The 63,595-nt window shown below is 43.4% G+C and overlaps 1 protein-coding gene across 8 annotated transcripts; it reads right to left on the reverse strand.

Moving 5' to 3' along the window:
* Positions 1-4,924: 4,924 nt before the first annotated feature.
* LOC138785844 (zinc metalloproteinase-disintegrin-like batroxstatin-2) lies at positions 4,925-37,065 on the reverse strand. Of its 8 annotated transcripts, none has more exons than XM_069962362.1 (25): positions 36,980-37,065; positions 34,182-34,264; positions 33,544-33,620; positions 33,158-33,236; positions 32,102-32,178; positions 31,259-31,439; positions 30,732-30,794; positions 29,520-29,591; positions 28,228-28,397; positions 27,714-27,798; positions 26,863-26,993; positions 26,039-26,216; positions 25,183-25,272; positions 24,557-24,752; positions 24,420-24,480; positions 24,196-24,346; positions 21,707-21,787; positions 21,286-21,361; positions 20,628-20,727; positions 20,053-20,146; positions 19,762-19,821; positions 11,699-11,761; positions 9,871-9,939; positions 8,972-9,034; positions 4,925-6,601 (listed from the first exon to the last, which is right to left on the reverse strand). In XM_069962362.1, exons 1-25 carry the CDS (start codon positions 37,029-37,031, stop codon positions 6,575-6,577), a joined length of 2,379 nt encoding a protein of 792 aa, XP_069818463.1. In that variant the 5' UTR covers positions 37,032-37,065; the 3' UTR covers positions 4,925-6,574. The 8 variants fall into 8 exon arrangements, with proteins under 8 accessions (XP_069818463.1, XP_069818547.1, XP_069818370.1 ...); XM_069962446.1 differs by having other exon boundaries at positions 11,699-11,758; positions 33,544-33,623; XM_069962269.1 differs by having other exon boundaries at positions 33,544-33,623.
* Positions 37,066-63,595: the final 26,530 nt, after the last annotated feature.

Here is a 63,595-nt window from a genome sequence, read left to right on the forward strand (position 1 = left end):
CAGGGGTACACCCCGGGGGTGTTATCTCCTAATCTGCATAAATCTTCTAAAGCTTATATCATAGCGCTGGAGCAACAGATTGAAGTAAGACTTTTACTGTATTTCCTGCTTGCTTTAGGGTAAGAAGCCTCTATTATACACTACCTTTACTTTGGTCAGCAAAAAGCCGCTGACAGGTCTGCTTTAAAGGGAACCTGTCACCCCCCGTGTCGGGGTGACAGGCTCCCGACCCCCCGTTAGAGCCCCATATACTCACCTAATCCCGCCGGGTCCCGCTTCTGGAGGTGGTCGGGTGACGGAGATCTCAGCCGCTGCAGCCCGGCGCGCACGCTGAGAGATGAGTCCAACGCTCATAGAGAATGACGGAGCGCTGGACTCTCCTGTCATTCTCTATGGGTGTTGGACTCATCTCTCAGCGCGCGCACCGGGCTGCAGCGGCTGAGATCTCAGTCACCCAACCACCTCCAGAAGCGGGACCCGGTGGGATTAGGTGAGTATATGGGGCTCTAACGGGGGTCGGGAGCCTGTCACCCCGGCACGGGGGGTGACAGGTTCCCTTTAATGGTACAAATGTGATGAATTTACATTGTGATTGGCCACAAGCAGTAAGTAAATCTGAAAAGTTGCTGTTTTCTTTAATACTCGTCAGTTTTAGCTATTAGGGTGTATTTACGAAAATTGAGAAATATTGAAAAAACAGGTCAAGAGCAGTTTTTCCGAGGTATTTACTGCATAGGGTCAATTGCATAAGGCCCTATTACACAAAGTGATTATCAGCTGATATGGCTTTGTGTAATAGAAGGCAACCATCAGCCGACATGCATGATGTCAGGCTGGCTGAAACAGGCTGAAACACAAACGATCAGCCTAGCAACGATCTGCTGCCACTGCCCCGTGTTATAGGAGTGTCAGCAGCAGGCCACTGCTATCTCCGATGGGCAGCCTGGATGATCTGATCATCGCCCGGGCAGACCCCCCCCTGCTCCCTGCGTCCCCCGCATTTACCCACTCACTGTCGGCATGTGTAATAGCGCTGGCAGTGAACGGGGAACGATTAGCACGTGAGCACTGACCTGACAGGTCAGCACTCGCTTGCTTCTCTGAATTGGCCCATGTAATAGGGGCTATAGGCTAGGGTCGCACAGGAATACTGTGTAGAATTTCAAGAGATTGGAAAAACCATCCCTGCTACAGAAAGGAAAACAGATACTGCTGTGAATAGGAGACTAGGGTGCAAACAATGGAGAATTACACTATCATTGGTATCATGTGGCGACATGAGTCATAGAGCAACTGCAATGTAAGCATTGACCTCATTGCAAGTTGCTCACGACTTGCTTGCAACTCCTATTCAGCCACATCACAACTGTAATAAAGTCATGTGACAGGAAGTTACGGCCAACCTGACAAATATATTGGGTCCACGATCTGATGAGATTTGCTGTCACATTGCACATGTTGCCGTATAGCCCAAGCCTTATAGTCACAGGTCCACTTACCTAAAACTGCCCATACCCATGGGATAAGTGTTCACATTGGCTGCTTTATTACTGAAGATGTCATCTATAAAGGAAAGCTGTTCTGTCTGATAGAGCATGGCGTCAGCAATATGTGGCAGTATATATGGTCATGGTCACAGTACAATAGATGCAGGCCGCACTAGTATTACAGGGACCATAAGGAGTGGAGACTTTTGGTCAGACCAGACAAGGGTGTGATCCTAGGGTAGCAGCTATAGCAGCTGCTTACGGGCCCAGAATAATAATGTTATTGGGGTGTTGGACTTGCTAAGCCCCAGGGTTTAGGACCAGCACAAAGAGGGGACACTTTTGGTTTTGGCTGTGAGGTCCTATACACCATGAGATGAGGTCCTATACACCATGAGATGAGGTCCTATACACCATGAGATGAGGTCCTATACACCATGAGATGGACTCTTTAGAGCTATATTAACCTAACAAAAGATGGCGACCAACATAAATCATTCAATGTCCTTATAACTATAACTTTATATCTCAAAGGCTACAGAACGGTTATTGTCGTCTTTAGAAAACCTCAAGATAAGCAAATGTTGCACAATACAGCAAACAGGATCGTCACCAGCCGGGTACTTTCTATATTTACTTGGACTTTTCTTCCCTGTAATATTCAGCTCTGTGGTGACTTTTTTTTACAGCTGTTGCAGGGGGGGGGGGGGGCGGTATTGTGTACATGTCATTGTTAGACCTGTAGGACAAATAACATGGAGCTTCTCTCTGCAGGAACATGGTGTGCTCCAGGACCTGGCAGATGATGCCCAACCACAAAGAACAAGCCATAGAAATAATAAACTTTACTAGAAATCAAAAGCCTCTGGTAATTGTCATTGGGAGATGTGTCCATGTCTGTGTGGGGTTTTGGTGACAAACATTCCATGTACTGGTAATTTAGCATTGTGTAATAATTGGGATCCCCGGCTATATCTCCTGATCCCAGCAGATGGCAGCAGTGAGAACCGCTGTGATTACAAAAGACCTCCCAAGAAAATGAAAAACTGCAGGCAGACGGGGAGGTGTGAGAAAATAATTAACAAGTAAACTCACCTGTCCCCATGCCCCACTTGCGCTGCTCCAGGGTCCCGATGATGGCCGCCATCTGTCATCACCAGCTGGAAACTGGGTAAGTCATGTACTCGGCTCTTCCAGCTGCAATGTCTCAGGCCAGCTGAGTGATTGCCCGCTCAGCCAGTAAGTGACTGGGGTAGTCTCCTGCCCCAGTCACTCATTGGCTGAGCAGGCAATCAGGTGTGCTGCAGTACCGGCCGGATGATCCTCACTTCTGCTGAACTCGGATGTGGGCGCAGCCGTGTGCACCCGCATCCAAATTCACCGCTGCACACAATGGGGCCGCACACTCCATTGTGTGAACTGACAGGTTCTCTGCGGCCGCTATTCAATGAATAGCGGGCGCAGAAAACTGACATGTCATTTTTTTGCATGGCCGTTAGCGATCCCGGACAGAGTGTATGCTATGTGTATACACTCTGGCCGTGATTCCATAGACGGCAGCACAATGTAAGTTTCATATCACGGCTGTTGTTGCAAACCGGCAACAACGATCGTGATTATTATGAAACTTACGTAGTGTGAACATAGCCTAACACTGTACTCTCTGCTGACCCCTCTGTCCTGAACAGTGACAAATCCCTTCTCTGGAGAGTTCCTGTCAGAGGGGGCAGCAGAGAGCACTGTGTCAGACTGGAAAGAATACACCACTTACTGCAGGACATACAGCAGCTAATAAGTACTGGTAGACTTGAAAAATTTTAATAGAAGTAATTAACAAAGTTATTTACAAAACTTTCTGACACCAGTTGATTTCAAAACAATCTTTATGATGGAGTACCCCTTTAAGATTTTTTTTGCCCACATGGATGTATATATTTTATGTATGTGCTGTACCTATAAATTCTTCTTATACATCGTGGCCACTTTAGTATCTATCATGCTGTGATCCATCCTGATACTACTAGTGCTGCTCAAGTGACAGTTTCTAGGTAAGATGGAGAAATGAAAAAAAAAACCCCGCTACTACCTTAATCATGCCTTAGTGATACATGTGAACCATTTCCTGCACACAATTATGTGGAACAGGGAGGCGCAGCTGACGCCCAGGGACTCACCGGGTTAGTAGTGCATAATATAGGAAAAAATCCAGCGATGCAGCCGTCCCACAACAATTTACTTTTATTCAATATCGGATAAAAAATGACATACAAATAGTCTCTGCAACGCGTTTCGATAAGCGAATAAAAGTGGATGTTTTATGGGACGGATGCATCGCTGGCTTTTTCCTATATTATGCACTTCTAGGTAAGATGAAATATTTTCCAGTGACCTCTGCAAAAAAGGTTGATGTTTTCTATTATTACAGTTAACATTAATGGTTAGCAACTACAAAATCCCTGAAAGTCATGATTCTAATGTTAAAGAAGCACTGCTTTCTAATGCAAGACCTGAAGGGGCATGAGTTCTATCTTTGGCGTTCTTTAAATCCCTGGGTCATGCTCCACCCCCGAGGATCCTGAATTGGATATATATGCCAATGAGAGTGCCCCCCCTTCTACTGTGTCACTTGATGGTGCCTGCCGGTATTCCGTAGTGTGGACATACCCTTAGGCAGCAGACTGATACACTAAAGAATCGGATGAGATATATTTTGTGGGTTCTACCTCTGTTTTATATCTTATGACCACTAGGGGGTCACTGTGGTATTCTAACTGTAGTGATAACATTGTACCACTAGATGTCACTAAAGTTCACATGCATCACATGCTGCTATGGAATAACCATTGAACAAAATACAGGAAAGGCTTCACAAGGTGTAATGTATAAGAAAAAGATTAGAGGATTTCAAAAAGGGATAAAAGGATAGACAAATAACTACAGTAGGTTACTCGAATAACAAGAGAATATTTCAAAGTAGGAAGAATACATTGGAACACTGCTAGCATATACTCCACAGTATCAGTAAATTTATTAAAGTAATTTATAGCATTGATTCTTTTTTTTCATATTTACTTGCATATATATATAAAAAAATATATATAAAAAAAAATTACAAAAAATATACAACATTTAGTAATAAACATTTTTTTTTTTTTTATAACCTTGTGACACATTCCCTTTAAACTGTTAGACATACCTTACTAGAATGTCACCCCATAGTGATGGGAAAGGTTTTACCTGACACGTCCTATATCACCTCTCCACACAGATATGTGTTCTGGCTACTTTCACACCTCCTCTTCCCTAATTGCTCATTGGTTATTCATGTATCTCACCAATAGTATCCTCTATTATATATATATATATATATATATATATATATATATATATATATATATATTATTTTATTTTTTTTATTTTTTTTTTTTCCCCAAATTATTTTGCTTATTTACATAAATATATTTTTTAAACAGGAATGTGACATCACAGGAAATCAAGAAGTCAAAGCAGTCAGGTGACCCAGCCCAGAAAACACTACAAGCACTGGAAATTAAGAAAACCAAATCTTATACAGAACATACAACACCGACATAAGTGATTGCAATGCTGCTTTATTAAAAAATCCCAGAAAACCTCTTTTATAAGGCTATGTTCACACTACGTATATGACCGGCCGCGACGTATACGTGTTAAACTCCAGCCGGGGATTTACGCTAGTTGCGGACGGCTACGTACGGACTGCGAACTTACTCCCGCAGTCTACTTATACTTCCCGAGCGCCCTACATAGCGATCTGACAGCGGTCTTTTACTTGGAAATCTTCGGCTAGCCCCGGACACCCCACAGAACCTTTTGGATCGGAAAAGAAAAGGGGAAAAATGAAGAAATCACCACTACGTACGGGACCGCATGTAACGCTACGGGCGTAAGTTACGGCATTTTCATCCTCAAACAATGGTCTGGTTCATTTTTTACGGCGCCGCATACGATCCTGGCGGAAGTTCGTACGTAGTGTGAACTGTGCAGCCGTAGATCGAATACTATCCATTGTACGCAAACTACGTAAATCTCCGGCCGCTTATTCACGGAACGCGCTACGGCCGGAAACTTACGTAGTGTGAACATAGCCTAAAACAGTAAAATATCCCTCTATCAGAAGTGTGCAGATCTAGGCATTGCCCTGTGTACAGCCATGTATAGCAGTACAAGGTATTCTCAATTTAATGCAATGCCTCTAGGAGAGAAATATCATCATAAACCCACATAGAACAGAACAGGCCACAATTGCTTGCACACAAAAAACTGTGAAAATCAGAGCCACAAACAAAGGTTAAAATACACAATAAATTACATTAAATATAGTGTTTATTAGGCTTTGCTGCCAATGCGGCCCACTGGTCCATAATACTGCCTCATGCCTGCAAGTTTATGGGCCGTTTTGTAAAATATTTAAATTATACAATAAATGGCATTCAATTTTGTGATTGTGAAAATGTTTTTCAGATCAGTCTGTCCATTCCTGGTTACAGACACACAATTAGGATGTTCATAATATATATACTTCCCAATGTTGAACGGGATATCCAGGCTTACAAAAACATGGCCGCTTTCTTCCAGCACCTCTCCTGTCCTCAGTTTGGGTGCGGTATTGCAGCTCAGTAACACTGAAGTGAATGGAGCTGTATTGTAATACCACACACAGCCTGAGAACAGGGGTGGTGCTGTTTTTTTCTTTTTTTTCCCTTCAAATCCTGGATAACCCCCCTAAGGTTTCGTCATTGAGTGACCTTAGGGACCGTAGGATTAGGGGCGATGACCATGGTGGAATGTTTGCACATTTTGGATTTACTGTATATAGCTATGATAATAATCCACGGAGTGCCACGTCCCTCATTACCCGCAGGTCTGTGATAACCGCAGGTCTATGAGCAGACTGGACCGGTCATAAGTAAATGTAATGTACAAAACAGCTGACGATGATAATATAATCCCAGAACACAGAATAAAATACACATGCTACATTGTTATCACTGCTTTCCAGTAGAATCGCCTCCGATTTCAACGTCATCTGCCTAAGAACGTCCATGTCATCTTCTGTAGTTTGGTTTCACAGCCTGAAATAGGAATAATACAGTCATTATGGATAAAACTGGATGTCATCAAAATGTAGGATCTTATCTACGACTATCCCCTTAACCCAATGTCATTTTCAGCGACGTCATCATGGGTTAAGGGGGATACAGAGAGGGCTCATGATGCAAGTCCTCTCTGTACAGCGCCGCCATTAGCCAGCACAGATCAATCGTCACACTGGCAAATTAACAATTTAAATGCTCCTGTTAAAACAGACTAAATGCCCCCCCCCCCCCCCATGCGATTTGGGAGGAGCGATTCCTGCTTCAGAGCTGCAATGATGCTGATCTTGCCTTGATTACATGATTCCTTGATTACTATGGGCTCCACCAGCCAGTTGTAATCAAGCACTGATCTCTGAGATCAATGCAGTACATATCTAGTGCACTGATCTCTATGAGGGAGATTTATCAAAGGGTGTAAAATTTAGACTGGTGCAAACTGCCCACAGCAACCAATCACAGCTCAGCTTCCAGCTCTGGTGAAAGGAAAGAGGAGCTGTGATTGGTTGCTGGTGCCAGATTGCACCAGTCTAAATTTTACACCCTTTGATAAATCTCCTGCTATGAGTTTTTTAATAAGTAAAAAATCCAATCAAATAATAAAAGTTTAAATCCCCTTTCCCTATTTTATAAATAAAAATAAATAAATAAACATTTGTTATCAGCGTGTCCATAATCACCTGAACTATTAAATTATCCGATTCCTGATCTCACAGGGTAAATGGTGCAAGCCCAAAAACTCGCCACAGAAAAATTGTGATAAAAAGTGATTAAAAAGTTGCATATACGCTAGCAAAGGAGGGAAGGGGCTATCTATCTATCTATCTATCTATCTATCTATCGCTGGACTGGGACAAAAAACAGCCCTGGCACACAAACTACCCCATCAGAATCCCCCCCTTCAAAAAAAAAAAAAAGAGACAAAAAATAGAAAATTATTTTGCTGTATCCGGTTAGGCTGGGTTCACACTGCGTTTTTGTAATCAGTTTTTTTTCATCCGTTTTTTGAAGAAAAAAAAAACAGATGAAAAACAGATTGCAAAAACGGATGCATTTGTGTGCATCCGTTTTGATCCGTTTTTCCATTGACTTCCATTATAAAAAAAAAAACGGATCAAAATGGATCAATTTTTTTTGACGGACACAAAAACGTTGCTGAGACTAATTTTTTTGTCCGTAAAAAAACCCGGATCCGTTAAACGGATGCTAAAAACGCAGTGTGAACCCAGCCTTACACTGCACACCACTCCCTAAAATGTTGGTCTAGAATGTTAAATTAGAATGTAGGCTTAGAATGCTGGCATAGAATGTTGGCAAAGAGTGTTGAATTAGAATGTAGGATTAAAATATCGAAATGGAATGTAGGCTTAGAATGTTGGCATAGAATGTATTGTCAGAATGTTGATATGGAATGAAGGCTTAGAACATTGACACAGAATGTAGGCTTAGAATGATGACATAGAATGTAGGCTTAGAATGATGACACAGAATGTAGGCTTAGAATGATGACACAGAATGTAGGCTTAGAATGATGACATAGAATGACATAGAAAATTGACATAGAATGACAGACATAGAATGTAGGCTTAGAATGTTGGACATAGAATGTTGGCATAGAATGTAGGCTTAGAATGTTGACATAGAATGTATTGTTAGAATGTTGATATGGAATGAAGGCTTAGAATGTTGGCATAGAATGTATTGTTAGAATGTTGATATGGAATGAAGGCTTAGAACACTGACATAGAATGTTGCTATTGATTGTATAGTTAGAATGTAGACATTTGACTGATAAGACTCCAAGGTCCTTAACTCCTGCTCATGTTTTCCACTCTCTCATATAGACTAATGCCTGTGGCCCTCTTTCACAGACCCCAGCAACCCCAACTTGTCACCATGACCCTCTCTACCTTTAGCAATGTTTCCTTACAGACTCTTCATTTCCTCATCCTCTGTCTTATGAAAAGGTCCTTAAGCTTCTAGTCGCTAATTTGGTCTGTGGAGCTCTACCTAGTGCTCAATAACTTTTAATGACATTATCACAGCTTCTGGCTGCTTATAAACCTGTGTATCATGATTTGCACAAAATAGAAATAAATACTTGATTCACAGGTTGGGAGGAATTTTGTGGCCCACAGAGGACACAGGCCCATCTGGCAACTGCCAGAACTGCCAGACGGCCAGTCCCGGCCTGTATCCATCTATCTATCTATCTATCTATCTATCTATCTATCTATCTATCTATCTATCTACTTTGTAACTAATATGTTATATTATTTGTGTAAGTAACAATAGTAATCTAACTCAGGATAATGAACCATGTCAGTTAGTATTAAGTATACACGTTACCTGTGGTGGGACCGGGGGATACATTGGTCGTTGAGGAGGGGCTGTAGATGGTGGCTGGTAGGCCTAAAATCAAACAAGGTCACAAATGAGATCAGAGCACGGTTAGGGACTGTTCACATTTTTTTTTTTTTTTTTTTTTGCATCATGTTTTTTGCATCATGTCCTTTTTTTTTAATCTAGGTTATATGATGTCTCCAGTTGCTAATAACATGTATTTAACAAAAAAAACAGGAATCATCTGGATATTATTTTTAGACCGCACATTTTTTTCTTTTAAATCAACTGTTTTTATATATATATTAGTATTTACTTCTATTTAAAAATCTCAAGTCTTGCAATATTTATCAGCTGCTGCATGTCCAGCAGGAAGTGGTGTATTTTTTCCAGTCTGGCACAGTTCTCTCTGCTGCCACCTCTGTCCATGTCAGGAACTGTCCCGAACAGGAGAGCTTTTCTATGGGGATTTGGACAGTTCCTGACACGGACAGAGGTGATAGCAGAGAGAACTGTGTCAGACTGAAAAGAATACACCACTTCCTTCGGGACACACAGCACCTGATATGTATAGGAAGACTTGAGATTTATACACAAAAATAAATTACAAATCGATATAACTTTCTGACACCAGTTGATTTGAAAGAATAAAAAAATGAGTATAAAATGATGAAAATGACTGATGTCCGTGTACTGCACTCATGAGATGACACACCGAAGAGATACGTATCTAACAGGTGACAAATTTTAGCCAAAAATATATGTACTTTTATACGGACAAGAGGTGCTAAGCCAACGCCTACCATAAATACAGTTATCACTCTCTACATATCAACTGAAGTTCCTGTTTTATATCCGCAATCTCCACAATAGTGTTTGCCCCATATACTTCCCTATATACTTACTTGTGGGAACTGAGGTCTCTGAGCCTGGACAGGAGGGTAGGGAGGGCGTACCGCATTATTATACTGCATCTGTGTTCAAGGAAAGAAACAATGAAAGTTATTGCCAGGCATATAATTCAGTACATCTTGGGATGTGCAGAGCCAAGACATATGGTACAGGGCGATACATCAGTCACAGAGCGGTGACCATAGAAGAAGGTGGATATAGCTGCCAGATGAATAGTGTCTGCATCCAGATAAATGTCATACAGTATAAAATAATGGCAGGTCTAGATAATATAATGTAGGGTCTATATAAAAAGTAGCATTCAGTATTTATCTAAACAGTGTTATATACATTTAGATACAGTGTCCACATAACAATTAAAATACAGTGCTCTGATAAATACAGCCCGTATAGGTTAATATTAGGTTAATATAAATACAGGTGCATGTCCATCTATGTATTATACCCTGTACTGTCCTTCCATGTACTATACTCTGTACTGTCCTTCCATGTACTATACCCTGTACTGTCCTCCCATGTACTATACCCTGTACTGTCCTTCCATGTACTATACCCAGTACTGTCCTTCCATGTACTATACCCTGTACTGTCCTTCCATGTACTATACCCTGCACTGTCCTGCCATGTACTATACCCTGCACTGTCCTTCCATGTACTACACCCTGTACTGTCCTTCCATGTACTATACCCTGTACTGTCCTTCCATGTACTATACCCTGCACTGTCCTTCCATGTACTACACCCTGTACTGTCCTTCCATGTACTATACCATGCACTGTCCTTCCATGTACTACACCCTGCACTGTCCTTCCATGTACTATACCCTGTACTGTCCTTCCATGTACTATACCCAGTACTGTCCTTCCATGTACTATACCCTGCACTGTCCTTCCATGTACTATACCCAGTACTGTCCTTCCATGTACTATACTCTGTACTGTCCTTCCATGCACTATACCCTGTACTGTCCTTCCATGTACTATACCCTGTACTGTCCTTCCATGTACTATACCCAGTACTGTCCTCCCATGTACTATACCCTGCACTGTCCTTCCATGTACTATACTCTGTACTGTCCTTCCATGTACTATACCCTGTACTGTCCTTCCATGTACTATACCCAGTACTGTCCTTCCATGTACTATACCCTGTACTGTCCTTCCATGTACTACACCCTGTACTGTCCTTCCATGTACTATACCCAGTACTGTCCTTCCATGCACTATACCCTGTACTGTCCTTCCATGTACTATACCCAGTACTGTCCTTCCATGTACTATACCCTGTACTGTCCTTCCATGTACTATACTCTGTACTGTCCTCCCATGTACTATACCCTGTACTGTCCTCCCATGTACTATACCCAGTACTGTCCTTCCATGTACTATACCCTGTACTGTCCTTCCATGTACTATACTCTGTACTGTCCTCCCATGTACTATACCCTGTACTGTCCTCCCATGTACTATACCCAGTACTGTCCTTCCATGTACTATACCCAGTACTGTCCTTCCATGTACTATACCCTGTACTGTCCTTCCATGTACTATACCCTGTACTGTCCTTCCATATACTATACCCAGTACTGTCCTTCCATATACTATACCCAGTACTGTCCTTCCATGCTTTATCTCTCTCCTTACCATGTCCTGCAATGTCTTTCCTTGTGTTATGCTGAGCATTCTCCCTCTTTGCTCTATGTCTGGCCAATTTCTCAGTAAATGTTTCTGCTGATTAAATTCTTGACTCATATATGTAAAATGGCCCCTATATTATAATCTGTGTATCACCGCCACAAGGTGTGAAAACTAAGAATGATACCTGAGGCTTCTGAGACTGAGCCGGAGGCTGTGGTGGATATGTAGGTCGTCCTGTGTAGTTCTGCTGATGTAAGAAATAAGAGATACACACATTATATAAGAACTAGAGAGCGATGAGAGAATTAGTCCTGTGTTCTGTTCAATGGAAAAGTGTCATGTAGTGTCCAGATACTATGCTGTTACACAGTTAATATTCTTATTATTGTATATGGATCTTTCTATGACTAGTTATTTGCTGCCACCTAGTGGTCGTTCTTGGTATGTTTTGTTTCCATGTTCCTTTATGGATACACCACCCATTTCCTGTGTATGTATTACCACTTCCTGCTTCTTCTTGGTGTATTTTCCTGCATCATGGCTGCCTGCATCTACCACATGTAACAGGGCTCCTGTATCCTGCATGCTAAGCTAAGGAAAGCATCATCTTTTGACCGCATAATACTAAATCCATTCATTCTGCTGTATTCCTGTTGTTTGATGTACAGAATAAACCAGCTTTTGGATGAAAACAGTGTTGGTGAGTTCAGCTATCTGATAAGGATTGTCCTCAGTGGTTACATCTGCTTATACAGGCCAGGCATAGAGGTCTTACAAGGGATAAATCACTACAACAATAATCTGAGTCAGAATAGTCAAAAGATGCATAGAATTCCTCCAGCCTGCTGTGTATATGTGTGTGCCTAATCTGCAATCAAGCTCAGTGCCATCCACCATCTTGAATCACATTGTCGCACAAGCTTACTGCACTCCATGTGAATGATAAAAAACTGTTCCTCTACATTGAACTGTGTTACCTCACCTGTCTAAGCTGCTGTTGGTCTTCTTAAAGAGACAGTACCATTTTTTGCATAACAGTAAAAAATGTCTAGACAAGGCTCTAAACACTTTCTTATTGCCGAACCAATGCAGACACTTCATGCTACTGAACCGGCAGGCCCACAGGGAACAGATCCGGCAGACATTACTGAACAGAGTGTAAAAACCAAACGTACAATAAAACCCACACAGAAACTCAGGGAAAACTATGAAGCCACTACAGATGAGTTCTCCAGAAACCTGTCAGACCTCTGGGACAGAACCTCACACTGTATGTCAGTTTTGTCACACTGTAATGATCAACCAGCCGAATTAAGAGACTCTGTAAATCGCCTATGTGTCGCATATGAAAGTTACCAGCGACTGTCTGTAAAGTACTCAGCTTTCCTGCAGGACTCTAATATAGAGGATTCTTCAGAAGAACTGACCAGGACCAATGCACTGAATCAACAAAGGGATCTTGAAGTACAAAATGCTAAGTTTAAGGCAGAACTCCGCAATACTCAACTGCAGGAGACCAGATCTCACAGATCCACCTCAACAAAGCGCACTTCACTGTCCTCTAGATCCTCTCGCTCCAGAAATTCAACATTAAGTGACAAGCTAATAGAAGCCCGCGCTGATGCTGAAGCAAAAAAAGCGCAAAGTGCTTTTACCAGAAAGCAAGCAGAGGTAGAAGCACGCAAAGCAGCTAACCATGCTAAGATGGTAGCTCAGCAAGCAGAGGCAGATTCACAAATAAAGATTCTTCAAATGGAAGGGGAGGAAGCAGCTTCTATTGCAAGATTGAAAGTTCTTGAACAAGCAATGGAACAGAGCACTAATTTGGACTGTCTTATCTCAGCAGAACCAGAAGATCCAGTTGAACGCACCAGTGAATATGTACTAAAGCATAACATTTGTAAAGATACAGAATCATCAACTGTACCTCCTACTAAAGACACTGTACTGACTCTCAACACAGAGACCTCTCAACTCCATATGCCTGAGCCTCTTCAAGGCTACAACACAATTACATCTATGCAGCAAACCACATCAACTCCTGCCAACAATAATGTGACCTTTGGTGACAAGCTGCAACTCAAGCCACAGCCAGCACAAGCCTTAGAGACCAAACCACAGTTAAATGCTCATGCAACAACATTTTACCCTGGTAAAGCTCACCCTACATCACCAGAGAACTTTCACAACCAATGGGTTCCACAAGTGACTTTGGCACCAAAGAGTGAGAAAACAGATTTGAATGATTTTGCCAAGTATATGGTACGCCGTGAGCTCATTAATACTAGTCTACAAAGGTTTGATGACTGTGCAGAGAACTACAGGGCCTGGAGAGCGACCTTCAAGGCTGCTATTGCTGATCTCAACCTTACTACTAAGGAAGAACTTGATCTGCTCATAAAGTGGCTGGGACCAGAATCTGCTGATCGTGTCAAAAGACTGAGAACAGCACATGTTGACCATCCTGATGCAGGTCTTGTTGCTGCATGGACAAGACTTGAGCAAGCTTATGGTAGCTCTGAAGCCATAGAAAGCTCTCTATTCAAAAGACTACAAAACTTCCCAAAATTAGCAAACAAAGACTATCGCAAGCTGCAGGATCTAAGTGACCTCCTTATGGAGCTAGAGTTGGCAAAGACAGATCCACGTCTACCTGGACTAAGCTTCCTGGACACCGCTCATGGTGTCAACCCGGTGGTGTCTAAACTGCCATACAGCCTGCAAGAGAAATGGACACAACAGGGCTCAAAGTACAAAAGAGACTATAATGTATCCTTTCCTCCATTCTCATACTTTTGCAGGTTCATTAGTGATCAAGCTTGGATGAGAAATGACCCCAGCTTCAGCTTCAGTGAACCCAACGTGCCTGCTTCATCCTCATCATCAAGGTATGATAACACTGCACCTAAACGGAAAGACCTTAATAGAGCAATATCTGTCAAGAGGACAGACATCTCACCTTCCACTACCTCACCTAGTGATCAGAGCGTTGTGGATAACAAAGATAAAGACCCTAATCGCCAGTGTCCTATTCACAAGAAGCCTCACTCTCTTAAGAAATGTCGAGGGCTTAGGGCAAAGACTCTACAAGAGCGCAGGGAGATTCTGCAGAAACTCAGAATATGTTTTAAGTGTTGTTCTTCTTATAGCCATCAAGCTAAAGACTGTAAAGTTGCCATCAAGTGCACAGAATGCAGTAGTGAAAAACATGTTACAGCTATGCATCCTACTCCACTTCCAGACAAACTACAGCAGCCAACTAACTCCCCCTCTGCCTCAAATCATGGCGGGGAGCAACAAAGTCATGCTCCAACCAAAGATAGTGTTTTCTCTTCATGCACAGAAGTCTGTGGAGAAGGCTTGGATCACAAATGCTGTGCCAAGGTATGCCTAGTCAAGATATACCCGAAGGACCATCCTGAGAAAGCTGTTAGAATGTATGCCATAATAGATGAGCAAAGTAACAGATCCCTGGTCAAGCCTAAATTCTTTGAGATCTTTGGCATAGAAGGTCACGCCACACCGTATACTCTCAGAACCTGTTCTGGTCGCATAGAGACTTTCGGCAGAAGAGTCGATGGGTTCATGGTTTCTCACATCAAGGGGGAAGAGGGCATACCCCTACCAACATTAGTTGAGTGTGACCAGATACCAGATGAAAGGGAAGAAATTCCCACTCCTGAAGCCGCATATCATCATCCTCACTTAAGGCACCTTGTTGATGAGATTCCTGCAATGGATACCAATGCTGAAATTTTGGTCCTCCTAGGAAGAGACATTCTTAGAGTCCATAAAGTACGTGACCAGTGTGATGGACCTGACAACGCCCCTTATGCACAAAGACTTGACCTAGGCTGGGTAATAGTGGGCGATGTATGCTTGGGCAGGATGTGTACGTCACCTGAGATCCGCTCCTTCAAAACTTACGTGTTGGGAAATGGACGTGCCTCACACTTTAAACGATGTCCTCACCATTATGAAATAAAAGAGAAGCCTCTTGACATCATCCAAGTACGGCATGTTACTTCTGTCCTTTGTGATGACAATCTAGGTGCTGGAGTGTTTAGTACTACAAGTGATGACAACAAAATAGCCTTGTCAATTGAAGACAAAGAGTTCATCAAAATAATGGACAAAGAATTCTTCCAGGATGAGTCTAACAGCTGGGTTGCGCCATTACCACTTCGTGCTGCAAGGGCCAAACTCCCAAGCAATCGTCAACAGGCTATATCCAGATTCAATTCACTTCAACGAACACTAAAGAACAGACCTGAAATGAAGGACCATTTCATTGCTTTTATGAAAAGGATCTTTGACAATGATCATGCGGAACCTGCACCACCGCTTCAAGAACACGAAGAGTGCTGGTACCTGCCCTTCTTCGGAGTGTATCACCCCCGCAAGCCTAAACAAATCAGGGTAGTATTTGATTCCAGTGCCAAGCATCAAGGTGTATCCTTGAACGATGTTCTTCTCACGGGCCCAAATCTAACCAACAACCTTGTAGGTGTACTTATGAGGTTTAGAAGAGAGCCAGTTGCAATAATTGCCGACATTGGGCAAATGTTTCATTGCTTCATTGTACGTGAAGACCATAGGAACTTCCTAAGGTTTCTGTGGCACCGAAACAACAACATGGACAATGAGATCATGGAATATCGTATGAAAGTACATGTTTTTGGGAATAGTCCCTCACCCGCTGTTGCAACATATGGTTTAAGAAGGACTGCCCTTGATGGAGAAAAGGAGTATGGTGTGGATGCTCGACACTTCGTTGAGAGAGACTTTTATGTTGACGATGGGCTTAAGTCTTTACCTACAGATGAAGAAGCCATAGACCCGCTCCAAAGGACACAAGGTATGCTCTCTGAGGCTAACCTCAGACTACACAAGATTGCCTCAAATAGTGTTGCCGTTATGAAGGCCTTTCAACCTGATGATCACGCAACAGGGTTTAAAGATCTAAGCCTGGGGATGGACATGCCACCTGAACAGCGAAGTCTAGGCCTACGGTGGGACTTATCAAAGGATACCTTCGGCTTTCAAGTCAACTTTGCAGATAAGCCATTTACCAAGCGTGGTGTACTGTCAGTAGTGAACAGCTTGTACGATCCAATGGGATTTGTGGCTCCCATCACTGTACAAGGCAAATCCTTGCTTAGGCAGTTCTCAGAGACTGTTAAAGATTGGGACGCTCCACTGCCATCAGACAAGCTCTCCAAGTGGGAGTCCTGGAAACAATCTCTACGTGCCTTAGATGGAATCCGTATACCACGCTGCTACACTTCAGCTTCACTTTCTACAAGTCAGAGAAAGGAGCTTCACATCTTCTCAGATGCATCTACTGAGGCCATAGCAGCTGTTGCCTACCTCAAGGTAAAAGACTCTTCTAATCGTACCCACATAGGGTTTCTGTTTGGGAAAGCTAAGTTAGCACCTAAGCCAGAACACACTATCCCTAGGCTTGAACTTTGTGGGACCATTCTAGCTGTAGAAATTGCAGATTTCATAGTACGTGAGCTGGACATTCTGATAGATGACATCAAGTTCTACACAGATAGCAAGGTTGTTCTAGGCTACATATACAACTAGACTAAACGTTTCTATGTGTATGTCAGCAACCGTGTTGAAAGAATCAGGAAGTCATCTAAACCTGAACAATGGCATTATGTTCCATCTGAAATGAATCCTGCAGATCATGCAACTAGACCAGTGTCTGCAAGCGCCTTTGCTAATTCTTCTTGGATATCAGGTCCTGAATTCCTGCTGGATCAGTCAGAAGAAACGCCAGCTGAAATCTTCAGTATTCTAGAACCTGACAAAGATCCAGAGATTCGTCCGGAAGTGAAAACCCTCATCACCCGAACTAAACAAAGACTTGTCTTGGACGATCCAGAGAACCCAGCTATCCTTACTCCAGCTGCTCTACTTACCCAGAAGCTTGGGTCCATTCCTGTTCCACCTGGAGACTTTAAATCAGGAAATCTGTGCTATTACCAGTGGAAGAGAGTACAACACCTTGCCGACTGCTTCTGGAATAATTGGAAGATGGAATATCTTTCTACTCTGCAAGGACGGAGGAAATGGCAACGCCTGAACCCTAACATTAAGGTTGGAGATCTTGTTCTACTCAAGGATCTACAAGCCGCATGAATTGAGTGGCCTATGGGACTTATTATAGAGAGCATTCTTAGTGATGACGGTAAGGTACGCAAGGTGGAGGTGAGAGTTGCAAGACAAGGGACTGTAAAGACTTTCATCAGGCCTATCACGGAACTTATCTTGCTCTTGCCCTGTGGAGAATGAACTTGAGTATGCTGCTGGATCCTACCTTTGACTTGAATTCCCATAATTGTCGCATTATTTGCATGGTTTTTTTTGTCTTTCAGGTTCAAGACATCTAAGCAAATTGCACTGTTGTTTATTTGCGATTGTATAACTACCGTTATGGTGTAAATAGTGACATTTGCACGCCAGACGGGGAGTATGCTGTTACACAGTTAATATTCTTATTATTGTATATGGATCTTTCTATGACTAGTTATTTGCTGCCACCTAGTGGTCGTTCTTGGTATGTTTTGTTTCCATGTTCCTTTATGGATACACCACCCATTTCCTGTGTATGTATTACCACTTCCTGCTTCTTCTTGGTGTATTTTCCTGCATCATGGCTGCCTGCATCTACCACATGTAACAGGGCTCCTGTATCCTGCATGCTAAGCTAAGGAAAGCATCATCTTTTGACCGCATAATACTAAATCCATTCATTCTGCTGTATTCCTGTTGTTTGATGTACAGAATAAACCAGCTTTTGGATGAAAACAGTGTTGGTGAGTTCAGCTATCTGATAAGGATTGTCCTCAGTGGTTACATCTGCTTATACAGGCCAGGCATAGAGGTCTTACAAGGGATAAATCACTACAACAATAATCTGAGTCAGAATAGATACCGAGCATCATACTGTGTCCAGATAATATCACCATACAGCATCCCTTCATAGTCCATCAATGCACTATACCCTACATTGTCCCCCCCATGCACTATACCCTACATTGTCCCCCATGCAATATACCCTACATTGTCCTCCCATGCACTATACCCTACATTGTCCTCCCATGCACTATACCCTACATTGTCCCCCCATGCACTATACCCTACATTGTCCCCCTCATGCACTATACCCTACATTGTCCCCCCATGCACTATACCCTACATTGTCCCCCCATGCAATATACCCTACATTGTCCCCCATGTACTATACCCTACATTGTCCCCCAATGCACTATACCCTACATTGTCCCCCCATGCACTATACCCTACATTGTCCCCCCATGCACTATACCCTACATTGTCCCCCCATGCACTATACCCTACATTGTCCTCCCATGAACTATACCCTACATTGTCCCCCATGTACTATACCCTACATTGTCCCCCAATGCACTATACCCTACATTGTCCTCCCATGCACTATACCCTACATTGTCCCTCCATGCACTATACCCTACATTGTCCCCCTCATGCACTATACCCTACATTGTCCCCCTCATGCACTATACCCTACATTGTCCCCCCCATGCACTATACCCTACATTGTCCTCCCATGAACTATACCCTACATTGTCCCCCTCATGCACTATACCCTACATTGTCCCCCTCATGCACTATACCCTACATTGTCCCCCCCATGCACTATACCCTACATTGTCCCCCCATCCCCATGCACTATACCCTACATTGTCCCCCCATGCACTATACCCTACATTGTCCTTCCATGCACTATACCCTACATTGTCATCTTGGAAAATGACAGGTGGGATATGGATTGTCTGTCTCAATACATGGGAGTTGACTGCTGAGTAATTTTTACTCTTGGTTAAAATCGAAGGGCCTTATTACACGAAGCGATAATCAGCCGATTCGGTCGATTATCGCTCTGGGTAATAGAGACAACGATTAGCCGATGATCAGCTGCCGACCGCACATTGTGGAGCGTGGACAGGGTATGTACTGTATAACAGTTTAGGGCAAGGGCTGCACAGACATCTCTTACAATGTCTGCACAGCCCTTGCTAAACGATCACTGACCCGTGTAATAGGCTCAGTAAACGAGCACCAATCTAGCAGATCGGCGCTCGTTTACATTATTGATCGGGCCGTCTAAAAGGACCCTTACATTTCACACATTTTTCTAAAATAAATAATATAATAATCCGCACCACTGCAAGGTATAGAATACAAGGATACCTGAGGCTTCTGAGACTGGGCTGGAGCCTGTTGTGGGTATGCAGGTCTTCCAGGGTAGTTCTGCAAATGCAAGAAATGCTTTCATTAATATATATATATATATATATATATATATATATATATTCTACTACAGTCATTGTATACTTAATTTGGGTCAGTGATTTTCATCTGATAGAATTGCTACTGTCCACAAAGTCTGCCAGAGATATTTAGCAGCACAAACATGCAGAATAGCTGAGCCAAGAGTACATGTCTGTCCACAAAACTCTATACCCCAGGTGGCCATCTTACTTGTGGATTGTAAGGATAGGAACGTGGTTGCTGAGGAGTCTGGTTTTGGATATTGAATGTTGGGTTAGTCACACCTGTGCTGGCTCCAGCGGATCTAGTAAGACAAGAGGAGAAGGTGTTGGGTTATAGTCATATCATGTTAACTGCGGACAGTGTACATTCTAGATCAATCCACAGTATGCTGGCGTCTAATTTTCATCGTGGGCCATTTGTAAAATGCAGTATATCTACTTTCCTATAGAATCATTCTGAAGGAAGACACCGCTTATGGATCTCTGTATACTAGGAGTCTATTGGTTTCCTGGACTCACTAAGAAGTGGTGATCACCATACAGATAAAGGAGACACTTTTATCACCATCTCAACCCTACAGTAGAGTGGATAGAGGGGGCAACTACTCGACCAGTGATCTCCACCCTGTGACTCTCCATCTATTGTGAAACTACAACTCCCATCATATATTCATACCCTTTATCTGTGAGGGCATGATGGAAATTGTAGTTTCACAGCAGCTGGAGAGTCACAGGTTGGGGAACACGGTCCCATTTTCCCCTTCCCCCCACTGTGTGCCATACCTCAGCTTCTTCTTCTTGGACTTCATATAGAACACTAAAGCCAATATAAAGAGGATCACAACAACGATGATGACAGCAAGTACAATGTAGCCGGCGGAGCCTGGTCAGAAAGAAGGTAAATAGAGTTAAGAATTGAACCTGCAACCTGCCTGCTCCAGGTGATCCCCACTGTTCCTGAAAGGTAAATCAAGGTTTCCCTATCTTCTCCCATATATTTCTGAGCACCATGGAGGAGACTTTCAGGGGCTTAATAACAGTCACTTTGTCAACTCTCTTAACTGATATTCTATCAAAACCATGCTGATTTTTAAAACACGTTTGAAATGACAATCATGTTTTTAAGGGCAGAAAACACTGTCCCACTCTATAGTGAGAGGTTTTCTATGGGAATTTGCTACTGCTCTGAACTCGAACAGAGGTGGCAGCAGAGAGCACTGTGTAAGACTGGAAAGAATAAACCACTTCCTGCAGAACATACAGCAGCGGATAAGTACTGGAAGTACTGAGGTTTTTAAATGGAACTAAATCACAAATCTGTATAACTTTCTGACACCAGTTGATTTGAAAGGAAAGCTATTGTTCTTACACGGGGCCCTTTGCTTTCTATATTAACCCTTGCACACAATTTTGTACTTATACTTATCAATGCTGTACTTACCATTGCCAGTTCTGGTGTCACAGTTGGGTGGTGCCCAGCCTTCCTCACAATGGCATTGCTGCAGATCATTACAGACCTGAGAGAGAAGGTTAATAGAGAGATTAATGGAATGTATTGGCATATAGTGGTGTTCATTGCATCTAGGAGGCATGAATGATGAGCTAGAGAAACATTTACACACCAAACCAATGGTGAAGTAGACAATTAGCCCACTGGTACCACACACACCCGCCATGTATCACTGTATTGTAAATATGAGCTTTAAGCTTCAATCCAGGGCAGGAGATCAGTGGTGAACGCTATATTGGGAAGTCCCATAGACAGTGGAGCAGGAGCTGAGCATGGCGCATGTGGGACAATTTATCTCTGTTTTCGACTGCTCCACCCCTCAACCTTACAAGTCTACACAACCAGGCCTTACCGAGTTTCCGGAGCACATTTCACTGCATCTGGCAGCTTGGGTAGTTTCAGGCACTGCAGTACACCTCCCATTTATACACATCTGGAAAAAATGTTCACAGTCAGGTCCCGTTTACATTACAGAATTGGTGCGTAGATTCCACTCTGCCCCGATTCCGTAGAGTGAATGGGCTCTTAAAGAGTAAGTCTTGTGAAATAAAAAATCTGCTGCAGGTGAGGGGGGTTTAGCATTAAAAATATACTTACCCATCCCTGTGCCCCTGTAGTGTCGCTGTCAATGCTCTCTGACAGACGGCTCAGTCACTGATTGGCTGAGCAGAGGCCGGCAGCTGTCAGATATTGGAAAGACAACGCTGCGAGGGCATGGGGATGGGTAAGTATACATTCTTTATTATATTTCCACGCCCCGCTTCCTGAAGCAGATTTTTTATTTTCACTGAACCTCTCTTAAGGTTGGAATCAATCATCTAAACAAAAAAGATCCATTAGAGGGCATCTCCGCCAAACCTTTATACAAACTATTTATTTGGACAACCTAAAATAAAGAGTAAATAAAAGCGTAATAAACCTTCATATCTGTAGGCCATATGTAGTATATAAGGATGTACATATCTCTGTATATTTCCAATTTTATACATGAATATGCAAAAGAAGACCCTTTGGAACCTCATTGAAGAGTCTCAAAACACAGGACTAGCCAGATAGACAGGACACAGCCAAGGGGTGGCTCCTGTATGGAAACCACCATATTAAGTGGCCCTATAGGTCAATGTAATGACAAGGGAAAAACCAAGGCCTGGTATCCATCCACATACAGCTGTTTCGGGGTGTTGCCCCTCATCAGTGCGGAGCAGGTTTCTGGCTAGGTGGGAGCAATGCCTAGTAGAGCCATAAGAGAAACAGATCGCGGATCTGAGGGAGACCAGCCAAACGACAACACTGCCGGCTGCTAGTGAAAGTGCTCAATGCAGTGAAGTTTGAGGCTCCACGGGCTCTTGCATAGTCATGTTTCCCAGGGGGCAATGCACCTAGGATTTCACTGCATTGAGTGCTTTCAATAGCAGCCAGCAGTGTTATCGTTTGGCTGGTCTTCCTAAGATCAGCTATCTGTTTCTCCAATTTTATACAGTCATATGGACTTTTTTAGGGTATAAAAATAGAACCGGTTAACATGTTACAGAGTTAGGGCGGCCTGATGACTTGATGTAAGCGAGCGCCTACTGAGCCCATATACAGCCCGTTCATCGTGCAGCTAACGATGTCCGTGCAGCCCTTGTAAAATAATAAATTACATACATACCTCTCTGCACACCACGATGTCCTGCTACCTCTCCGCTGTGTCTGAAGTGACAGGCCGCTCAGCCAATTACTGGGACAGTGCCGTGAACAGTGATTGGCTGAGTGGCCTGTCCCTTCAGACACTGCAGGGAGTGGGCCGAAGCCTGCAGGACATCAGGGAGCATGGAGAGGTATGTATTTTTACACAGTCATCAGCGTCGGTCATGCATTGATGCACGGTCAATGATTTTAGGTCAGGACCTAAAGACACGATTAGCTGATGATCGTTGTCATCAGCCTGATTCGGCTGATTATTGCCCCATGTAGTGGGCCCCATATATATATATATATATATATATATATATATATATATATATATATATGGGGCCCACTACATGGGGCAATAATCAGCCGAATCAGGCTGATGACAACGATGGCAGCAGTTTGTTTGAAAGAAAAATTTTTGGGGTGCACTACCCCTTTAATATAGTTTCATGGAACAGAGCCACACCCAATCAGTATATATATATATATATATATATATATATATATATATATATATATATATATACTGATTGGGTGTGGCTCTGTTCCATGAAACTATATTAAAGGGGTAGTGCACCCCAAAAATTTTTCTTTCAAACAAACTGCTGCCATGAAGTGCCGGAGATTTGTAATTTACTTCTATTAAAAAAAATCCCAAGCCTTCCAGTACTTATCAGCTGCTGTATGCCCAGCAGGAAGTGGTATTATTTCCAGTCTGGAGAGCAGGAGAAGTTTTCTATGGGGATTTGCTCCTTCTCTGGACAGTTCCTGACATGGACAGAGGAGGCAACAGAGAGCACTGTGTCAGACAGGAAAGAAAACACCACTTCCTGCAGGACACACAGCAGCTGATAAGTACTGGAAGGCTTGAGATTTTTCAATAGAAGTAAATTACAAATCTCTGGCACTTCATGGCAGCAGTTGATTTGAAAGAAATTTTTTTTGGGTGCACTACCCCTTTATGCAAAATTTTAATACCACACACAACCTGAGGACAGTGGTGGCGCTGTTTTTACAAATATAACTGTGTGTTTTTTCTAATTCTGTATAACGCATTTCTAATTAAATGTCTTAACAGAGGGTTCAGATGTATTGGAAAATTGAATCACAATGCTGACCACATTCTTACACTTTATATCTGTTAGTACTGGAATCTAATAAACTTACTTTCCCATCTCCGCACTTTGTTCCACTTTGCACCGATACTTCTGGGTCAAGAACTTTGCAGTTTCCGTAAGTGCAGTATCCAAATCTTTGGATGATCGGTGCACTACTACCCCGAGAACAATACAGTGGTCCACATTGCTCATTCCTGGAACTGCAGAGAGCAGGGTTTATTACAGGATACAGCATGCACTATGATTTACCATGTCCTCATTGATGAAACCTACCTAGACCTGAGGCAACGATTTCGGCTCATGTCATGGCAGGATTTATCGGCTGCTACAGACCCTGTGAATAAGATTCGAGTTTAAAGAAGAGCCTATTTCTAAAGTCATTTTTATGACACTATCACACTATGGTTTACCTGCTCCCCAGTAAGTCTGACACTGGCTGTTAAGAGTAGGACAGTTCCCATTATAGCAGTAACCTTCCCCGTTGCTGCAAGGAGATCCATTCAGGCGGAAGCGATCAGCGGGACAGGTGGCCGATTTCCCATCACACATATCAGACAAATCACATTCATGTTGGGCACGTCTACATATTACACCTGCGGACTTTAGCTGTAAATCAGAAAAAAGTCGGAGAATATTAATTCTAATTATAAATCACGTCACATTTATGAACATTCCCTTTAAGGCAATTATTTTTATTCAGACAAAATAAGTTTAAATGAATTATATCGTCCATACTCCGTGTCCCGTCAACTATTTTAAAGGGGTTGTCTTACAACAAAAACCTCTGTTCATATGCCCCTTTAAGACAAATGGACGTCAAAAGGGGAGAGGTCTCCAGAATGGAGAGCCGCTGTGCAAGAGTGGCTTCAGTTCTGGCAAATTTGGCCATCTATGCCTTATATTTTGAATGGCCTCTGGCTAGTATAGAAATAATTCATGGTTAAATGTGGTCATATCACCTGATATTGTATAAGAAGTCAGATCTCCAAATCTACTACAATGGAACAATATAGAATACCTCCAAAATGTCACCCACCTTACAGTCTGAGCAGCATTCACCCTCTGCGCACTGGGCGCCGTCCTTTAGTCTGCATGTGGCGGCATCACAACATTTGTCGGTACATTCCTGCAACATTAAGGATGTAGCTGGTTACCCCTATACCTAAAATGTTTACATTATACATTGTGACTATGAGAAGACAATGATCACAGAAATATCTGTCTGTATGCTGACAATGACAAACATTAGTAAATCTTTAATTTTTTTTTTTTTACACTTAAAGGGGCTGTCCACTCTAGACAAAATTTTTTGCAGAAGTGTTCTCAGACAACAAGCTGATCACATTAAGGGGTGGACAATTCTTATACAGGATAAACTAAACTAGACAGTCTAAGGACTGACCAAATTTTAAGCAGTGATTCATATGATAAATACCTCAACAGTCAATCCACAGGTGTATAGAGACCTTATGGTCACTTTCTTATTACTGTGATAACAGTGAAGGTCTTTATCCAATAAAGTAATCATAGTAGACATAAAAAAAACTAAAGTAAGAATGCTGAGTTTGCCAGGCACTGTTAAAGAGCAGATTATCTTGGTGACTAACTCTCTCTTTAAAGGTATACTTTATACTATTGTCGGCCATATCTGCCGCTTGCGGAGATAGAGGTTGGATGTGATGTAAAATTACTGCCCGACTCCTTTGTTCTGTGGGAGATAAGCGGCAGTTAGAGCTCTTATGACAAATGCTTGGCATGTGTATGAGGAGGACAGGGGCTAAAGAGATAATTGATGGCCAGACGATTGTTTGGCCATCAGTTATTGAAGATGGTTACCCTCTATAAAGTTTGGCCTAACCCATCTGACATTGAGAAGATAAAGACGTACTTACCGCTACAGTGCCGCAGTCACATTCTTCTCCTTTTTCTGTGAATTTATTGCCGCACACAGGAGGAGACTGGATTTCATTCATGGGTGGCTTGTCCTTCATACATAGAGGCATGTGTTCCAGGATAAAGCTTTGGAACGCTTGCTGACTACAGGAAGTGAAGGTTTTTGGAGTGATATGACTGCGTGGAGAGAAGAAGTTATAGATGTATATTATTCCCAATCTATGGATTACCTTGGGTCCATCAGAAGAGATCAGGCTCATCCTTTATCTTAGATATAGTTTGTGCATGGATCTCTTCATATCATTGTAACCATTGTTATTCTAACTGTACGCACATATCATCAATATGATCTATTAGGTTATCTGTGAACCATTCCATGTGTAGTAGATCCTTGTGGTTGTAAATTATTGTTTTCATGGTCACTGCCAAATAGAGTTCTTTTCTAATGGACCTTTAGGATTAAGTTGAATTAGGGGCCTATTATAGTGTCAGAGCCAGGGCCCGCCACAGGATTGCCTAGTGCTCTGGTGGGCCAGTCCAGCCCTATCTGGGCCCACCATAAGATCCACTTTCCTAAGACAGTCCAACCTTGAATCTATCACCACGGCACATGCAACTATTGCTCTGCAGTTACTATAGATGTATCCCTGTCTTTGTTAGAAATTATAAATATATTCCGAGGGGTTAGTCCCAATCTGTGCTTCTCTATGCTTATGAGTGTGTACAGCATGTCTGTATAGCGTATATGCACACCATATAATGCACAGGAAACAATGCATATACGAGAAAAGAATTTCATTTCTTATTATTCTACTTCACCCACCTTAAACTTGGAGCCATGATACAAGATGTGGCCGGACAATGGCAATTATCATCATCGTGTCCCATTCCTAAGTTATGTCCCAGTTCATGAGCAAGAGTTGCAGCTACAGGAATATATTCAGTAGTGTGATCCTGGGAATATATAATAAAAGATCTGAAGTTCATGTCTGCTGTAACAATAATAATAACAATAATAATAACAATAACAACAATAACAATAACAATAATAATAATAATAATAATAATAATAATAATAATAAAATACAACTTAGCAGTCCAGTCTCCCTGTCATCAGCATTGGTTACCAAAGACAAGAGAGGCCCTCTTACACCAAGCAATTATTGGCCGTATGTTGGCTGATCCTTGTCTTTCAACATGTTGAAAAAAAAAAAAATTAGAACAATAGCGACGGTCTACTGGACGTCGCTCCGTGTAATAGGAGTGGTGGCAAGCAGCAGACCACGGCTATCTCCTTCGACCCCCTGCTCTTACCTCCTTGCTGTCAGCGTGCGTAATAGCAAACAAATTCTCACACCATGGATCTAACCATCTACCAATCCGCACACGTATTATACATATAATATACTTTTAATACAATTACCTACTAATTCATTCCCTGTACTACCTAGGAATTATACTTTTTTTTATATGTATAATAAATATACCTTTTTTATACTACTACCCCCATATTAGACCATCTTGTACCCCTTACGCATGTACATATACTAAATATACGGTAGTTTTGATATTATTACAATTTTATGTTCATGCATGTAGGCCAGAATAAAAAAGTTTGTTTTTTTTCTTTAAAAAATATAAGTGGTAATTTTTGCTAATAATAAATCACCTTACCTGTATCACTCCTGCAGAATGGGTAGTACTACAGAGTGTGCTGATCCATGCTAGTCCCACAGTGCTGCCATCAAAATCAATGTCCCTAGTAAATACAAGGTGTACAATTGTCACCGGCTACTCATGGGCACACATTTTTCATGACTTAAAGGGGTGTTCAGGGAGCAGGAGACCACTGAATCCTTCAGCTCCCTATCTTACTTCCCATGAATTGCATCTCGGAAGTAAGCCAATCATCATATCTACAGCTAAATTCATAATCAGTTCTGCTAGTGTTCCTCTTACCAAAGTGCAGTGTATTGTGGGAGCTCAGATGACAGTTACACAGAGAGAAATTGCTCAGTCACATGACTGACAACATGATGGAGATAAACTGTTGTCTGTTTCCAAGGGCAACCAGATGATTTTTGAAAGCTACTTAAGTCATATAAATGGAATTTACAGCACAAAAACAGTAGAGGGTCTGCAGATGTAATAATATGGATGGATGGCGTAAACGTATGGGAAAACTTACGTTAGGAACTGAGCGTTGTCATGAGGTTTGCGAGGTAACAAGTGCTCCTTCCTCCACTCAGAGAACCTATTCAAATTGACGTTAGCGGAGGAGACCACCGGAAACTTGTCTCTATCGCTCCAAATTTCTAATCCAGTTAGCGCCACAAAAACTTTTAAGGGCTTATAAACCTATGAAGGAGGACACATATAATCACATCTAATACACGGAAAGGCCAGGTCTGACAGTGTTCAGAGGCTTGCCACTCCCAACTGAAGGCCTTGAAGCCAGGTTCTGTCTGTCAGATGGTTAGAAAATATACAGTAGTGAAATCAGTTTTATTTGACCACTTGAAAGTTGGACTTTATCCACACAGATGTAGGGGGTTTCTAACAATGGAAACTATTTTAAGCCTATTTTAAGTCTAGTAAATTAACATGTATTGGTTAGTAAAATTATTGTGGGCTTTAGCTCTGTTGTCTTTATTGGCCACTTCTTCAACTTCCTGTTCCTATTGTACTATGTAGCTGGGAATTCGGGCAATTCTATCTTCCTCCCACTAAGTAGAAGGGTTCTATGGTTGTAGACGTTGAGGTTATAAGCAAGATAGTGGGAAGGACATAGAGCTCAAAGAATCCCCAGCTCGTGTGTAGGAACAGGAAGTCCTTACAGGATGTACACTAGACAGGAAGGGGGACAGTAAAGAGAATAAAGTAGACAGTTTGGAAGGAATAAAAACGGAGACAAAAACTGATTTGCTCACTCAGGAATCCTATTAAATGAAACCTATGAGCTTTAAGCAAAGCAGATTTTCTCACAATTTCTATTTTTTAACCCCTTTGTATAAAAGGTGAAAGAATGCATGACAGACCAAAGAAAAGTGGTTGGGCTCACATTTGGATAGATAGATAGATAGATAGATAGATAGATAGATAGATAGATAGATAGATAGATAGGAGATAGATAGATAGATAGATAGATAGATAGATAGATAGATAGATAGATGATAGATAGATAGATAGATAGATAGATAGATAGATAGATAGTAGATAGATAGATAGATAGATAGATAGATATGGGATGGATAGAGAGATAGATAGATAGATAGATAGATAGATAGGAGATAGATAGATAGATAGATAGATAGATAGGAGATAGATAGATAGATAGATAGATAGATGATAGATAGATAGATAGATAGGAGATAGATAGATAGATAGATAGATAGATAGATAGATATGGGATGGATAGAGAGATAGATAGATAGATAGATAGATAGGAGATAGGTTGATAGATAGATATCACTGCATTACCTGGTTGACAAAGTTAATAATTCCATATATCCTTTGCTTGACGTCATTTTCTCTTCTATTAAATTTATTGTACTGGAAGAAAGCAGATCATTAATGACAATTCTCACCTATAATAATGTATAATGATACCTAATGTAGTCCTCATTTGCATTTTTTGGCTCCAGTTCCAGATACAATAATCTACTTTCTAATAAACTTCATCCAGTCAATTATTTTTGCTACAGACAATTTAAAGGGATACTTCGGGCTGGGGGGCTTTTTTGCCTATGGCCGGGAAAGAAGTGGATGAGGGCAATTACGTCCCCTTGCCTCCCCGGTTCCAGCGTTGTGTCCCGGATCACGCTGCTCCGGTCCCCGCTGCCCGGCCACTTTCTAATCTTTGCAGGGGATTGAGACGTGACGTTTCAAGTCCACTCAGCCAGTCAGTGACCAGGAAGCGGCCGGGCAGCGCTGACTGGAGCGGCATGATCCGGGACACAGCGCTAGACCCAGGGAGGTAAGGGGACGTCATTGCCCTCATCCACCTCCTCCCCGACCATAGGCAAAAAAGCCCCCCAGCCCGGAGTACCCCTTTAAAAGGATCCTGTTGATGACTAGACAGCATTTTTATAGGTGGCATGTTCTCCTGTAGGGATTATCCAACATTAGAAAAACATAGTTGTTCTCTTGTAGAAACAGAATCACACCTGCCCTCAGGTTGTGTGTTGTACTACAACTCGGCTCCATTCACTGGATTTAGTAACACACACAAACTGATACTATTTCTGGAAGAGAGCAGCTATGTTTTCCTATCCTGGATAACCCCTTTAACCCCTTTAACTCCTGCGTACCACCCCATTGTGAGAATTTTTTGCCATTCAGCAGATCACCCCAGGTCTGGTATCTGACCGCCCGTGATCAGCAGGTATTTCTCTGGTATTAGAGGCAGCTATACAAGTCACCTTCAGGAGAGATGAAGGTTTATGTGTCTAGTAAACAAAATGGCTGCTCATGTACTTTGAACACTAGGGCTGTCCACTAGAGCAGAAGCCACAGTCACTGAATAGAGGAGCTCCATTGTGACATTGTCATTTCTCAATAAGGCATTTTCTAATAAATAGAAAACATTATTTCCAGCAAGTCATCAATTATACACCTATACCTATAACCCCAGACCAGGTATTAGACTCATAAAAATACAGTATATTCATCCAAGAATAATCACACCCTTACCATAGAGTTATCTGCTACAATATAGATCTGGATATATTTTCTTGCTTTTAGGAATGCTTGTTTCTAGGATGATAAAGCAGAGTAATTTTAATGTTATATTATAATATACATATATCTACTAGTGATAGCAAAAAGATAAATAGATGGAACATAAATAGGGAAATACCAGGGGGGCCCCTTTTGCGTCAACTCTTAAATGAGTACTTCATTGGATTTTTTTCACTGATCTTCCTGAGCTCAGTGATTGGTGTGTTTTTTTGGTCTATTTTTCATTGCCCCCATTAGCCAGAATTCTGCTCTACACTGATGAGGGGCAAATACCCCGAAACAGCTGTCTGTGGATGGATGCCTGGCTTTGGTAAACTCTTGTCATGTTGCAATGCCCACAACAGAGTTAAACTTTGACGTATAAGGGACCACCCTAGTATTTCCCTATTTATGTTCCAAGACTCACAACAGAGTGGGACTTAAGAAGCTATGGACCCCCCCTTTTTTTTTTTACATAGATAGGAGATAGAATAACTCACCTCTTCACTGCTACTTGAAAAGTCAATCTTGGTCATTATCGTCTCATTGACACTGGTATCATCCACCCCGCAGGTTTTGGGGGTCTCCTGGGCCTGATACTGATATACAGCATGTGCCCCAGTCTCTGACATATTCAAAGGTTGAATCAAGAATTTCTTTTCCTGCGCCATAATAACTCCACTAGAAGAAAATATCACAGAATGTTTGGGTCAAATCAAGATTTCCAGAAACCAAATGTACAGTATAAGCTCTAATATTAAAGGCATTCTCTGCTTTGGATTATCCCTTCTTGCTAAACTGGTCTAGTGTCATGTTGCTGGAATGCCCTGGAATTAGCTGTAAAAACCTGCAATTTCTCTACAGCGACAACGCAGGGGAAATGGAACATTACACAATGACCAGTCATATCCATTGGCCGTCTGTGTAATGCAGGACAGGTCTGGTCCTCCAAAGTGAGACATTGGGGGAGATTTATCAAACATGGTGTAAAGTAAAACTGGCTCAGTTGCCCCTAGTAACCAATCAGATTCCACCTTTCATTTTCCAAAGAGTCTGTGAGGAATGAAAGGTGGAATCTGATTGGTTGCTAGGGGCAACTGAGCCAGTTTCACTTTACACCATGTTTGATAAATCTCTCTGCTCTGAAGGATCCTGAAAAGGGGATCAGGCCTCTAGTAACTAAGAATTCTCCAATATGAAAAAATTGGTCCTCTAAACTAGTCAACCCCTTTAAATCACATAAACTCCTAATTTGAATTGTGTCTTGTAGACGTATTTCCTCTCTGCTATAAAGGCCCTTATTATTATTATTATTATTATTATTATTATTATTAACTCCTCACCTTAATCCATGGCATGTGCTGAGGCTGACCTGGGAGCCGTTTTCATTCCTAACATACCCCTGATAGAAGCAGTGATCCTACAAGACAAAAAATATAATTGTCAATTGTGTTGAAAAATGAAGCTGACCATACACAGCACCTGCCTAGGCTGCCGATATTCACAAGATGGATTAGGGATATGAGTTTGTGTAGTGTTAGGGCCCTATTCCACCAGACGATTATCGTTCAGATTAAATCGTTAAATCGTTCGAATCTAAACGATAATCGTTCGGTTGAAATGCAGTTAACGATTAACGACCGAACGAGAAATCGTTGATCGCTTCGTAAGACCTGGACCTATTTTTACCGTTGCTCGTTCGCAAAACGTTTGCAAATCGTTCGCATTGAATAAGACATCGTTCGGTCGTTCGCAATAGATACAAACGCAATAGCTAATAAATAGCAAAGAAAAAACAATCGCAATTACGATCATAAGTAACGATTATCTTTCCATGGAAATGAGTGAACGTTTACAGGTCCTTCGCAATAGCGGTCGTTTGAGATCGTTAATCGTTAACGATTATGCAAACGATTATCGTCTGGTGGAATATGGTCCTTAGTGTGGTGGGGTCTAAACCCAGCTAGAGACCCTTGTCTATGTTTGCGGGGCCTGGTAAAGGTTCGTAGGTGCTCTAAAAGTGGAAGGACCTCCTTGCCAGTAGCAGAGTACTATAATGGGTAGATAACATAAAAAATGTTCTGCAGATCCTATTCATGTCTACCAGAGCTCTGACCAATCTAATATTCATGAAGGCCGCTGTAATGCCTGTGTTTGATGCTATTAAAGAATTTCCTTAACTCGCTGTCTTTTGTCCTCAATGTGTATAGGACCTTGCAGTATAGTCGAAGGCTTGTATAAGGTACCAGTATCTTCTCTCTCTCTGCTCATGTCGACTTCCACTATCACACCATTCCGTACATAGAAAACCCATTCATCTGATTATATTCAATGGAATTTCTATGTGTATGCTTCATATATAGGCGGGTGAGCGCCCTTAGTGATATCAATGACCGTACCCTTATATCAGGACTGGTGGTAACCGGAGAACCATCATCTAGGTAATGAGTCTCAGTGTAATTCTCAGATATTAGGTCTCTGCATGAAAAAAAAATTACATTTTTTTTAGAATATATCACACTGGCATCAATGGTCAACTAGATTGATATTACATTGTCAGATTCATCTCATGCAATGGGTGGCGTTTAGGATAGAGGTCACAAAAAGGGATTTAGAAGCATAACATAATGCTTCTCGGTCCCGGTGCAACATCTGTACCATTGCCCCCACCTACCATATGCCTAAGGCACTAATGGGGGGGGGGTTGACATTTTTACCTAAATATTTTTATTATGACATTTAGAAAATATATGAATAGAATTGTGGATATAGAGCAGACACTCACTCCGTTTTTTCTAGATGAAGAATCATTGGATGACCGTTTACTTCTAGGCCATATTGTACCAGGTCCGGATATTCACTCTGCTAAAGAAAGAGACACATTCAGGTATTACCTAATAGACATAGGAGTGGTAGTATAAAATACTGATGTGAATCCAATAAAGAGATTACATTCAAAAGAGGGTGCAGAGGACCTGGTGCCTGAGGCGACCCCAACACACCAGTGCCCTATAAGAACTCACCAGTATTATAGATGCCTATAGGTGGTTATAGAAATCCCACCAGCAGAGGGGACATAGCACCATCCGCTGCCACTTTTAAGGAACTTTCCATTAACATTGATTTTTTTTGTGAAGTATTACCAATACAAAGCATAAACCAGCGACTCATTTACCGGAAAAGGATGTATGTTTCACAAGTAACCACATAGAAGTGACTGAGCACGGAAAAAAACACAACTATAGAAGTATCCAGATCAGTGCGAAGATCTGTGCAAAACATGACTAACCTGTCAATAGGCAGTGAGTCAGTATCTATATACGGTATACTGATAGATGTGACATAGAAAGATACTATAAAGATGGATATGACAGATAGACAATATAACAAACCATCTATATTGATGGTTATTTTGTGCTGTACCTGAGTGTCTCTCTTGTGTTGTGCGTGAAGTTTTCGCGGGAAGACCACCTCATACTTTTGTCCCGCTAGAATTTCAGTGAAGCCTGTAGGAAATGAACATAGGATTACTGATATGATATGATGCTATATTTCTCAGTATAGGCCATCATCACCTGGCCGCCTCACTGATCAGTTGGCTGACAGCTGTGGCTCTGGCTTATACAGTACATAACAAACAGGGGTGGAAGCAGACGGCTCTGTTTATTGTGTAGTTACTGCAGCTCAGCTCCCATTTACTCTAATGGGAGCTGAGATGCAGTAACACAATGCAGCCACTAAACATCAAGGTAGAAATCTGCTTCTGGCCCATTCATTATCTATATGCCAGGACTACAGCTGCCAAGCAGATGATCAGTTAGGGTGCTGACATCCCTCCGATCAGACTATGAGCCTATTCTGAAGACTGGAGATCAATATAAAAATCTGTGAAGACCCAATTTAATCATATAATGACAACAACACCAAGATTTCTGCTTGTTAGCTAATATTCTCTCCTCCCTCCCCAAGCCCTGTTGGGATCTCATGCCTGCACCATACAGTCTTATTCAGACCCACGCAATGGGAATCAGCCGCCTCACTAATACACTGCACCTGCTGCATGGTGCATGCGTGAGATCTTGCCGGGCTAATGCTGCATTTACACGGATCGATAATTCGCCCAATCGAACGATTAACAATTCAAAATAACGATATGTTTTTTTATAACGATCAGCATTTAGACGGAACGATATATCGTTTGGAAAAATCGTTATTTCGATCGTTTTAAGATCACTTAAGCCCATCTCACACATAGGTTGAATCGTTGAAACTGTTTACACTAAACGATATGCAAATTTTTTGTGAACGACCAACGATGATTTGAGAACTTGTTGAAAGATCAAAATGAACGATTTATAGTTCATCGCTTGATCGTTCGCTGTGTTTGCACGGGCCGATTATCGCTCAAATGCGCTCATTACCGCAAAAATTGGAACGATAATCGTTCCGTGTAAACGCAGTATTAGTGCTGGGAGTTGACCCAGTCTGTCAATTGATCACAGTGTGCACATGAGCAAAGCCTTCCTTCAAAACTATAGTAATCCAGTCTCTGATGGTGGAATACTAGTTATCCTGCCACATCCAAGAAGGAGTAATCTATGTTTCCTGCCGTCCAGAAGGAATGAGTCTAGTCAGAGGAGAGAAGCTTCCACCTACATAGGCCTCTGGGCGGGACCAGAGCTTTGTGGCTAACACCTCACATCTCTGTTGGATCTGCATCCTGCTATAGGGCATTGCAGTCCATCATCCTTGAGTACACTAACTTTCCTAAGTCACCCACCAGAACCTAACCCCACTACCACACACTATTGCAGTGCACTGGGGGTGCCTGGGATATACAGAATTTGTGCAACCCCTCTCACCCCAATGGATATAAATGTGTGTGGGCACTAAGGATGTGATCCAGGCCCCAGATGAAAAGCAGGAAGCACTACAGTGATGCAATATGACATGATGCAATAAGAAGCGGCACTAAGAAAGGAACTAGCTATGAAGTGGCCGCTGATGATATACAGTAAAAGGACTGACTTAATAAAGGAATTTTCCAGTTTATAAATCAGACCGGCCATCCTGTACAGTGACGTCACTTCCTGCTTGCTCATCTCCATTAATGAACCTTTGAGTATGGTCCTTTTTTTTTTTTTTACGTCTGACATCATGTGTTTTGGAGAGACATCAGAACCATAACTAGTAGTCCAAGTATACAATCCATTAGGGCCAATAGTGGTCAATTTCTCCTTCTTATAGAATGACCTCTGCCCAGGTCACTTGCCTAGAAAACTCTTCTATTGTATGAATAGGGTCCGGTCCAGTCTATTGTGCCCATGCCCATGGGGTTTGCTGTAAAGCAAATCTCTTAAAGCTGTGAAAAAAAACAGCTTGGGCAAGATGGCAGCCCCCATAATAATGTACAAAATAATAATAAAAAAGAAAAAAATACATTCAGAAAATAGTAACAGATTAGGCTGAGTTCACGCTACCTTTTTTTTTCTTCAAAAAACGGAGGCATTTGTGTGCATCCATTTTGACCTGCTTTTCCATTGACTTTCATTACAAAAAATGGATCAAAATGCATCCGTTTTTTTTAACATACACAAAAATAAGGTCAGCTACGTTTTTGAAAAAAGTTTAGGAAAAAAGATGATCTGTTCGGATCAAAACAGATGCACACAAATGCATCCGTTTTTGAAAAAAGCGGATTGCAAAAACTTAGTGTGAACCCAGCCTTACAAAAAAGAATGTTTAAGTATTAAGCTTTAATTGTTAGAATAAATAAATAAATAAATAAATAAAGAAACAAACAAACAAGCAAACAAACAAAACAGATTCAAATACATTCCCTTTAAATGGTATGTCTACATGTATTATACATGTACACAAATGCCGAACGATTGGGTTCGGATGGACTCGAGCATGCTCGAGGTTCGCTTATCTCTAGTAATGAGCAATCCTAGGAACATACTTTCTGGACATAAATTCAGAGCTTCCCTTGTTGAAAGGTCGTAGAAGGGAAGGATAACTCTCTCCAATAGTCACTTCTAGTAATACTTTAAAACTGTATTCATTGTGGTGGTATGGCAAAAAGAGGAAGCTATCTGAGCAGTTGCTTCTACAGGATGTTTTCACACAATCAGAATCTAACTTTATAAAGAAAAAAAATCACAATTGAGAACCAACAATGTGGAACCTCGTAGGACCCTTCTATTACAATAAGCGCTCACCTTGACTCTGGCCGCTCAGGATGACGAGGAGGAGCAGGGCAGCCCTCAGCATTGTAGCTGTGCTGTTCGTTCCTGTGTCTCAGATGAAGTAGTGATGAAGGAAGTGTGTGCAAGTGATATGATTTTGCATGTGGAAGTGGATTTCTCAATATGATAGATGTTACGTCATACGTGTACTTCCCAAAAGCCATATTAGGAGCCAAAATTGGCAAAACTGATTGCTAGCTCTTCAGTAATTTATGGGCTATAATGGAATCATACAAAATCATACAGATCCTACAACATGTAATGCCAGATCCAGCCTGCAGTCGTTTTTTCTTTTTTAACAACCAATATATATATATTATATCTCTCTCTCTCGCTATATTATATATATATATATATATATATATATATATATATATATATACACTTTTGTATTTGTAAGTTTATAAACTGTCCAAAGTGAACTCATTTCTAAAACTTATGTTTTAAATTGAATTTGTTAAAATGTCACCCTCCCCCATTGTATAAAGCAGGGATGGGAAACCAGCCCTCCAGCTGTTGCAAGACTACAATACTACAATTCCCATCATCCCCGGACAGCCAAAGCTTTAGATTTGGCTGTCCAGGCATGATGGGTATTGTAGTTTTGTAACAGCTGTAGGGCTGAAGGTTCCTTATCCCTGGTATAAAGCCAAGTGCTCTCAGCTCTGAACACTAACAAGTCTTCTAATTCAAGACCGAGTCAACTTTTGTTTTTTTTTGTTACTTCCTCCTCGTTTTTAACCCTTTGAGGACCAGGCCCAAAATGACCCAGTGGACCGCGCAAATTTTGATCTTTGCGCTTTTGTTTTTCCCTCCTCCCCTTCTAAGAGCTCTAGCACTCTCAGTTTTCTATCTACAAGGCCATGTAATGGCTTGTTTGTTACAGGAATAGTTGTACTGTGTAATGGCGTCATTCATTTTACCATAACATGTATGACGGAATTCCAAATATATTATTTATGAAGATATAAATAGGTGAAATCGTAAAAAAGAATGCAATATGGTAACATTTGGGGGGTTCCTGTGTCTACGTAATGCACTAAATGGTAACAGCGACATGATACCATTATTCTATAGGTCAGTCCGAACACAACCACATGCAGGTTACACAGATTCTCTACTGTTATATATATATATTTTTTTATGAAATCCTTTTTTTTGGCAATTAAATATTAATAAAATGGGCCTATTGTGACACTTATAACGGTTTTATTTTTTCACCTACGGGGCTGTATGGGGTGTCATTTTTTCCGCCATGATCTCTTTTTATTGATTTTTTTTTAATATATAATGTAACAAAATCGTTAATCTGCGCACTTTTTCCCCTCTTTTCGTGTACGCCGTTCGCCGTTCGCAATGACGCTTGTTATATTTTAATAGATCTGACAATTACGCACGCTACGGTATATTACATGTTTATCTATTTATTTATTTTTATGTTTTATTTATATTATGGGAAATTGGGGTGATTTCAACTTTTATTGGGGGAGGGGTTTTGGGGTAGTGTAATAGTGTTTTGAACTTTTTTTTTTTTACACATTTGAAGTCCCTTTGGGGGACTTCTACATTCACTACTTGGATTTTTACACTGACCATTGCTATGCCATAGGCCTAGCATTGATCAGTGTTATCGGCGATCTGCTCATTGAGCCTGCCTGTGCAGGCTTAGTGCAGCAGATCGCCGATCGGACCGCACGGAGGCAGGTAAGAGACCTCCGGCGGTCCGTTTCAACGATCGGGACCCCCGCAGTCACACTGCGGGGGTCCCGATCGGTAAGTGACAGGGGACTCACCCTGTCACTTACACTTAAACGCCGCGGTCGCGACGCGATCGCGGCGTTTAAGGGGTTAATGACACGCGGCAGCGCGATCGCTGCAGCGTGTCATTACTGGTGAGGTCCCGGCTGCTCACTGCAGCCGGCCCCCACCTGCTATGAAGCGCGCTCCGCTCCGGAGCACGCTTCATAGCGGGAGAAACACCCAGGGCGTACAGTTACGCCCTAGGTCGTCTGGGGACAGACTTCCATGACGTAACCCTACGTCCAGGGTCGTCTAGGGGTTAAAAGGCCTTACCGTTTTTTTTTTTTTTCACCTACAGACCCATATCAGGTCTTTTTTTTTTTACAACAACAATTGTACTTTATGAGACTCTTCATTTTTCCATAAAATATGCAACAAAACAGAAAAAAAAAAAAAAAAAAAAATATATATATATATATATATATATATATATATATTTGGGAGGCTAATTGAAAAACTATTTTTTTTTTTTTGGGTGGAGTTTTATCTTTTTCCCATTCACCAGGTGGTAAAACTGACATGTTTTCTATATTCCTCAAGTCAGTATGATTACAATGACAGGCACTGTATATATCTTTTATTTTATTTTACTACTTTAAACAAATGTTAACTTAAAAAAAAAATAAAATAAAAAATATATATATATATATATATATATATGATTAAAATGGCTCTATTCTGATCCTTATAACATTTTTATATTTTTTGGTCTATGGGGCTATTTGAGATGTCCCTTTTTGTGCCATGACCTGTACTTTTTATTTTTACCACTTTTGCATACATGTAACTTTTTGATCACTTTTTATAAATTTTTTTCTGGGATGTGATGTGGCCAAAATTCAGCAATTTTGCACTTTGGTAGGTTTTTGCGCTTTGAGCTTCCCGAGATCGGGAATGTGATAATTAAACAGTTTGAGCGATTCTCCATGTGGCAGCAATTGACAGCGGCATAGTTAAAATAGCTTCCAACAGAGATAGCTGATAACATCTGGGTATAGAGAGGGCTCGAATCACACATGGACCTCGTGCACAAGCACCTACCTCTAAACAGAGCTCGATGATGCAAATCGACAATAACTTGAAGTGCTGCATTAGACTAGGATGTACAATAGAAAGTGATATTTCAAGTGAAATATGTGTATGTGTTGCCAACGTGAGATGGGGAACTAAGTATCAAGTGATTGATCATAATAATAACTAACAATAATCATCATAATGTTCTCTCTCTCATATATATATATATATATATATATATATATATATATATAAATATTGAGCAAATACACGTTATTTTTTTTATAATAATTTTTTTTACAATATTAAATAAACTATATACCTTCTATATAATTTCTTTAAAGTTTCCAGATCATAGCATGCTGTCATTTATCAGGTCATTGCATAAGTAAATATAAGATATTAAGAATGGGTGGGATTAATATAGCTGGTTTTGAGACGTTAAACCCAGCTACAGTAGTTTGCAATAAATTAGAATAGCAACAATTTTTTTTTCTCTTTTCAGTAATTCAATTCAAAAAGTGACCTCATATATTCTAAAGAGTCATTACATACAGAGTGAACTTTTTCAAGCGTTTATTTCTGTTAAAGTTAATGATTATGGGTTACAGCCAAGAAAAACCCAAAAGTTAGTATTTCAGAAAATTTGAATATTATATAAAACCAACTGAAAAAAAATGTTTTAAACACAGAAATGTCGACCAAATGAAAAGTCTGTACTGTAAATGCCCTCAATACTTGGCAGGGGCACCTTTTGCATGAATGACTGTCACAAAAGCGCCGGACGTAGGTAGGGAACAGGACAAGACAGTGAGCCCTAACCACTGGAACCCACCTTCTGTCCCTACCTACTTGCCTCAACAGCCCTAAACGGCCGCGGGCAACCACGGTGTCAGTCCCTGTCCTACACCAGGTGATACACAAAACAAGACAGACGAAACAAACACAATAATGAAGAGTCTACGGTCCGGGTCAGCAACGGCGGTCAGCGAGGTACAAAAACGTAAGGCAGAAGAAGAGTCAGAGACAGGCAAGGAGGTCAGGGCAGGCAGCAGACAAAGCAGGTTGGGAGATCAAGCAATAGGTCAGACAACAGAAGTAACAGAACCAGGAGAGCTGAAGCGCTTAGCTGAGTAACACTCAATAGCCAGCAGGGAAATGAAGAGCCTGCTGCTTTTTATCTGGAATCAGGGACTGGGTCCAGCACTTGATTGGATCAGCCCTGATCCCAGCACCCAGCTCAGCTGGACAGGTCTTATAAGGAGTAACCCCTGCACTGCCAGAGTGTAACAGGCAATGCGGGTGTGGCTGGGAAACTAAGACAGCATTCAGACAGAACTGGAAACAAAAAACAACCAGAGGCTCAGCGCTTCCTCGGTCGCCCAGCACGGACCGAGGAGCGCAAAGTCACATTCCTGACAATGACGGCATCAATGCGGCAATGTGGCATGGAGGCGATCAGCTGATGACACTGCAGAGGTGTTATTGAAGCCCAGGTTGCTTTGATAGCGGCCTTCAGCTCCGCTGCATTATTGGCTCTGGTGTCTTTCATCTTCCTCTTGACAATACCCCATAAATTCTCTATGGGGTTAAGGTCTGGCGAGTTTGCCGGCCAATCAAGCACAGTGATGCTGTGGTTAGTAAACCAGGGATTGGTACTTTTGGCAGTGTGGACAGGTGGCAAATCCTGCTGGAAGATGAAAATTCCATCTCCAAAAATCTTTTCAGCACAGGGAAGCATGAAGTGCTCTAAAATTTCCTGGTAGACGGCAGCGGTGACTTTAGTGTTGATGAAACACAGTGAACCTACACCAGCAGATGATATGGCTCCCCAAACCATCACCGATTGAGGAAACTTTACACTAGACCTCAAGCAGCTTGGACTGTGTACAGCCTCTACACTCTTCCTCCAGACTCTGGGACCGAGATTTCCAAATGAAATGCAAAATTTACTTTCATCTGAAATCAGCACCTTGCACCACTGATCAACAGTCCAGTTCTTCTTTTCCTTGGCCCAGATAAGAAGCTTCTGGCGTTGTTTCTTGGTCAGGAGTGGCTTGACACATGGGTTGCAATGCTTGTAGCCCATGTCCTGCAGACGTCTGGATGTGCTTGTGGCTTTTGAAGCACTGACTCCAGCAGCAGTCCATTCTGTGTGAGTCTCTCACAAATTTTTGAATGGCATTTTCTTTACAATCCTGTTAAGACTGCGGTTCTTCCGGTTGCTTGTGCATCTTTTTCCACACTTTTTCCTTCCACTCAACTTTCCATTAATATGCTTTGATACAGCACTCTGAGAACAGCCAGCTTCTTTAGCAATGAACTTTTGTGACTAAGGGTGGTATTACACGGAACGATAATCGGCCGAATTGGCCCGATTCGGCCGATTATCGCTCCGTGTAATAAATGCAACGATCAGCCGATGACAACGATCATCGGCTGATCGTTGATAAAGTTTAGAACCTATTTTCGTCGGGCGCCGACCGCGCACCGCTGCGTGTAATAGCGGTGCGTGGCCGGCGACTAACGATATACATTACCCATCCACGTTCCAGGGCTGCTCCTGCCGTCCGCTTCTCCCTGCGTCCCGCGCGCGCTCTAGCGTCACAGAGGCCTGTCAGCTGATAGGCCGCTCAGCCAATCACAGGCCGCGGCGGTCCCGGCCTGTGATTGGCTGAGCGGCCTACCAGCTGACAGGCTGCTGTGACGCTAGAGAGCGCGCGGGACCCCCGGGAGAAGAGGACGCAGGAGCAGCCCTGGAACGTGGATGGGTAATGTATGCCAGTTTAGCAAGGGCTGCAAGGACATCGGTAACGATGTCCTTGCAGCTCTTGTCAAACGATTATCGGGCCGTGTAATAGGCCCAGTAAACGAGCAACGATCTAGCAGATCGCTGCTCGTTTACAGGTATTATCGGGCCCTGCTCGGCCCGTGTAATACCACCCTTACCCTCCTTGTGGAGTGTGTAAATGACTGCCTTCTGGACATCTGTCAAGTCAGCAGTCTTCCCCATGATTGTGTTGCATACTGAACCAGACTAAGGGTCCTATTCTACGGGCCGAGGAGGGCCCGATCAACAATGTAAACGAGCGGCGATCTGCTAGATCGCCGCGCTTTTACTGGGCCTATTCCACGGCCCGATGATCGTTGAGCAAGGGCTGCAAGGACATCGTTACCGATGCCCTTGCAGCACCATACATTACCTGCAGGTCTTCTCCGCGCGGTCTTCATCCCAGGGTCCCGCGCGCTCTATCTTCTGAATGGCCGGCCATTCAGAAGATAGAGAGCGCGGGACCCGGGGATGAAGACAGCGCGGAGAAGAAGACCTGCAGGTAATGTATTACTGCTGCTGCTGTCAAATCGTCGGTCGCCCGCCGCTATTCAACCATAGCGATGCGCGTCGGGGGAACGATGATTTTAGGTCTGGCCCTAAATGAACGATCAGCCGATGACATGATCATTGGCTGATCATTCTCTCTATTTCACCGAACGATAATCGGCCGAATCGGGCCAAATGGGGCCGATTATCGTTACTGTGGAATAGGGCCCTAAGGGACCTTTTATAACACTTAGGAAGCAGGTGTTTTGGGTACATTATTCTAGTTTTCTGAAATACTAACTTTTGGGTTTTTCCTGGCTGTAATCCATAATCATCAACTTTAACAGAAATAAACTCTTGAAAAAGTTCACTCTGTATGTAATGACTCTATAGAATATATGAGGTCACTTTTTGAATTGAATTACTGAAAAAAAAAAACCTTTTTGTTGTTCTAATTTCTTGCAAACCACTGTATATGAAGAGTGTCTGATGGTTTAAAGTGCCACTGTTGTTATAACTTTCAAAGTCTAAATCAACAGTAGATGTGATATAAAGCAAGTTTGCAATATACATTCATTATATTTTTTGTTATCATGCTGTAAAACAAAGTTGAACTTACCAGAAATCCAGGTCCTGTCTCCGGAAAAGCAGATTTTTAGTCTTATGCTGGTTGAAAAAACACAGACCAAGCACATGAAGTCCCGGCCAGTACAGAGAGTCACGACTCAATGTGTCCAATAATTACATGACTGCCTTCTCTCTGTGAGTACAGATGACCTGAGAAACACGGGACTTCCTGTGTTTAGACTCTTTTGAAAAAAAAAAAAAAAAAAGGATTTGAACACAGGAAGTGCTGTGTTTTCTGTGATAACTAAAATAATAATAATAATAATAATAATAATAATGAACGTAAATTGCAAACATCCTTTATATCACATCTACTGTTGATTTAGATTTTGAAAGTTATAAAGACAGGTACACTTTAAGTAGTGTACTTTAGATAAGATAGTCACTAATGACCACAATATTAAACCCCAGGATCTGAGTTATCTCTGATCCCGTCAGTTGTGGCAGGAGTCCGGCTGTGTATGACAGCAGATCTTGTGGCTCAGTGGATAGGGATAACTTCTTCAGAATACCCCCATTAAATCTTTGGTAAATCAATGATTTGAGTGGAATTCTACAGAACCCATTTCCTTATCATGACCAAGCTGCTTCAGTATATACACCACCACCACAAGGTTGGGCAACAACCTGTAAGAAGTCTTGTAATTTGCATCACTACATATAAGAACAATGGTGTAACATCCTCATTCGTGTGTAACTGGACACAATCATAAAACAGGAGGTTACATTAGATGTTATTGCTGCATAAAATAATAAAATAATGTGTATGACTACGTAAGTTTTGGAGGTGTCCGTTTCTCGGTATAGAGGATGTGCCGTGTCTCCTGACATGCCGGTCCTTACATTCTTGAGCATCTTTCCTTACAGCTCTGCTATATTATGTTCCTCTGTTATTCTTACTGGGAAAGTATGTATAAATTGACAACTGCCCTCTTTTTGTCACCTTTTTGGCATGTATTACTAATTATTATCTCAAGCCCATTCATTTTAGTGAATTGTCACAGAGTGAATAGTTAGTAATGGATGATTGGCAAGCCACAGATGACCAAGGGTGCCCCTGGGAATCTGTCAGCAGTGCCGCCAGTACTGCCCTAATTGCAGCCCTGGTGCTGGAGGGCTCCATAACATTGTTCCCTGTTTGCATCTATATAATGTTTGGCCACTCATATCCAAACCCTATGGAGCTGATTTACTAAGATTGTTTGTCACAGAGACATGTCAAAAGTTTTCATCAGTTCGAGTCTGAGTGTTCAGACCAGGACCCATCAGGAGAACGAGCGGGGAGAAGACACGCTGCAGCGAAACCACTCCTCACTCTGTATTAAAAAAAGAGACATGCTCATAATGTGAGTCTACGGAGCCTGACTTATTTTTCTTACACAGAGCAGTGAGAGGACGTTCTCCCAATTGGTACAGTCTGAACATTCAGACCCTGAACCGATTGAAACTATTAGTGATGAGCGAACATGTTGGTAAATGTCCGCATGTTTGTACGAACATGATGCTTATTTTTCTTGTTCGCCAATCACAAAAAATTTGTTGGAAATTGTTATAATTGTTGGAAAGGTTATAACTATAATTTTCGAACATATTCGAACTTGTTAACGTACGCAACTGCGTAATTTGCACCTGATAATGCGTACACATGTGCGTAGACCAAAACATACTCTTCTACTGTACGTTCATTATTTGTTCATGAATGCCGAGCTTTTTTTTATGTTCATGTTCAGGATCCGAACCAAACATCGAGATGTTCGGCCATCACTAGTTTAGCAAAAAACAACAGTTACACTTTAATAAATATAGACCTAGAGAAAGGAGCTGCCGCACCGCACACCTATGGCTGACACTAACGCCTCTCGGCTACATTTAAACACCAACGCCAGAATGTTGGTATATAATTTGATCAAACCATGTTACCTTATGTACCATGTGCAGGTCTTCTGCACACATGAGTCCCTACTCTATTACAACACTGTGCTGGTCAGTGACCGCCAACCCCGCAAAGCAAGCACCAACAGGGAAGGGGGGGGGGGCAGAATGGCCCTACAACCCCAATGTCACAGGACCAAACCCCATGGGCCTCCCACACCCTGAAGGCACTACCTGTGGAGAAGGCGTCCGCCAATTAACACAAGTGTGAACAAGATTTTACTACTCACCAATGCACCAGCAGGTAGAATGGGAGAAAGAGGAGGTACTTACCATTTGCACACTGGTGCTTCCTGCTAATTGGGGTCACATGGGTCTTACAGGGGAGGAGACTTTAATAAATATGTCGGCTATGGGGGAAAAATTTAAAGGACATGCCCATTTTTTGGTTTTAAAACACAAAATGACAGGTGTCTGTTTTTAGAGATTTTAGTGGCACACAAAGTTGGTAAATATGGTCAAACAAATAGTAAAAAAAAAAAGAGCAAAAAACGTTAATTTGATGATGGAAACACATGTTTCTTGTAATGCCTGGAGTCATGGATCCACTGAACCGTCACTAGCGATGGTAGTAATCGCACCAGGGAGCGAAGTCTAAGGGGCCGCTGGTTTTCACCAGAGCCCGCCGCAAGGCGGGATGGACTTGCTGCGGCAGGCGACCCCCAGGTCGCTACCCCTGGCTTGGTTGCTAGTGACAGCAGGCGAGGCGTGGCAGGAGCAGTAGGCAGATGATCAGGCAGAGGTCAGTAGGCGTAACAGCAGATGGCAGGCAGTGCTCAGGAACAATGGGTAAGCAGCGGACAGGGACTAGGGACTGGGACAGCGCACAGGAACTAGGAACAAGGACTGAGGTCAGGAACAACAGGGAGATGGGCCACACGCTATGGGAAGCATGTAGAGGCTCCAACACGAGGGACAGGGCATGCTGGGATTTATAGGGAGTGATTGGTGCAGCTTCCAATTAGGGGCGGACTGGCCCTTTAAATCTGAGACAGCCTGTGCGCGAGCCCTTGGAGGCGGGGACGCGTGCGCCGGCCGGCACAGACGGAGACAGGAGCTGGGCGAGGTGAGGCGCCCCCCAGGGCCGAACAGGTAGCAGCGTCGGGTCCCTGCACATGGACCCCGGCGGCTGCATGGGGCGGAGAGAGGTCGCGGCGGCGGCCCGGAGCACGGGATGCCGCCGCGGCCGTGACATTTCTGCATGATAGTGAACTAATAGTTTACAAAAAAAGAAAAAGAAAATACAAACAGAAAAAATCACTTATACCCAGGTTTTGCAGAATATATATATACGGACATGTGAGCGGCCTGTCATCTTGACTCAAGCTTTACAAAAAAAAAATCAGAGTGGCATAAAAACAATATTTTGCAGTTTTTGCTTTTTGCTCATTTCCTTTTTTAGTCATTTTAGTACGACTTGTAAAGTCTGGTTTATTCCATAGAACAGCTAGGTCACAGGATAAAAAAACACAACTAAGGATAATAATAGACTTGTTTCTACATCAGTGACCAGTGACATACATGTGCATATGTTTCCCATTGACTCCAATGCTATAAAAAGCATATACTGTACACTGAGTATACTTAAAAAAAAAAAAAAGTTACCAAAACCGCGATAGGCTGCAATTAAGAAAAAATCATAAGAAAATCATAAGAAAAAAAAAACCCAGGATGGGGATGTACAGATGACAGAACGGAGTACAATATATGCCATCTTGCACAGGTTGTCAATGTAACTCTATAGACACATCGAGCTATACCTTTAAATATATATATATATATATATATATATATATATATATATATATATATAGTAAAATTAATCTCTACATGCACCCTTACCTATATAAATAATCAGAGCAAAGATTACTGTGTGCAGGCTAAAGCTCTTGTATATAAAAAAGGGTTAAAGTACATAACATGACAAAAACAAGTGCAATAAACATACAGTATTTTCCGGCTTATAAGACGACCCCCAACTTTTCCAGTTAAAATATGGTGTTTGGGATATTCTCGCTGTATAAGACTACCCCTCTTTTAACACACACCAAATAAGAATTACTGAAAAAAAAAAATCAGACAGCAGCGAGATCTAAGAGGCAAAGAAGGAGGTACAGTAATACTGGTAGGATACAAGAGCGGCCAGACGAGTGAAAGAGGTGTGTTTTTCTGGGCACAGCGCACACTACCGTATCTCTTTTTTCCATACCTGGATGCCTGCAGCTTGCTCTGCCCTTCATAAGGTTGCTGCATACCACGGGGACGTGGACGTTTTCAAGCTCCCCCCCCCCGCCACCATATGCAGCGACCGCAGATTCTCTAGTCCGGTTCCGAAGTTTTTCAGCACCCGCCCTATAAGACGACCCCCGGCATATAAGACGACCCCTGAATTTTGAGAAGATTTTTCTGGGTTAAAATGTAGCCTTATCCGCAGGAAAATAATAAACCAAATTAGTTAGTCTGGTACTGAGGGAGAGAGGAACCTTCTGCCAGGGTTTATAATATACAAGGGAATGAGACAGGATGTAAGGGTAGAAGTACTGTAGCTTACCCTATGGGTAGAAATATAGCGTACCTTTGTATTTTATGTGCAGAGGAGACAAACAGGATCAGTCTGTGAGGGGATAACATAGACAAGGACCTCACAGCTCACTGCAGTTTACAAAATGCATACAAAGTAATAAAAAAACTGGACTCTCTAAGAGTCATTTTCAGATTAAAAAGATAATAATCAGAGGCGGATTAACTTTACCATGGGCCCCGGGCTGTTCACCAAGCTTGGCCCCCCCCCAACCCAGTGTAACTATGGTGGCACTAGCTTTAGTCTTTTTCCTCCATATTACAGCCTGTAAAGGACCTGTGGTGACATCATTGTCACATGATAAGGTCCTTCAGTATGTTCTCTAATGTTACTGCATTGTCTCCTGGCTGCAGCTTTGCCCTGATTTGTGCAAAATTGTGGTAAAAAGCAGCAATTTTTATGCAAATCATGGCTGAACTGTAGCATGGAGAAAATACACCACTGAAAGTATAAGTCTGTTTGGGGGGCCATGGGCCCCCCAGGAGCTCAGGGCCCCAGGTCTTCGCCCGAAACTGACCTATTTTAATCCGCTACTGGTAATAATAATTTCTTTAGTTATATGGCAACAACTTATTCCACAGCACTTTACATTTGTTATCACTCAAATCACTCACAAACATGAGAAGACTATACAAACTCCTTACAGATGTTGTCATCAGTGGGATGTGAGCCCAGGGCCCCAGCACTGCAAGGCATCATTGCCAACCACTGAGCCAATAGTACAAAATTATCACTACAAAACCCAAGGCATACTTTTTTGACAGGCTTAGAATATTTTTACAGTGTATTTTGAGGCTCAAAAGTACACCTGATTTACAAGCAAAAAGCATTTCAAGCATTTTTCTGCAAAATGGTTACTTTTTGGAGCACTCATTTTTTTGGCATTCTTCATTGTGTTTTATGAATGTATTATGGGTGCTTTATTCAAGTCAGATTTTTCAAACACTTTTTCACACAATTTCAAATGCAGATTTCCCAAAACACCAAATAATATAAAAACAAAAAAAATTTATGCAACCTATCTTTATTCTGATGCCAACATAAAAACTATTAAAAGCATTCATCACGTGGGGGATGGTAGTCATGGTCATAGGCTGTTAAATATAAAGTGTCGCATGGTATATTAAAATGATGAGTGCAAGCCAAATGTGGCACAAGCTGTAAGTAGGGAACATTTGTAAAATGACGTATAAAGTAGGTAGCAGATCACAAAATAGCAAAGCAATATTAACTAGCTGGTCCAAAGGTCCAGTAATAAGTAATGTAAAAAAAAATAATAAATATATATATATATATATATATATATATATATATATATATATATATATCCTAACATTATAATAAGAATTTTCATCTGGGGGCAAATCTATAAATAATTTAACAAGAAAGCTCTATTCTGAAATTTGTAAGATTAGGCATATAATGAACAGAAGAGGAACAATAGAGGCAAATTTAGAATATTGACAATTTTTCCTACCGCCCACCATTACCATGAGATATGAGTCGGAGGCTAATGTATTATGCTCACAAGGATTTCCCAGCAATGTAAGACAACTGAACCGTCCTCCACAGAAGAGATAATATGAGTGGCTTAATAATTATTAATAACAAGAAACCGGAAAGCCCCATTTATATTTAATGTTGGAGTCATGCACGGCCGAAAACTAAAAGTAAGAAAGTTTTATATGCAAAGAATATTTAGTGCACAACAATATTGTGACAGCTCACCGTACACCTCTATATACTAGTCAAATAGTTACCAAATAATACCGCTATACAAGCAACAAATATCACCATACCTATTATCATGACACTGCTACTGAAAGCCCACTGTACTGAGATCAACATCATATTAACAATAAATAATATGGCCACACAATGACCACATTATACCATATTAACTAATAAGTATCACTAATTACTACTGGACAAGGGAAAAATAATACCACCACATCCTGACCAAGTTACCACTGCTGACTAAAAATACCAGCACTGCTACTGAAAAAGCAAACACTTTACAGAGTCCAGCATTACCCCCACATAGTGACAGTATAGTTATTAGGGCGCAGTTGCATCCAGTGACTCACAGGGGGCATCTTTTCTTATGATTGTCAGTCACTTTCCTTCTCTATTTGGCCCGACATTTATCGAAAAAACATTTTTGGCTACATACTTTTTTTTTTGCAGTCTCCTTACCCCTAAACAAATTCCCCATCCATAGAGCCCCAAACATGAATAATTTCTCCTTACTTAAGACCCACACAGTATTTAGCCCCACATTGTAAATACCTCCTTTTTTGCCCTGGCACTTAATGAGATCCCTTCTGGACATCCACACTATTATAATCCCCCTTATTTGCTTCCAAATTATAATAATCCCCACTTTTTTGCCCCCATACACCAACATTCCCCCCTCTTGTGCCCTCTAAATAGTAATAATCCCTCCTCCTGTACCCCAAGGAACAATAGTCCCCCATCCTGTGCCCCAAAGTAGCAATAATCCCCCTCCTGTGCCCCCAAGTAGCAATAATCCCCCTCTTGTGCCCGAAGTAGCAATAATTCCCCTCCTGTGCCCCCAAATAGCAATAATCCCCCTCCTGTGCCCCCAAGTAGCAATAATCCCCCTCCTGTGCCCCAAGTAGCAATTATCCCCCTCCTGTGCCCCAAGTAGCAATTATCCCCCTCCTGTGCCTCCAAGTAACAATTGTTCAACCTTCTGTGCCTCTCAGTAGCAATAATCCCTCCTCCTTTGCCCAGAAATATCAATAATGTACCCTCTTGTGGCCACCAAATAGTAATAATCTGCCCCAATTCTGCCCCCAAGTAGCATTAATTCTCCCTCCTGTGCCCCCCAAGCAGTCATAACTCCCCTCCTGTGTCCAAAAGTAGTTATACATTCCCTGCTGTGAACCCATGTAGTAATTAACCTCCTTTCTGTTCCCCCCAAAGTAGTGATAATCACCCCTTCTGTGCAGGGCCGTATTTACCACTAGGCACCCATGGTCCGATGCCTAGGGCAGCACCTTGTAGGGGGGCAGCACCAGGGAGCGGGGGAAGGAAACAACTTTTTTTTTTAATAGTCTCCCACCTCCCCTTCAGACTTGCCAGAAAATCTGGTGTCTTTTCGAGGTGGTGGTGGTGGTGGGGGGGTATGGTGGTAAGACTGATCAGATATCAATATGACGCCCAGAAACTAGAAAATCATGATGCTAATTGGTGAGTGAGATGGGGCGTCTTCTGGTTTAGTGCTTAGGGCAGCAGCGGCTGTTAATACAGCCCTGCTTCTGTGACACCCCCATCTCTTTCCATAATGAAGTGAGAAAAAAAATCGCTATTGACCTCTTCAGTCGCTCCCATGCTCCTGTGACTGGCTAGTTGCTGACTGGTGCAGGTTAGGGCATGGAGCAGCCTGTGTCAGGCAGACATCACTAGCTGCTCCATGTCACTTCTAGATCGCAACAAGGATTCCTGGCATTTCACCACAGCTTTAACTTGCAAAAGTGCGTTTATTTACAAGACATGGTGCACACATACAATCAGGCAAGACGCGTTTCGGCAAAGTCGCCTTTATCAACTGCCTAATACAAACAGGAAACTGACTGTCTTTATACACGTAAGAGGCACTCCTCGATGACGATCCAAGTACGTCAGCGTCGCTCTCAGTGATGTAATCAGTCACCCGGGAAACCAGTAAATAAGTTCATTATGATGGAATAGAAGTGCCGTGCAGCTGCTACAATCATTACGCGCTGAGTAAACAAGAAATCATGGGTGTAAGTAACGCAACCCGAACCGCAACATATGAACACACATGTAAACATACCACATAAAACATGTAAAATACATACAAAAGTTAATACACAACTATAAAGGTTGATACATGCATAAGAGAGAATACTAAAAGAGCCTACCACCGTTCCATTCAATCTATGATAGTAATCTGAAAAATATAAAATACATAAATATTAGATTTGTATATATTAAATTAGCGATTGTCCAAGATGATCAAAAGTAGAATAATGTAGCCAATAAATACATATAGAAAAGGTATAAGATAGTAGTGCCATAAATCTACATACAGTAAATCCCGACAATTCATACTCCCGGTTTAACCCTCTAGGTTCGAGGGTCCGGAGAGTATGTATCCAAAACGCCTCTCTGCGGCGTAGTAATGTTTTCAAATCACCTCCTCTTTTTGAGGGAAACACTTTCTCAATGACCTGAAATTGGAGTTGTGACAAGTTGTGTTGATGTTCTCTAAAGTGATGTGGTAAGGGGAGTAATGTATTGCCGCACCTAATTGTGGATTTATGTTTGCAAATCCTCGTCTTAATTGCTTGCATAGTCTCCCCTATATACAACTTGCCACATGGGCACTTGATCAAATATACTACGTTTTTCGTGTCACATGTGTGATACCCTTTAATTTCAAATGCTTTACCAGTATGAGGGTGATAGAAGAATTTTCCCTTTATCACATTACTACACTGAGAGCAGTGTAGACACGGGTATGTGTCGTTTTTTCCTGGAGCTAGTGTACTCTGTACTGTACTTACATTAGGTGAGCGGCTCTCCGCTCTTACCAAGGTGTTTCTCAAGTTAGGGGCACGTTTGTTGCAGATCAGTGGGGGACTCCTAAACTCATCTACATCGGGATATGCCTGTGACAAAATATGCCAATGTCTCCTCACTATCTGATCAACTTTGTAACTGAGAGGATGGAATTCTCTAACAAATGGTATCCTATTCTGTGCGGTATCTCTTCTGGTAACACTATTAGGATCTGGCAGACGACTGGCTTCCTCTAAGATACTCTCTGGATACCCTCTATCTCTGAATCTCTGTTTCATCTCCCTCATCCTGTCCTCCTGAACATCAGGATTGCTCCCAATCCTACGTATACGCTGAAATTGGGACTTAGGTATAGATCTCTTTGTGGATGCAGGGTGTGAACTACTGAAATGTAATATACTGTTCCTATCTGTGGATTTTCTAAATAGGTCAGTGTCTAAGGTACCAGATACACTCTTCGTCAGTCGTACGTCCAGGAAACTCGCACATTCACGATCAGCTGACATGGTAAACTGTAACTCCACCCAAACTGAATTAAGATGTTCAACGATATCAGGCTCTCATGTGGCCCACCCCATACGCAAAAAACATCATCAATAAATCTTCGCCATATTTTGGCGTGCGATAAGAACAGATGGTTATAAACAAAATGTTCTTCAAAATATGCCATATATACATTTGCGTATGGGGGGGCCACATTTGAGCCCATCACGGATCCCCTCTTCTGTAGGAAATAATCATCTTTGTACATAAAATAGTTCTCATAGAGAACCAACTCCAAGAGATCTAAAAAGAATTTCTTCTGATCTGTAGTATATGTACTCTGCTCAAGTAACCACTCCGTTGATCTGCATCCCTTTGCGTGTTCAATTGAGGGATAAAGACTAGTAACATCAATAGTCACCAACCAGTCCTCCTCCCCGATGTCAGTCAAGTCTCTCACTGCCGTTAGAAAGTCTGATGTATCTACCAGGTAAGACCTCGTTGTTTTAACTAAAGGTGTCAAAGCCCTATCCAACGTCTTGGACAGTGGGGTCAATATAGAGTCCATGGAGGCCACTATAGGTCCACCCGGGGGATCGATCAAGGTCTTATGTACCTTAGGCAAAATATAGAAGACGGGGGTAACCGGATGTTCAACTCGTAAGAAATTAGCCTTTTTGGTGTCAATCACTCCTTTTTCAATATAATCTTGTATCACATTCTCAATTTTACTACGTATTTTCAACACGGGATTACCTTGTAATCTCTCGTAGGTATTGATGTCCCGTGAGTTGGCGCATGACTTCCTTATCATACATACTAGTGTCCATAACAACGGTGGACCCGCCTTTATCGGCCGGTTTAATCGTGATATTGCGATCATCTGCCAGCTCACGGAGGATCAATTTCTCTTTCTTAGACAGGTTGTGATGAACATCAAATGTATTATTGGCAACATCTTCCATAAATTTCTCAATTTCACTACGGACAAAATGTATATAAGTCTCTGCCGGATGGTAAAACTTAGGAGGGCTATACTGGCTTTTAACTCTTAGTCCAAACATTTGGGGACTCAAAACATGGCTGATCCTAATAGTGCTACTAGAAGAGATACCGCACAGAATAGGATACCATTTGTTAGAGAATTCCATCCTCTCAGTTACAAAGTTGATCAGATAGTGAGGAGACATTGGCATATTGTCACGGCCGCGGCGGCGTCCCGCGTTCCGGGCCGCCGCCGCGACCGCTTCCTGCCCCATGCAGCAGCCGGTGTCCATAGTCGGGGACCCGGCGCTGCTATCACCTCGGCCCCGGGGGGCGCCTCACCTCTCCACGCTCCTGTCTCCCGCTGTGCCGGCCGGCGCGCGCGTCCCCGCCTCCTAGGGCGCGCGCGCGCCGGCTGTCTCAGATTTAAAGGGGCAGTGCGCTCCTAATTGGTAGTTGCACCTAATCACTCCCCTATAAATCCCAGCATGCCCTGTCCCCTGTGTTGGAGCCTCTACATGCTTCCCATAGCGTTTGGCCCAGCTCCCTGTTGTTCCTGTGTCCTGTCCGTTACCTGGTCCCTAGTCCCTGTTCCTGAGTCCTGTCCGTTACCTGGTCCCTTGTCCCTGTTCCTGGTTCCTGTTCCCCTGTCACTCCACCTGTTCCTGTGTCCAGCCAGTCACGTGCTCTCTCATCTGCAGACTATTGCCTGTACCATCTCCTGCCACGCCTCGCCTGCCGACACCAGCAACCAAGCCAGGGGTAGCGACCTGGGGGTCGCCTGCCGCAGCAAGTCCATCCCGCCTTGCGGCGGGCTCTGGTGAAAACCAGCGGCCCCTTAGACTCCGCTCCCTGGTGAGGTTTGTGCCATCGCTGGTGCCGGTCCAGTGGATCCACTACTCCGGGCGTTACAGTAGGCTCCAACCATGGATCCCGGCGAGGTGCCTGATCTCCGTGATGTCGCCAGAGTGGTCACTCAGCCGGCGCTTCGAAGAGGTATTTTGAAGTGGGGTCATTCCTCGTTGGAGGCCGGGCACCCTGGAGTCCGTAAGACCGGCCAACGGATCTCTCGCCACTACTGGTGGCCTAGTCTGTTTCAAGATGTCAAAGACCTTGTGGCTTCCTGTGCCATCTGCAGGCAAGAAAGAGGGGGAGGCCAAAGGGGGGGGGTACTGTCACGGCCGCGGCGGCGTCCCGCGTTCCGGGCCGCCGCCGCGACCGCTTCCTGCCCCATGCAGCAGCCGGTGTCCATAGTCGGGGACCCGGCGCTGCTATCACCTCGGCCCCGGGGGGCGCCTCACCTCTCCACGCTCCTGTCTCCCGCTGTGCCGGCCGGCGCGCGCGTCCCCGCCTCCTAGGGCGCGCGCGCGCCGGCTGTCTCAGATTTAAAGGGGCAGTGCGCTCCTAATTGGTAGTTGCACCTAATCACTCCCCTATAAATCCCAGCATGCCCTGTCCCCTGTGTTGGAGCCTCTACATGCTTCCCATAGCGTTTGGCCCAGCTCCCTGTTGTTCCTGTGTCCTGTCCGTTACCTGGTCCCTAGTCCCTGTTCCTGAGTCCTGTCCGTTACCTGGTCCCTTGTCCCTGTTCCTGGTTCCTGTTCCCCTGTCACTCCACCTGTTCCTGTGTCCAGCCAGTCACGTGCTCTCTCATCTGCAGACTATTGCCTGTACCATCTCCTGCCACGCCTCGCCTGCCGACACCAGCAACCAAGCCAGGGGTAGCGACCTGGGGGTCGCCTGCCGCAGCAAGTCCATCCCGCCTTGCGGCGGGCTCTGGTGAAAACCAGCGGCCCCTTAGACTCCGCTCCCTGGTGAGGTTTGTGCCATCGCTGGTGCCGGTCCAGTGGATCCACTACTCCGGGCGTTACACATATTTTGTCACAGGCATATCCCGATGTAGATGAGTTTAGGAGTCCCCCACTGAGCTGCAACAAACGTGCCCCTAACTTGAGAAACACCTTGGTAAGAGCGGAGAGCCCCTCACCTAATGTAAGTACAGTACAGAGTACACTAGCTCCAGGAAAAATCGGCACATACCTGTGTCTACACTGCTCTCAGTGTAGTAATGTGATAAAGGGAAAATTCTTCTATCACCCTCATACTGGTAAAGCATTTGAAATTACAGGGTATCACACATGTGACACGAAAAACGTAGTATATTTGATCAAGTGCCCATGTGGCAAGTTGTATATAGGGGAGACTATGCAAGCAATTAAGACGAGGATTTGCAAACATAAATCCACAATTAGGTGCGGCAATACATTACTCCCCTTACCACATCACTTTAGAGAACATCAACACAACTTGTCACAACTCCAATTTCAGGTCATTGAGAAAGTGTTTCCCTCAAAAAGAGGAGGTGATTTGAAAACATTACTACGCCGCAGAGAGGCGTTTTGGATACATACTCTCCGGACCCTCGAACCTAGAGGGTTAAACCGGGAGTATGAATTGTCGGGATTTACTGTATGTAGATTTATGGCACTACTATCTTATACCTTTTCTATATGTATTTATTGGCTACATTATTCTACTTTTGATCATCTTGGACAATCGCTAATTTAATATATACAAATCTAATATTTATGTATTTTATATTTTTCAGATTACTATCATAGATTGAATGGAACGGTGGTAGGCTCTTTTAGTATTCTCTCTTATGCATTGTGGAAGATTAGCTCTGTAGAGCCGGGCAGACAGCAGGATTGGCAGTCAGAGACAGTGACATAAACTTTTATAAAACAGAGATGCTCCTGTTTGTTTATTGAAACCAAAAGAAATTCAGCCTTACATACAGGCACACAGTAAAATAAATCCTGCTCGTCTGAGCTCTAACTAACACAGCAAATCCTAGCTATACAGGTGACTTGCTACCAGTCACCCAACATAAAACAACAACAGTTGGTACAATACCAGTGTGGCTCAAAGTCCCAGCAGAAGCTTTAGCAGCCCTGACCCTCTCCACAGCCAGGAGAGACCTCCATGCACAGCCACAGCTCTATACACTCTGTGCCTCCTCTTATGAGACCTGTGATCAGTGGCCTCCAGCACCTGGGCTGACTTGGCCAGATAGAAAAACCTGGACTGGCCAGAAAGGGAATGACAGGCCCGACTACCAACCTGCCTGTCATTCCATAAAAATCCAGGCCCTTTTACAGCAACTAAAAACAGTCCCATAGCAAGTAGTTTGCTATGGGTATTAACTTTCCTGGATTCCTCCATATCTCACCCAGCTTTCCCTGGATGAGGTATGGACTTCCTGGAACCTAGTGCTCACGTATGATAGGTATCTCAGGGAGATATAGTGATTCCCAACCACCATTCCTGTCACTGTCTCACATACCCTCCCCCTCTGTTCGAACCTGTGGGGGCGAACACTTTTGGCCATCAAACAGTGTGTTCGGGACAGCGCATCTGCGTTACCTTGAAGTTTTCCTGACCTGTGCTCTACTGAGAACTTAAAATTCTGTAATGTCAGGAACCACCTTGTAACTCGTGCATTTCGTTCCTTGGCCTGACTCATCCAGGTAAGAGGGGCGTGATCTGTAACTAACCTAAAATGTCGGCCTAACAAGTAATACCTGAGCGATTCTAAGGCCCATTTTATTGCCAAGCATTCACGTTCCACAATGCTATCATTTTTCTCAGGTGGTGTAAGTTTCCTGCTCAGGTACGTTACAGGGTGTTCTTCTCCTCCCACCTCCTGTGAAAGAACGGCACCTAAACCCACATCAGACGCATCCGTCTGAAGTACAAAAGTTTTCGCAAAATCTGGGGTGATCAGCACTGGTTCACTACACAGAACGGACTTTAACCTTTGAAATGCCCCCTCGGCTTCTGCACTCCACTTGACCATAACAGACTTGTTGCCCTTAGTAAGATCGGTCAGGGGAGCTGCTATGGTAGCAAAGTTCGGTATGAACCTGCGATAATACCCCACTATACCCAAAAAGGCTCTCACTTGTTTCTTGGTTAAGGGTTTGGGCCAATTTTGGATAGCTTCCACCTTGTTTACTTGGGGTTTAATCACACCTCTTCCTATTACATACCCCAGGTAACGGGCTTCTTCCAGACATAAAGCACACTTTTTAGGGTTGGCCATTAACCCTGCTGCCCTGAGGGAATCTATCACTGCTTGCACTTTTGCCAAATGACTTTTCCAGTCATCACTAAAAACAATGATATCATCCAGATATGCGGAGGCATACCTGCGATGGGGTTTGAGGATTATGTCCATTAACCTTTGGAATGTGGCGGGGGCTCCATGTGACCCAAAGGGTAAACAGACATATTGAAAGAGACCATCTGGGGTGACGAATGCAGTTTTCTCTTTAGCAGTGTCAGTGAGGGGTACCTGCCAATATCCTTTAGTAAGGTCCAGGGTAGAGAAAAACCTAGCATGGCCAAGCCGCTCAATTAATTCATCAACCCTTGGCATTGGGTATGCGTCAAATTTTGACACCTCATTCAGTTTACGGAAGTCGTTACAAAACCGAAGTGTCCCATCTGGTTTTGGAATGAGGACTATGGGACTTGACCACTCACTTTTTGACTCCTCAATAACCCCGAGATCCAACATGCTTCTGACCTCTTCTGATATGGCCTGCCTACGAGCTTCTGGTACCCTGTATGGCTTCACATGAACTCGTACCTGTGGGTCAGTGACAATGTCATGTTTTATCACAGAGGTGCGCCCAGGCAATTCTGAGAACACATCTGTGTTTCTTAGGACAAACTCCTTTGTCTCCTGTTTTTGGGCTCTGGACAAAGTCTCTGATATCCGCACCTCTGGGACTTTTTTACATGGGGTGCTTACCACTGACACCAGCTCTACTGGAGTAACCTTACTAGTGGGGGCTCCTGGCAACAGAGTCTCTGTCCTTCCATAGTTTGAGTAAATGTACATGGTATAGCTGTTCTGGCTTTCGTCTACCTGGCTGGTGCACCTTATAATTTACCGCTCCCACTCTCTCGATCACCTCATACGGCCCTTGCCACTTAGCTAGAAACTTACTCTCCACAGTTGCTACTAGCACCAACACTCGATCACCTGGGCTAAAGGTTCTAATTTTAGCGGACCTATTGTAGACACGGCTTTGTGCCTCTTGCGATTGCTGTAAGTGGTCCTTGACTATGGGCATGACAGCAGCAATCCTATCTTGCATAAGGGAAATATGCTCTATTACACTTCTATAAGGAGTGCGCTCCTGCTCCCAGGTTTCCTTAGCAATGTCAAGGAGTCCACGTGGGTGTCTGCCATACACCAACTCGAATGGGGAAAAACCTGTGGAGGATTGGGGAACCTCGCGGATGGCAAACATTAAATAAGGCAAAAGACAATCCCAATCCTTCCCATCCTTACTAACCACCCTTTTCAACATGCTTTTTAATGTCTTATTGAACCTTTCAACCAAACCGTCCGTTTGTGGGTGATACACAGATGTATGCAGGTGTTTAATTTTCAATAGCTTACACATTTCTTTTGTGACCTTTGACATGAAGGGTGTCCCCTGATCGGTAAGGATCTCTTTGGGAATACCTGTGCGAGAGAACATGTGGAAAAGCTCTTTAGCAATTAATTTAGCGGAGGTGTTTCTCAGAGGCACAGCCTCTGGATAGCGTGTAGCGTAGTCTAACACCACTAAGATATATTGATGTCCTCTTGCGGACTTAACTACAGGGCCAACCAAATCCATGGCTATCCTTTCAAAAGGCACCTCTATAATGGGCAGTGGTACTAAAGGACTCCTAAAATGTGACATAGGAGCAGTAAGCTGACATTCTGGGCATGACTCACAGTACCTCTGTACTTCCATATGGACCCCTGGCCAATAAAAGCGCTGCAGAATATGCTCTTTGGTCTTTTCGCCATCCCAGGTGACCACCAAGTACATGTTTGTGTGCAAGATCTAAGACCATTCTGCGATATGGTTGAGGTACCACTAATTGCTCCACAACTTCTCCACGTATGTTATCTACCCTGTACAGTAGATCCTGGGTGACTGCCATGTGTGGGTACATCTTGCTAGCCCCTGGAAGTTGTGACACCCCATTTATCACGGTAACATTCTCTCTGGCTTTTATCAAGGTGGGATCCTTGAGCTGAGCAGTGCCAAAGCTATCACGTGACACTTTTAAGTCAGGCATATCAGGAACTTCTTCCTGCACTTCACCCTCAACAGCCAGTACAGCTAAGGGAACATTGTCACTTTCTGTGGTCACCCCTATGGCTGGCCCCTCAGCATCTGGGTCAAATGGAACTGGGGTTACCTCATGACATACATTATCAATAGTAACATTTTCAGTGCAAGTTACCTGTTTTCCCCGCCACAAGTCCCAAAATAGGGGAAAGTCTCTTCCCAGTATCACATTATACATTAGAGACTTAACCACCCCCACTTCATGAGACGCTATCCCACAAGTCGTCGTTATTGGGACCACAGCAGTCGGATACTCTCTGGTTTCACCATGTATGCATAAGACCCCAATAGTATGTCCACTGTGCGTTCCAGGGTCTATCAGAGAGCCATGCACTAAAGTCACCAAGCTCCCAGAGTCCAGCAGAGCTAGTACTGCATAACCTCCAATTGACACAGTACACATTTGAGGTTCAGTCTCTGACATAGTCTCTGCAGCAAGAACAGGTCGTGCAAATAAGGAGATACGTCTGGAGGTGTTGCATTCCATGGGCTCAGTCGTCAGGGGACAATTAGCAGCTATATGCCCCAGTTCATGGCACCGCCAACACTGTATACGGCCCTGGTCTTGACCTTGAGACCATGGTCGTTGACCAAATGTCCCACTGTTCCTGGGCCCAACTGTTAGGTCCCCCTCTGAGCCACCTCCCCTTAAGACATTTTGCACCCCTTTAGTAACTGGAACAGTCTTACCAGCTGGCTTCAATGGCTTGTCCCTGGAGCTGGCACGTCTTGGAGACACCTGAAGTAGCTCCTCGGTGGCGCTGTACCTCTCAACAAGATTCACCAGCTGGTCAGCATCTGTAGGCCCAGCTTGTCCAACCCAGCGCTGGATCCTTGGTGGAAGGGAACGGATGAACTTGTCCAGGACTACTCTCTCCACAATTTGGCCAGGGGTAGTTTCCTCAGGCTGTAGCCACTTCTTAACAAGATGGATCAGGTCATGCATCTGTGACCGTGGTGGCGAATTTTCTGAAAAAGTCCAGTTGTGCACCCGGCCTGCTCGCACATGCATATTGACCCCCAGTCTGGCAAGGATCTCACCCTTAAGCTTCTGGTAGTCTCTGGAGTCTTGCTCACTCAAGTCATAGTACGCCTTCTGTGATTCTCCAGTCAGAAATGGCGCCACAACATCCGCCCACTGGTCAGCTGGTAACTTCTCACGCTCTGCAACTCTCTCAAAGACCATGAGATAGGCTTCCACATCATCTGTGGGTGTCATCTTTTGGAGTGATGTCTGGACAGTGGCCCTTGCAGATGGCTGCGGACCCTGAGCCCCTTGCAGTACATAGCTGTTTCCTGCAGTTCGCCGAGCTGAGATTTCCTCGGCCATTTTCTCCACCACTAGCCTGTGTGCCTCATTTTGCTGCTAAAGCATAGCCCGGGTTTCTTGCTGTTGCTTCAGCATGGCCTGGGTAAACGCTTGCTGCTGCTTCTCAGCTTGCATCATGACTTGTTTCATAAAGTCCTCCATTGCAGCAGTCTCCTTTTTCAGCTCTCCTGCAGCTTTTATCCAAGACATAAACAGGTATCTCTGTACAAAGTCCTTTCAGTGTGTATGTCTCTTTAAGACTGCGTTGTTATGCCCGCACCGAGCACCATATGTGGAAGATTAGCTCTGTAGAGCCGGGCAGACAGCAGGATTGGCAGTCAGAGACAGTGACACAAACTTTTATAAGGGTACAAACCCACTTGCCGGATCTGCAGCAAGTCTCCTTGCTGCGTTTTTGCAGCGAGACTCGCTGCAGATCCTGGCCCTATACTTTCAATAGCAGAAAAACGCGATTTTGTCTGCAGCCCGCCCTATTAACCCCCCGGCCGCCGGACATTATACATTATTGGGTCCCCGTTCCTGCTTGCTTCACGGCCCGCCCGGCCAATCAGTGCGCTGCGGCGGGGCAGCGCACTGATTGGCCGGGCGGAACGTGCCGGGAGCCGCCGGAGCAAGCAGGAGCCGGGATCAGGTAATGTATATCGCCCCCAGCCCCCGGCCGCACGATCGCCCCCAGCCCCGCAGCCCCCGACCGCACCATCGCCCGCAGCCCCCGGCCGCACCATCGCCCCCAGCCCTGCAGCCCCCGACCTCACGATCGCCCCCAGCACCCCAGCGGGCGATCGTGCAGCCGGGGGCTGCGGGCGATCATGCGGCTGGGGGCTGCGGAGCTGCGGGCGATTGTGCGGCCGGGGGCTGGGGGGCTGCAGGCGATCGTGCGGCCGGGGGCTGCGGGGCTGGGGGCGATCGTGCGGCCGGGGGCTGCGGGGCGATCGGGGCTGCAGGGGGGCGGGCAGGATATACATTACCAGGTCCCCGCTCCTGCTTGCTTCGGCGGCTCCCGGCACGTTCCGCCCGGCCAATCAGTGCGCTGCCCCGCCGCAGCGCACTGATTGGCCGGGCGGGCCGTGAAGACACCGGGAGCCCCGAAGCAAGCAGGAACGGGGACCAGGTAATGTATAATGTCCGGCGGCCGGGGGGTTAATGGGGCGGGCTGCAGACAAAATCGCAGCAGGGATGTACATCCCTGCTGCGAGTTTCTGTGCTATTGAAAGTATAGGGCCAGGATCTGCAGCGAGTCTCGCTGCAAAAACGCAGCATGGAGACTCGCTGCAGATCCGGCAAGTGGGTTTGTAACCTAAAACAGAGATGCTCCTGCTTGTTTATTGAAACCAAAAGAAATTCACCTCTTACATACAGGCACAAAGTAAAATAAATCCTGCTCGTCTGAGCTCTAACTAACACAGCAAATCCTAGCTATACAGGTGACTTGCTACCAGTCACCCAACATAAAACAACACCAGTTGGTACAATACCGGTGTGGCTGAGAGTCCCAGCAGAAGCTTTAGCAGCCCTGACCCTCTCCACAGCCAGGGGAGACCTCCATGCACAGCCCCAGCTCTATACACTCTGTGCCTCCTCTTATGAGACCTGTGATCAGTGGCCTCCAGCACCTGGGCTGACTTGGCCAGATAGAAAAACCTGGACTGGCCAGAAAGGGAATGACAGGCCCGACTACCAACCTGCCTGTCATTCCATAAAAATCCAGGCCCTTTTACAGCAACTAAAAACAGTCCCATAGCAA

This window comes from Dendropsophus ebraccatus, chromosome 1 (genome assembly GCF_027789765.1).
Source record: "Dendropsophus ebraccatus isolate aDenEbr1 chromosome 1, aDenEbr1.pat, whole genome shotgun sequence".
Classification (NCBI taxonomy): domain Eukaryota; kingdom Metazoa; phylum Chordata; class Amphibia; order Anura; family Hylidae; genus Dendropsophus; species Dendropsophus ebraccatus.

What these genes read in the sequence shown, in the direction of transcription:
- LOC138785844 (XM_069962269.1), bottom strand. Translation starts at nt 37,031, where the DNA reads ATGCTGAGGGCTGCCCTGCTCCTCCTCGTCATCCTGAGCGGCCAGAGT. An exon ending in CAAAGTGCGGAGATGGGAAA is followed by an intron (nt 21,788 to 24,195) that starts GTAAGTTTATTA and finishes CATTTTTTCCAG; the next exon opens with ATGTGTATAAATGGGAGGTG. An exon ending in CCTATCCTTACAATCCACAA is followed by an intron (nt 19,822 to 20,052) that starts GTAAGATGGCCA and finishes TTGCATTTGCAG; the next exon opens with AACTACCCTGGAAGACCTGC.